The sequence below is a fragment of the Carassius carassius genome, chromosome 5 (assembly GCF_963082965.1).
Source record: "Carassius carassius chromosome 5, fCarCar2.1, whole genome shotgun sequence".
NCBI classification, from domain to species: domain Eukaryota; kingdom Metazoa; phylum Chordata; class Actinopteri; order Cypriniformes; family Cyprinidae; genus Carassius; species Carassius carassius.
The window spans coordinates 31,415,275-31,476,222 of NC_081759.1; the positions used below are offsets into that span (position 1 = coordinate 31,415,275).

General features: G+C 36.7%; 3 protein-coding genes and 1 long non-coding RNA gene across 14 annotated transcripts; 2 read left to right on the forward strand and 2 right to left on the reverse strand.

Moving 5' to 3' along the window:
• Nucleotides 1-8,160: 8,160 nt before the first annotated feature.
• On the reverse strand, nt 8,161-14,200 carry LOC132140414 (uncharacterized). The gene is made up of 3 exons (XR_009433800.1): nt 12,783-14,200; nt 12,550-12,678; nt 8,161-8,909 (listed from the first exon to the last, which is right to left on the reverse strand). It is a non-coding gene; the product is annotated as an uncharacterized LOC132140414 (long non-coding RNA).
• Nucleotides 14,201-30,561: 16,361 nt separating this feature from the next.
• Nucleotides 30,562-34,517, forward strand: ntmt1 (N-terminal Xaa-Pro-Lys N-methyltransferase 1). 3 transcript variants are annotated; one of them, XM_059550612.1, is made up of 4 exons: nt 30,562-30,715; nt 32,388-32,562; nt 33,122-33,374; nt 33,529-34,517. In XM_059550612.1, the coding sequence occupies exons 2-4, from the start codon at nt 32,401-32,403 to the stop codon at nt 33,783-33,785; spliced, it is 672 nt and encodes a 223-aa protein (XP_059406595.1). In that variant the 5' UTR covers nt 30,562-30,715; nt 32,388-32,400; the 3' UTR covers nt 33,786-34,517. The 3 variants fall into 3 exon arrangements, with proteins under 3 accessions (XP_059406595.1, XP_059406594.1, XP_059406596.1); XM_059550611.1 differs by lacking the exon at nt 30,562-30,715 and adding an exon at nt 31,296-31,454; XM_059550613.1 differs by lacking the exon at nt 30,562-30,715 and adding an exon at nt 31,511-31,628.
• A 465-nt stretch (nt 34,518-34,982) lies between these two features.
• Nucleotides 34,983-41,294, reverse strand: ndor1 (NADPH dependent diflavin oxidoreductase 1). 7 transcript variants are annotated; one of them, XM_059550621.1, is made up of 15 exons: nt 41,148-41,294; nt 40,719-40,860; nt 40,129-40,206; nt 39,941-40,038; nt 39,646-39,744; nt 38,487-38,588; nt 38,200-38,388; nt 37,982-38,109; nt 37,638-37,852; nt 37,357-37,464; nt 36,418-36,532; nt 36,173-36,319; nt 35,788-35,906; nt 35,572-35,666; nt 34,983-35,402 (listed from the first exon to the last, which is right to left on the reverse strand). In XM_059550621.1, exons 2-15 carry the CDS (start codon nt 40,851-40,853, stop codon nt 35,258-35,260), a joined length of 1,773 nt encoding a protein of 590 aa, XP_059406604.1. In that variant the 5' UTR covers nt 40,854-40,860; nt 41,148-41,294; the 3' UTR covers nt 34,983-35,257. The 7 variants fall into 7 exon arrangements, with proteins under 7 accessions (XP_059406604.1, XP_059406603.1, XP_059406602.1 ...); XM_059550620.1 differs by having other exon boundaries at nt 37,638-37,855; XM_059550619.1 differs by having other exon boundaries at nt 37,982-38,130.
• Nucleotides 41,295-43,067: 1,773 nt separating this feature from the next.
• On the forward strand, nt 43,068-59,003 carry gpr107 (G protein-coupled receptor 107). 3 transcript variants are annotated; one of them, XM_059550622.1, is made up of 18 exons: nt 43,068-43,211; nt 43,396-43,524; nt 43,765-43,815; nt 44,495-44,583; nt 44,691-44,833; nt 45,456-45,484; nt 45,574-45,630; nt 45,784-45,906; nt 46,007-46,140; nt 46,302-46,377; nt 46,598-46,671; nt 47,707-47,824; nt 47,944-48,074; nt 48,238-48,281; nt 53,284-53,333; nt 53,710-53,793; nt 55,220-55,341; nt 58,027-59,003. In XM_059550622.1, exons 1-18 carry the CDS (start codon nt 43,113-43,115, stop codon nt 58,115-58,117), a joined length of 1,644 nt encoding a protein of 547 aa, XP_059406605.1. In that variant the 5' UTR covers nt 43,068-43,112; the 3' UTR covers nt 58,118-59,003. The 3 variants fall into 3 exon arrangements, with proteins under 3 accessions (XP_059406605.1, XP_059406606.1, XP_059406607.1); XM_059550623.1 differs by having other exon boundaries at nt 45,459-45,484; XM_059550624.1 differs by having other exon boundaries at nt 44,691-44,798; nt 45,454-45,484.
• Nucleotides 59,004-60,948: the final 1,945 nt, after the last annotated feature.

The following is a 60,948-nucleotide window of genomic DNA, read 5'->3' on the forward strand; positions in this document are numbered from 1 at the left end:
GTATGTTGTACGTATTGCAACAGATGAAATTAAATGTCCGGTACGTAGTACTAAAAGGCTAATGATCCTTTGAAAATAAACACTATAAGCACTAAATCTAACAGAGAGTGTTAACAAAAGCAAATGGGAGATAAAAACATGTTATCATGCTATTATAGCTTGCTTGTACTATTGCTGGAGTTTTTTTATTGAAAAAAAAAAAAGTCAAAATGTAATGGTTTACAAATCATGCATTATGGTAAAAGCCTTCTTAATACTGTTTAAGGAACCTTGCAAGAATAATGATCTGTCCCAGTAAAAAAATTGTGTAGAAAGGATTAAAAGGTGTTTTACTGCCACTAGTGTTGATTTCCGATAATCTTAGCACTGTTTGTACATGCTGTGAATATACATGTGGGCAAGCATGTGCGTGTGATTGTGTCTGCGTGTTTCAGGGGATGGTGTATCAGATTGCCTTTGAAGCAACAAAAAACATGAGTTGAGTCTGGGCACACACTCTGTTATGACTGCACAGCTGTTTCCAAAGCTCAGCAGCAGACAGAGAGGCCTGTGGGTTAGTCCGGGGGCTGTGGGTGGGGGCTGATGGGTACGGCTGCAGCCGATGGGCCCTCATGTTTGGCCTTCTCAGTTATTAAGAGCTTCGGTGGAGCTGGAACCAGACAGTCCAAGGCCGAAGGGCTAGATGGACAATAAATGTGGAGTGTTTGTATTTGTCCTTAAGAAAGTATAATAGATGTGTTCGGCTGCAGGTAAACTGTTTAATAGGTAAAGATAGTCTAACATGGTAATCATCAACAAAAGAGAGTCTGTGTGTGTGTGTGTGTGTGTGTGTGTGTGTGTGTGTGTGTGTGTGTGTGTGTGTGTGTGTGTGTGCATGTGAAAGATAATTTAAATTCAAATCATTTCATAATTTAAAAAAGAATAAAGATATTTTAGTACCACTCAAAAATGAACATCACTGCTAATATTGTATGTAATGTTAACATATGAAAGAATAGTTTGAACACAGCTGTTGTAATCACAGGGACGACCTTTATAAAAGCCGTGATGATAGCTTAATAAGTGCACCAGTAATTCAGTGTATTGTTTCTTTCTACTCTATTTTTTTGTTATTTTGTGTTTGACTTAAAACAGTTGTTAAAATTTGATTGAATGATCCACTTCTGAGACTGATGAAAACTATTGTCCATGGTAATGTACATTTCTTTAAAAGAAATGTTTGTGTTTTTTAGGCATTTGAACATTTGGATATCTGAATGTATTGGCAGCATCTAAATTGTGAAAGAACTCAAAAACTGATACGGAAATTTTAAAATTATGCAGTGCGAGTTGCATTCGCTACTACGTTTTTAGTTTGAGCTGTTGCCTTATTTGCATAATTTCCTGCTAAAACAACTCCGACATTGCATGCAAATACAATACACAATTCATTCTTAGTGAACTCCCCCTACGGTGTTTCCAAAATGCCTAACTGATTTGGCAAAATACAGGACACTGTAGTGGCCTTTCTGAATGAAAACAGTGAAACGCTCAAGCCCTACTGTGTTTGTGCCATGAGGGAAAGAAAACAAGCAAAACAGACAGACAGACAGACAGAAAGAGGCGATTTGGTGTCCCTGATTGACTGAGTGCTGTAGTGGCCAGTCTGAAACTGGGGTCCTTTAGGGAGACGGGCTGGGGGAGGCTCAGCTGGGATACGCTCCATGTAAAAGCCAATTTACAAATGAAGTGACTGTTATGGGGGACAACATTTCGGGCTGACTGAATTTTGGCTGCACTGTTTGGACCACTGGTTTTGGTTTGTGACTGGAGCAAGAGGATACTGAACGAGCCAGCAGTGAAAGAGTAATCTAAGTTTGATGGGATGATGGGTAATTGACATTGAGGGCAGGGGTGGAGCCAGATGAGGCTTGGTCTCCTGTCCCTTCTGCCTCAGCTGCTGGTTGGTGGGACGCTTGGAGAGGTCATGATGCAGTTGATTTGTGGCAATTCATTAATTACATTTTAAAAACAACAAAAGCTGTGTATGACATAATTGTAAAGAGTTTAATAATAATTGTTGCTTATAGGAACAGTTCATCCGAAAATGTGAAATATTTTAATAATTCTTTCAGTCACCAAAACGGTTTTGTTGATGTGATTTTAATTCACTAAAAAGAACCAGTTTATAATAGTCTTTAAGACTTTTTGATTCAGTAAAATTAACATAAAAGACTTCCACTCTGTGTATGTTTTGTGCTGCATATTATTTTGAGGAACAGAGTGTTACAGTACATTATTCTGTCTGCATCAGCAGAAGAATTAATTGGATTTTATTTATATATAATTAAAAATGAACATAAAAGTTTGATTATCACTCAGTCCCACCGGTGAATATCATCTCCTTTTGTGGCATCTTACTGAGAACTCTTGCAAAAGAGTTAAGAAACAAACTCTGAAAACCATATATGTGTGTCACAGGGGCCGTTTACATGGCCAAGTTTTCAGCCGTAAATGGGAAACTTTGCTAACACTTCTCCAGCAAAGTGTTGATTTATTTCACCAATATTACCACCACCAGTGGCGATGCATCATATACAACATATGTGACCCTGGAACACAAAACCAGTCTTAAGTCACTGGGGTATATTTGTAGCAATAACCAAAAAAAAACATTGTATGGGTCAAAATTCTTTTATGCCAAAAATCTTATATTAAGTAAATATTGCCTTATATTTATATAAGATAAGATATTTTGTAAATTTCCTACCATAAATATATCAAAACTTAATTTTTGATTAGTAATGTGCACTGCTAAAAACTTCATTTGGACAACTTTAAAGGCTGTTTTCTCAGTATTTAGATTTTTTTGCACCCTCAGATTCCAGATTTTCAGTATGTGTGATGTGCTTTGTTTGATGCCTACCAAAGTGGTCAATCAGCACTCAGAGGTGTGTGTGTGTGTGTGTGTGTGTGTGTGTGTGGCTGTAGGCTGTAGATTGTGGGCCTATTTTGCGAGCAGTTCAGAAGGTGATAGGGGCAAAAGGTTCAGTTCAGTCGGCAAAAATGTTCCATTATGTTCCAATTACCGTTGCAGCCAGTATGTGTGGAGGCCTCAGACTCAGTCCAGGTGATGGAGAGAAAATAGGGGTGTGCTGGGGGAGACGGTGTGGGACAAGGAGAGAGTATTCATCCTCTCTAGAGTCTCGTGGGAGCTCTGTCTCAGAGCAGGACACATAGGGGTCGTCCTGTACCGCAGAAGCGGCTGCAGAGCTCAGCATCGGTCTGTGTAAGGACAGATAAAGAAAGAGAGAAGTCAAAATTACTTATTGTTCCAGAAAGAATAAACAACACAAATTTCCAACTGCAAGTTTGCGTTTTGTGTACAGTGGATGTTACAAAGGACTGTTACAAGTCGCTAGAAGCGTTTGGGATGCTCTGTCTTTTAAAGTAAACAAGGGTGTGTGTGTTGCACACACCCATGGAGAACAAAAGTGAGAGTTAATGAAAATGGGAGCGAGGGATTGTGGAAGAGTCTGATGAGGAGACGCAGATGATGGCTGTCATTTCTGCCTGTTTGCGTCACATGACTAGACTGCTCATTAAGAACTGAAATAGATGGATGTGGTCTCATGGGCTATATTTAGCCCAGTTTAAATGTTGACAAGCAGTGGCAGGTTGTGCATTTGACTTCGGACCTTTTTCTCTCTCTCTATGCAATTTGCCAAAACTTGAATTAGACAATTTTAAATGTGGATGGAAAAATGGTCCAGGTTTAAAACATTCACCTAAGTTGTCCATGTTGTAACTCATTTTAAAAGGTCAATAAAACTAGCTAAGAAAAAAATTCACAGAGTGGGATTTTATAGCACTGACCAGTTAAGGCAGTGGAAAGATCAAAGTGTGTGAGCAATGGAGGGGAATAGAGTGAGAGAGAAAGATTAAAACAAAAGAGAAAAAAAGGAAAAAGAATGTAGTGAAAAAGGAAAAATATTGGGTCCTGAAAAGTCCACCCACAGCTGCCCCCCTTTTTTAAAAACTAAAAAAAAAAACCCTTCATTCTGCTTTTCGGCCTGTGTGTGTGTGTGTGTGTGTGTATGGGGCTCTGTTGGCTTTGTCCCTCAAAGAGCTTTTTTTCTTCCTTTGCTTTTTTTTCCCCTCTCTCTTTTTTCCTGGAGAGAGAGGCTGGCGCCAGCAGTCTGGAACAGGGCTGACAGGATTTGAATTATAGAAGCTGAACGGGAGGGGGGTGGATGGAAGAGAGAGAACGAGCAAGCAAGAAATAGGAAGAGAGGGAGAGCAGGCAAGCAGGGGGAAGAGAGATTCAGTTGGTGTGTGTGTGTGTATGTGTGTGGGTGATTGAGTGTAGCAGAAAAAGGGTTGTTATTTCAAAAGCAACAGCCACACAGGCGAAGCGGGCAGAGGTGTTGGGTGTATGCTAAGCTAGCTATCTCGCTTTGTGGCCGGCATCAAAAATTGATAAATAAGTAAACGAAGCAGACGATTGTAGTTTGTGATTGTAGTCACTGTTGATGCTGACACAGTAGTATTATGCTGAATGTGTCTGAGATTTTGGCTAAGCCGGTTTAATTTCAGTTTTATTTTAGACAAGAGATTCTTTTTCCTTTATGCCGACGACACTTCACACAGCTTTCATCTAGTTGCTTTTAAAGGGACAGTTCACCTACAAATTAAAGTGTTCATTTCTTTTTAATGCAGTCACATTTCATGGGAATGTGAATCATTCAAATAGATTTTGAATGAATCATTCAAATGTTAAAATGAATAATTGAATCATTTAAAAGTTTAAACTGGATCAAATGCTTCATTCTAAAGATTAAACCCAGGATGATTTGTTCACAAATCAGCATTGCCACTTCTCTCATGAATGCATCAAGCAGAGCTAGAGCAAGATTTTAAATAATGACTTGTCATTATTTTTCTGTCTGTTACTCACACAAAGCTATTGTACGGTTCCAAAGACTTCAAATATAGGGCACAGACTCATACCAGCGACTTTCAAGGTGCTTTTACATCTTTTCTGAAGCTTGAAAGCTTTAGTCCCCATTTGGCATAACTGCACTTTATGAGGGTATGTAAATGATGACAGAATATTCTAATTTTGGGTGAATTATTCTTTTAATACTATCTACATTGTTTTAATTTGAGAAAAAAACAGTGTTGTTATTGTTAACTATAACTACTAAAAAATGTTTTCTGTAATCAACAATGAATCAACAATGAACAAAATGAATTACTAAAACTACAAGAAAAGTACATTAAAGCTGTGTAAAAAACAAAAAAAATAAAATCAACTAAAATTGAAATGAAAACTGAAAATATAAAAAAGATGTTAACACTTTAGCCTAAAAAACACTTCACTATTAGCAAGTTGCTTATGGCTGTTTATTAGTAATTATAAAGCACTTATTAATGCCTACTCTGCACAACAATATTCTAGATCCCTTAACCCTACCCTAACTAACTAACCTAAACATAACTATCAATAAGAAGTTATTAGGAGTTAATTGAAGGAAAACTTGTGGATAATAGTGAATGTGTGAACCCTAATCTGAAGTGTTACCAAAAAGCTAAATTCAAAATACCATATTAGTGCAAAAATAGTAACTGTGGAGCAAAATGGCCCACCACAAACATATAGGCTTTATTAAATGTATAAATCCACCATATATCCACATTCCTCCTCGTTCACCCTGTCAATACATCCCTCTCAGACCGTTCGTTCTCTCCACCCTAAAATTGTTTCAGGCTGCAGAAGGCATTCCAGACCCAAGCATCTGCTTCCCCGTCGTTCATTTCATCACCCACAGTGTGCCGAGGCCTGATGGAGCAAACATGAACACAGTGAACTCTCACTGCATAGCAGTGTCACATCGCTGTAAACCTCCTGCCTCTCACTTAACTGTACTCACTGCACTAGAAATGAACATGCAATCTAGTTCAGAGAGGCTTTTGTGTGGGAAACATAAACAGAATCTAAACAGAGCGCTATGTGCTCATGTGGATGTGTATGCGAGAGATGGAGCGTTGTGAGGGAGGGAGAGAACAGCCTGTTCTGGAGAAGCAAAGGCTGTGTTTCAGACCAGAAGTGGTTCCAAATGTTAGGCTCATGCTGAATTCAACCAGATGAAAACAGAAAGATAGCAAGGGGAATAAGAAGGAAAAGACACACAGAGGGAAATGGACGTAATAAAAGTAGGATGATAGTACTAAAACACACTCTCTGTTTGTTAGTCTGAGTTTTACTTCTTTGGTCTTTCTTTTTATTCCCTTTTATGTGCAATAAATACTGTACATGTATTTGCAGCCCGTATTGTGCTTCTCTTTTTATTGCCTCTCATGCGTGGTGTGTGGCTGTGTGACAGATATATTGAAATAGAGGGGAATGGACTGAGAAAATCAGAAGTAAAGGGCCTCCAGGATGAAAATTGGTGAAGGATAATGAAGGGGAGAGAAGAGTGAATAGATGAAAAGAATTAAAGAAAGCGTGATGAGAGGAAGTTTTATAGAACGGCTGGTGTGTCACATCTTGGCTGTTTCGGTATAATGAGACAATAAGTGGTCACCTGAGACACTGCTGTCCAGACCAAGGGTTGAGGTCAAAGTGACACCATTCTTGGTGTGAAACAGGGTCAGTTCTGGATTCTCACAGATTCACTTGTTCAGTCAATAAGCTAAAATTTTTAAGATCAATGTGAAGCTACATTCAAGGTTTTTTCACTTGAGGTTAAGTCTTCTTATTTTCTTTTTTGCTTAATAGCTGCTGTGGAGTTTTGTCATGTAGCTAATTGGGTCGATCTGGTGATTTTAAGTTGGTCATTATACATTAAGAATAGCAAGCTGCGATTAGTAGTTCAAGTTTACATGAAGAACAGATTTATTGGACAAAGAAAGAGACCTAAAAACTGCTTCTTCGCACATCTCCTCCTGACTAAAATTATTTGCCAGAACTAAATCTACTTTAAATTTGCCAGGCACACCAACAGTTTACTCAAAGCCAACTATTTGCAACTAATGCAGAGAAACTCAGATCACTCTATTCCAACTCCTCTCCGGGTTTCCCATTTCCCACACACTTTTGAGCCACTCCAGATATTTAAATTAATGACCAGTCATTTTTTAAAAGTAAACACACATTTAGATAATATCAGTATATCCTAAATAGTTTTCCTGTACATATTGTTCATTTTGAGAAGTTTATATATTTTACATTTAATGCGGACAAGGAACAAAATGATTTATTTTGCATTGCTAAAACATTAAAATATAAATATATAATTTTATTTTTATTGATGCAGTTTGTGTTCTTTCCTATCCATTTAAGTTATAAAAGAATTTGTTTTCTATGAGGACATTAAAATAATATAAATGTCAAATCCTTAGTTAATGTAGTGAACGGTTAGATTAGACCTCTTAAGATTTTTGATCACTTAAAATCTTAAGAGGTGCTTCAGATAATTTATTTCAGAGGATCAACTGACAAAACAGTTTGGGAATCCCTGCTCTATACTGTACTGTATATTATTTATATTTGTATTTTCTGTAGTTTTGTACTTAGAATTTGTTGTCTTTTGTTGTATTGCAGAATGACTGAAGTCTGTGTCTGCTGCCACTTCGAGCAAAAAAATGTTACAGTCATCTCCCTTGTGACATATCACACTGTGCTTCTGTTTGATCTTATTTTATACTTGACTATAATGAGAACAGTGACAAATCTGACTCACATGACAATATTCAAATCTATGATTATTCTATTAAAGATAAACTGCATCCAGACAAGGACAAAATATAATTTTTTAGAGATAACATTTTGAGAAAGTGGTGCTCAACTAATAAAAAAATAGGATCATTTTTACAACACTGAATAAATCTGAGTAAACAACTACAAAGAAAGAATTTACATTTCCAATACAGATGTCCTGTTGATATCATTGAGGACACGACTTGTAGGATAAAAGCAGGATTTCCCCTCTTTAGGATCTGCTTTGCTGTCTGTGGGGTGAAAAGATCCTCATATTGACGGATCAAAATCAAAAGGGCTACCCATAACCCCCTGCTGCCACTAACAATCCCCCACAAGCACACACAGTTGGAGTGTGAGGATAAAAACACAGTCCAACACATACACATATACACTCCGGAGATTCAGATACTCTAATCTGCAACCGCAATACTTTTGTAATGCCTTAATCCAAAAATGTAGGCTGTGTGTTTATTTAGGATGTTGTTAAAAAAACAATTATGTCACATATTTCAAGGGCACACCATACCTAGTCGATGCAGGATATAAACCAGCAGCCATTATGAATTACACATTAGTAATCAATTAGGATATTTGATGCATTTTGTTGAGGTCTATACTACCATGTACTAAGATTGTTTTTAAAGAAATTAATCATTTTATTCAGCAAGGATGCACCGAATTGATTAAAAGCAACAGTAAAGACTTTTACATTAAAAGGGATTTCTATTTCCAACAACACAGCTGTTTTCAGCACGAACTGTTTCTACAGCAGCAAATCAGCATATTAGAATGTTTACTAAACATCATGTTATACTGAAAACTGGAGTAATGGATGCTGAAAATTAAGCCTTGGTATCAGATATGAATTATATTTTAAATTGTAATAGTTCACCATACAAATACATTTACACAATACATTTTCTCTACCACATCAGAGAAAAAGATGCGGGGCAGGAGATAGACCTCTTCCTTTTTGAACACCACTGGGTCCATCATCGATCCTCATTAATGACTGACTACGCCGGCCTCCGGCCTCGAGTCTTTAATTGCCGCTGGTCCATCAGAATGGGTATTGGAGGAGAAAAGGCAGGTCAAACAATGTACCTTGACTGCACCCAGCAAACGGTCTCACCAAGGGCATAGTCACCATCCCGTAATAATTGTACTGTATGGGTGAGAGGAGAATGAGATGACAGTGTGTCCAGTTAGTGACATGACAGACATTGATAGGACAATTAGAAATTATCTAGAAGGTTGGAAAGTTCAAATGAAACTGAGTGCATGTTTGGGTTTCACCAAAAGGGCACCATAACTATCCATATCCATTTAATTAATTAATATGTTTTTTATATATATATATAATTTAAGTTTTCTCTATTATTTTTAAAGATTTTTTAACAAGTAAATAGCTTCGAAATCAAGCAGGGGTGTAAAAAGTACTGGGAAATCTATCTAAAAACATGCTTGAGTGAAATTAAAACCATTTCCACATTTAATTTCCTTTTCAAAGTAATAAGAAATATACTTGCATACCAACAGTTTATAAGAAATCCTTTGTGGTGTTGCTCAACAAGAATACTGCATAGGTCTTACTTAAAATTGCTGTTAGTCTTACTAGCCAAAGTTTTGATGGAGTGTTTGGATTAAATCTACAGCATATTTTATTTTGGCCAAGGACTGTTCATTCAGATGTGAAGGTGTGTCTAACTGTCACAACAATCACACTTCATCTGTTCTTATGGGATGTTTTGTGATGACCAACGTGCATCAAAAGTGGTAGTTTGGCAAACATGCAATTATGTGCCTCAGAATAATAAATAAATAAAAAAAATTGTGAATGTAAAATTGTGGAAAATGTCAGTTTATGTTTAATATAGCCCTATGGCTTTTTACATAAAGTATACACCAATGTTCAAATGTTTATAGTCAGAAAGATCTTAATGTTTTATGAAAAAGTCTCTTATGCTCACCGAGACTGCATTTATTTGATCAAAAAAAGATTGTAAAACAGAAATAAATAAATAATGTGAAATATAACTAAACAACTCTTTTCTTTCCATATTTAAAAAATGTGACTTTGTCTATTCGGTGTGTGTGTGTGTGTGTGTGTGTGTGTCCTTCCTGTCTTCATCTCATAGTGTGTGTGTACTCTCTGTGCTGTGTGGAGGGCAGAGGCTCTGGGAAAAGGAGGAAGTCATAGAGAGAGCAGAAGGAGAGAGCATTCTTTCCCGCTGAAGTCACCCTGTCTGTGGCGATGGGAGAGCAATGCTGTCCACACACACACACACGTCTCTGTGTGTCAGTGTCAGTACAAGTGGGTGGGAGTAGACCACTGCAGGGGTTTGGGTTGGGATAGAATGAGAAAGAGAGTGGAAAGAGAAGGATGGATAGAGAGGGACTCATATAGGAGAGAAACTAGAGATAATGGCAGAGAGAGAGGGTAAAACAAGTGCAGGTGAGAAGACTGAGAGAGTTTTACTACCAGAAAGAAAGTGGAATGAGGCATAAATGAGGGGATAATAATGAGGGGATAATAAATGGGAAATAAAAATAGGGTGTAGACATGTTATGATAAGGAAGTTATTCCTCAACAATAACATGAAAATTCTGCCATTATTTGCTCACCCTTGTTGTTCCGAATGTTATTCTATGGAACACAAAAGAAGATATTTTGAAGAATATTTCTGATCAGTGTTTGTCCATAAAATAAAACGTCAGCAGGGTCCAAAACAACACTGGACCCCAACTGACATTCATTGTATGGACAAACACTGATCAGAAATATTCTTTAAAATAGATATTTTTTATATTCCACAGAAAAGAGAAAGTCTTACAGGATTGGAATGACATGAATGGGAGTAAATTGTGATGAATTTTTCATTTTGTTTGAACTACTTCTTTATACGCATCAGATGCAGACAAAAAAATGAATATACTGTAATAAAATATAAGCATCAAACCCATTGTCATGACTACATTATTGTTATTAGATACAACTGTCCCCCAGTATTTCTTCCACAAAAGTACTTGTAGAATGGTTAAATGAACCATTAAGGAACCAAAATTCACTCTTAAAAATTTCTCTTTCGATCTTGGAAGAGATACACAAGAACCTTAAGAAATGTGTAAATCCAGTGTCCTCCACATTTTCCTTTGTATCTGTAATTAAGAGGTGATCTTTCTGAAGTTCCATGATGCATTAAAATCTTAGCTAGCCCATAATGAGTTGCTCAAGATTAAATATTTATGTTATTTTTTACAATCTCACAGCCTCATATTAAGATTTAAAAGCCCTCCTCCATCTCCATACAGCAGGGAATTTCCAGCACATGAAATTTCTCTTTGCAGCTTCCAACACAATGCTGAAGATGAAGGCCCAGGCACAAGCAGCTGGTTCAGCGAAGCTTTCATATCTTTCACCTCTTCATCCTCAGTTCTCTTGGACTCCATAAGAGTGTCCTGATCTTCCAGATTTGGAGATGAGATTCAGAATTGAAATGAACAGTAAGAGCTGTTCTTCTAACCATATGAGCAAATGAAATGTTTGGGTGATAAGGCCTTCCAGTAACCTCCTCCCTCCCCTCTTCTTACTGTCCGCTGCCAGGACAGTCCCAGGGCCCTCAAACGTCTGTAATTGCTTTGGTCTAGACACTGTCTGGTATGGGAAACAGACACGCACACTGAGCATGTGGGGGGGTTGGGGGGTGCAATGGGATTAAAACGAGTTACAAAACAGCCTGGATCCCTCCAGTGGAATAAAGGATGTCAGAGCCTGATTGCAGTGGGTGGATGATTTACAGTATGAGAGCTGCATTAGATGGAAGTGTTTCATTCAGCTTCAGTCCTCCTGTGGTCTATGGAGGTGATCAAATAAGTTCTCCTAGCTAACTGACCTCAAACCAGCTTTGTTTTCACTCTGATAAATATGGTGTCTGAGAGTAATGGTCCTTGATCAGTCTACACATATCAATTTTGGCCAAAAGAATAATAATAAAAAAGCTTATTTTGATAATGAAAAAGTTATTCTTATTTAATTTTTTACCTGTAAAGTCATACTCTCAAACATCACTCAACATTGTTTTAAATGTTTAACTTTGTGTTTTCTGTACCAGAAAAGCTTTATATAACGTACTGTAAATATTATGTTTTCAACATGAACATTTCCTTGAGCACCAAGTCATCATTAGAATTATTTCTATGACACTGAAGATTGGAATAATGGCTGCTGAAAATTTGCCATCACAGGAATAAATTACATTTTAAAATATAGTCAAATAGAAAATGGTTCTTTTAAATTGTAATAATTGTAAATTTCACAGTATTATTGTTTTTTGAGACTATTAGTCAGACAGTACACAAACAGAGTGATGCCAAACCTGTTTATCCAGTTCATCACTGGTTTCAGTTCATTTTCGGTAAATACTTCAAATAAATCATATTAATCATATAATAAATCAATTCTTCCACAGGTATCATTGTTCTCTTCTATATAAGTATCTCTGTTCTATTACAGAGAAACCACTCCAAAACACTCCAAATGATTAAGTCTGTGAACTGTCACAAACCAATTCAGACCATTTTGCCAATTAGTTCGACCAATTTGTGAAAAGCAAAGAGTCAGAAGAGATTCATTCCCAGATTCGTTCACAATACAAATTACTAGTTTTGATTCTTAACATCAAAGAACATACCAGTGTGTTTGTGTGAGGAACAGAGAGTGTACAGTAAAATAAATATAGTATGAGAGTGTGCAGGTGTCTTGTGGACGATGCATGCCGTGCCGTGCTGTGCTAAACTGTACTAACCTCTCAGTGGGTGGCTGCAGCGCTAGAGCTCAAACCGACTTGAAAAGGATTTGGGGGACAATAATTTAGCTTTTCCTCTGCTTCTCGTTCTAAACCTTTCCTCCTCTCTCTTCATAGGCATTTCAAAATCTGGGCAAAACAGCGGAATGAAGTATTGTTCAAGAAGAATATCTATTCAATATTAAGTTCAAAATGTTTATATACTGACACTTTGTGCCACTATGAGTACATACAGTTTATTTTTGGTTGTGCAAGTCCTTTGAAGGGCTGCCAGTGCTGCCAGAAATTGAGCAATTCTTACGCTTGAAATACTGAGTGAGTAGGAGTGTGAAGGGTGTGGTGCAGTCCATTCTTAGCCGTGTGCAGTATGCCTGGCTTTATAAATGTCATCATTACTATCATTAGTACTAATCTATTTAGTCACAGAATCCTTATTACGTAAAAGAAGGACGTAGGAATATCAGAGAATATCCACAAGTAAGACTTACTCTGGCCAAGAAAGACATATTCATAAGCTTTGAATGTAGAGTTCAAGGGTTAAATTCTTTGGAAAGATTTCTTGTAAAGTTTCTTTGGAAGTATTTCCCATTTTCTCTACAGTAATTGATGGGGATAATTGTGAGAAGTGGAATTTGTTTTCCTTTGCTCTATGTTTTATTCTCAGATTCAGGTTTCTACCTGTGCCGCCTACTTGGACAGGAAGAGCAGTCTGACGAACAAGTATAGCGACCAGTTACAGTTTGGTTTGTATTTATCTGTCTTTTAGGGGCACATCATATTCATTATAAAACAGTTATTCCTAAATTATAGACCAGCACAGAAAAATCTAAATATGGTGTGGCAAACTCTGCAAATCATTGAACAAATAAAAAAGAACAAAAGGTCAGATGAGCTGAATGAAAATGCAGATTCTCTCTCTGACAGTAGGTGGCGCTTATTGTCACAGAAAAGAGAGCAAGTCAAACTATTCGAATATTCTCAAACAGTTACAGGAAAGCTTTTCCCAGACCCTTTCTCTGCTTTTCAGTGTTCCTTATTAAAACACCCCATTTTAAGCACCACCTTGTTGTAGCTTTATGTAACACAGCAGCTAGTAGGTGACCTTATTAGTAGGTGAGTTTTTTTTAAGTGTGTTGGAAGAGAGATTAGAACATCTTTCTATAAAAAAACAAAAAAAACAAATCCATTGCGTTGACAGCAAACAAATTTGTGTCGGTCTAAATCGATGCATTAACAGCTGTTTATTCAAATTAAAATGTTTATCACACCAAACATTTGTATTGTGGTGAACAGGCCTTTACTCTGCCATTCTAAACCCAACTGAGGCTTTTACCAACCAAATGGGTATACAGCAGTCACTGTCTTATTCCTATCTCCATCAGTCTCGCTCTGTTTTTCTTCCCACTCTATGAATAGACAATGACAAGGATGCTTGTTCCATTGCATATCTACTACACACCTGAACCAGTACAACTGCAGTACAACCCCATTCCCATAACTAACCAACCAGCTTCTGCCACTCACACAAACACAATCTATGCACATGAAATCCTATACACCGTCTTCAAATAGGCCAAGGCGCAAACAACCTCCCGTGGCCCTCAGCTAGCCTCCCAGAAAGCCTTTTCATTTCACAGATGCATGGACGGGTGAAAAGGGAGGGAAAAATGAAGCTTGGGAGGAGGAGGGGGCCGTTGCGGGGGAGGGACTAAAAGGGGAGCGTTGGGGGGGGTTGCGGGGTGTTAGGCGGCATTGTAATGATGGAGAGCAACTCGATACTCTTGCATGCTGAATATTCCCCTGGAGGGCTTTTTCCATTACCCGAGCACAGCAGAATGGTGGAGTCGTTTAGTTTAGCCCAAGCTGCCTAACGCTCTCTCAAGCTCCCCCTCCCTTTCTCTCACCCTATCTGTTCCCCTGCTGCCCCTCCCCTCTCTCGTGTTCTCTCCCCGCTCTGTGTTTTTCCATAGGCACATTGTGCAAATGTAACCTTTCAGTAAGCCCCTCCCCTCCAGGAAGTTGGCTGGCCCCTTTGCTGCCAGGAAATATGAAAAACTGGCATGATGCCCATTTAATCTCCAAACAGAGAGAGAGAGAAACGGCAAAGCAGTTGAGATGGAGAAGGAAATGTTACAGTTTGACTCACCAGAAGGGAGGGAAAGAGAGGACAGCTTTACTTTAGAGAGTCACATTAACTATAGTGCTCTGAAAAAGTGTCCAGTTTTCTTTATTTTTACTTAGTTTTACACTAAATGTCATCAGATCTTCAAACCCATGAATGTATGAAAATGAGATGTAAAGGAGACTTGAGGTGTAATAATTTAAATAAAATTAAATAATTTGTTACCTTTACTTGAATAATCAAATTTAAGGATCTTAAATGAGAGCACAGGTATCATCTGAATCAGTATGTTCTCTTGTTTAATTTGATAGCATTTACTCTTGCACCCAATTGTGAGAAATGGAGGGACGAGGAGTAGACAAAGAGTGTTGCAGCATTTCTATCAACTTCCTAACTGTTAGGGTGACTAAAATACACACACACTGTTTTTTTGGCAAGAGATTTATGTATTTTAATTTTTGAGTTAAACGGCTCAGAATTAATTGGGTTGGAGTTGGGTTAGATATCAATAGCACCACACAGCAAAACTGTAACAACAAATTTCTGACACAACTTTCTTAATTTGTTGTAGATTGATACTTCTCATAAGATTCACATCTATTCCAAACATTTTCCATTTGGTTATTATGGCTCTGATAATGGACCTTCTGAACCCTAGAACCATAGAAATGGCATTGTAAACTTTTCGAGACTGTCAAGCTATTTTCTTTTGCAGTCTGCAGAAATGTCCTTCCTTTGTGGGAAGATGCACCTGACTTTACAAACATGTTGACTTTGATTGTAATGTCTGGTTTATATTGAGCAGGGCCAGGCTAAATAAAGACTCGTAACACAACATTCCTTTATCACTGGAAAGTGTATTTTTTTTCCCCCTAGTTGTTATTGTATTGTACAGCACTTAGTTGTTTTTAAGTGTGCTTTATAAACAAACTTTGATTTTTATGTGAAAATAGCCAGTGATAATTACTGTCTTCTACAGGCAATTGCAGACAATTACAGTCATTTGACCATCATATTCAAAGACTTTTTCACACCCAAAGATTGTATATTTGAAACTTAGAACAACAAAGACATGAAAGACAAACCAAACATTTGTGACTCTATCTGTGTATTACAACAGTCTACAACTCCCAGCATCATACACTCTTAAAAATAAGTTTTTTTGTTTGTTTGTTTGTTTTATTTTTTTAATTGGCATTGATGGCTCCATGAAGAACCCTTAATAGCCATGGAACCATTCCATTGTGCAAACAATTCTAGATATAGATAATTAAAATGTTTCCCAAGATTATTAAAAAGTTTCCTTTAACCCTCTGGTATTGTTCATTTGGGAGTCATGCTTATGTTGTTCGCGGTCAAAAGTGACCAGACACCTGAAATGTATCTTTTTTTTTTCAGTAAAATAAATGTAATATATTTTTGTCCAGTAATATGTTTTATTTTGAGAGAATTTCATTCTACTAATTAATATTTATGCAATAATTATGCTAATTTTTTCCCAATGAAAATAATAATTAAAAAAAGACTTATATTTTATATTTTCAATTAAATCTGTATTTCTTGTTAAAATAGAGAAATTGCCTTTAAAATCCAATTTTTGAAGTCAGATTAGTGTCATCTGGTCGGAGTAAAAAAAGGAGGATTTCTACAATTCCATGGTTTAGCCACTAGATTCCTAAATAGCTATACATAAAAGTCTAATAAATTCTCTAGTTGTTTTTTTGTGTGAATTTGGATATATAATTAGACACTCTCAAAGACAACTTTTTGTAAACTTGTTTTTTTGTTATATTAGTTTTGCATTAATTTTACTACAGTCAGACCTGAACACAAAGACATTTTATTGCACATAACACATGGGTGGAGTGTCTAATTTCCACTTGATATTTTAGTGTCACCCCTTTGTAGCTGTGCAATTTTTTTTTCTGCATAATGAATAATTTGATTATAATACACACAAACAATTTATTTGTATTGCATTTTTACGTTTTTTCAATGGCGGCCATTTTCAACCATTTATCTTTTTCAAAAGTCCATAATTTTTTCTCATGGTCACATAGTGACTGCCATAAAAGTCATTGAGTTTCGTACCATTCCAATGAAATAGTGATTTTTTAAATTTTAAAAAAAAAAAATTTCCCTGTCTAAAATGACCGAACAATGCCAGAAGGTTAAGTACTTTTAAGTTCTTTTAAGAACTGTTTGCTGAAGGGTTTTTTGTGGAACCCAAAAAAATGGTTCTTCTATGGCATTGCTGCAAAGACCCAATTTTTTTAAGAATGTAGATGATAATGAGGACGCCAAATTTAGAAGTAACAGATTTCAGATGAAATTGCCAGCAGTCAGTACACAACACGCGTGAACATACACAAACCTGCCTTGCCACACCCTGAAGAGTCATTCAGCCTATTTAGCACATCACACACCCAATACAGAAGGTGATATTTTTACTTGGTGTGGTGGAGCCTAGTTAACATACAACAAGCAGGTTATAAAGATTGCTTCATACTGCTTTTTGTGAAAGGCAGACTCAATCTTATGTAACGTCCCACGTCATTCTTTTCCTGGTAAACAAGAGCTGTGCTGCTCCGGAGCTGAAGAGGGTTTAGAGCGCATATTAAAGCTAACTCTGACAGAGGCAGTTTTGCCTACAGTACACAACCACACAGCTCTTCTTTGTGCCTCCATGTTTTGCAAAAGCACCTTGGGTCTTTTAAAAGTGTCAAGTATGGTAGAAGAACACTGTGGTGGGTTGAGCTGGCAAAACTTGCATTTGTGAGATTTGTCTGTGTAATGGGGAGAAGAAAAAAACATACACATGACCCTTGTGAGATTTAGTAGTTGACTAGCTTCAAACTTTGACTGCTAAGCTTTTTGAAAAGCATCAAAAGGCCCTTCGCTTTATTAAATGTTCATTTAAAGCAAATTAATGAAGGTTGAACAGAATCACTTGTCCTTGTTCCCAAAACGTTTTTACTTGGTAAATGGGACCAGCTCTGATTTTCCATCAACAAAGCGAGGCAGTGAATACTTGGTGATAAAAGCATGAGTAGGCTCCAGATTCCTGATGAGGCAGATGAGGTTGACTCACCTCCGCTCCCTGCCCTATCTCTTCTGTGATATCCAGTCACTGAACGCAGCCCCATGTACTTTTTATGGGTCAAATAGTCCACTTCATGTCTTCCTGCGCTTGCAGCACCGAGTACCTTCAAGGGCTGGGTCAGGAATACCGGGAAGTGTCCTAACTAACAGTGCCACCTGATGGCTAACGGCTGCTACTACATTAATCCGATGACAGTTGCTAGGAACTAGAGCACCACCACAGGCTTACTGCCATAACTGCACATCTGAGATTTAGCCTGAACCTTATTGTTTCTCCCCACAGAACTACTAGAACTTAGTTTCACATATCTAACTAAGAGTCTACCTCAGTAGTTATAACCTAGTTCTGTTCTATCTTTATGCACATTTTGATTAAACAAATAAGCAAAAGAGAGATTATTTATTTATTATTATTATATATTTTTTTAACACAATAATATCCTGCCTCCTTATTTGGTGCATTTGCTCCATTTCCTGGAAGTGCTTCCTTACTTGTGACGCACTTCCTGATGGTTTCTGTGCAATAGGGGGAAACGGTGGGTGGAGGAGAGAACTCATGGAAGGAGATGACTGTTTTCCTGATTCACATTTTCAGATTCCTTCACTATTATGTGGAAGGAAAAAGAAGTTAATCTCAGAACAATAGGTGACATGAAGAAGAGATGCTGAACCTCATGGAGACTCCAGCTCGTATATATAACATTGCATGCTGTTTTTAGTGTATATTTCTGGATTCTGACCTTCCTTTTTATTATGGAGCTTAAAATCGTAAGAACATATTTAAGATAGCTCATCTTGTTTTGAGTACACCCAAAAATGAAAATTCTGATGTTGTTTCAAACCTGTATAAAAGAAGATACTTTGAAGAATCCTGGTAAGCAAACTGTTTTGGTTTCCATTGACTTCAATTTTATGGTCAAAAAATACAATGGGAGTCAATGGGGCCTGATGCTGTTTGGTAACAAACATTCATAAAAATATTTTATTTTGCATTTCAAAGAAGAAATAAAGTCATACTGGTTTGGATTAACATGAGGGTGAATAAATGATTACAGGATTTTAAGGTTTGGTTGAACTATCCCACAGCACAGAACAAAATCACATATCAAGATCAGCAAATTGATTTTGCCATTGATATATTTGCACTATGAATAAGTTATTCATAGTGCAAATATGGGTTCATAGGGTTTTCTACAATACAAAAAAATGCAGTTATTCAGAATAACTGCATTTTTTTGTATTGTAGAAAACCCTCTCTTTCATTGAATGCTGGAGGTCATTTCACAGTGAAGAGCTCCCGTTTTCACGTAGATCACCAGTTATGTCATCTGTTGTGAAGGACGAATACCATTTCTCTCATAAAACAGAGAGGTAATTTCTCCAGTCGGTGCTCGTAAGCCATTTATTTTATAGAGCTGCATGTATTATGGTTAATCTTTACTCTTGGTTAGCCATGAGACCAGCTCCACTCTCTGGAACGTGGGTTATTGGACTACCATACTGGAATTTAGGGGTCTAATGGACTTTACACCGAACACACACACACACACACACACACACACAAAGAGGCTAAACCAGAACCAGGTGACATGTGGTAGGTTCCAGGAAGGACTCTTTTTTTCCGTTTGGGAGAGCAAGTGGGGGATCCCAATAATGTAAACATTCCTTTCACCTCACCATCTCGCTCTCGCCATGACCCTAAAACACCCTCCCCGCCACATCCCACAGCCACGCACACCGTGAAGACCCTTATCGCTCCACACTCCCCCTGAAGCCGGGCTGCACTGCTACCCCCGTGCTGCAGAGCCCTGACAGGCGCATGAAAAGGCGGGGGCTGGGAGGCATTTGGGGCTGGGGGTGCTGAGGGGGTTGGAAAGGAGGAGGAGGTGGAGGGGTTCCATTTAAATTCCTGCTTTGTTCCCGTGTTCTCCACCAACCCCCTTTACTGTTCCCATTTCTTCGTTTTCTCCTCCTGGAGCTTCGTTTCCCAACCTAGAGAGATCAGAAGAGAGTAAGATCGTATGGAGCGCTGAGAGCGGGAGGGCTGAGGGTTAATTGAGCTGAGGTTACTGTTTGACTCCAAAATATAACTTCGATATTCTATGAATGGTGAAGTTGTCAGTTTAGTACAAAAACTAAATGAAAACAGCATTTTTATGAATTTAACAAAAATAAAAACATTGATTTATGACTATAAATTTTTTATTGTTTATCTTATGTTCACCAAGGCTTCATTTATTTCACCAAAAAGCTGTAATAATTTAAATAATACCATTTAAAATAACTTTTTTAATGTCTGTATATTTTAAAATGTAATTTATTCCTGTAATGGTAAAGCTGAATTTTCAGTAGCCATTACTTCAGTCTTCAGTGTCACATGATCCTTCACAAATCATTATAATATGCCAATTTCCTGCTCAAGAAAAGAAGATTCCTTTTATTATAAATGTTGAAAATAGTTGTGCTTCTTAATATGTTTGGGAAACCATCATACAACTTTTTTAGATTTCTTTAATGAATGTATTCAAAAGAACAGCATTTATGTGTTACATTTGTAACATTACTTTTGATCAATTTAATGCATGCATTAAAAAAAAAAACTTTTCAATAGTAGTGTGTATAAAAACCCCCCTTCATTAAATGTGAAACTTTAACTATTAAACACTAAACAGGATTAAATAAATAAAATGGAAAGACAAACTGAAAATAAAATGGAAGTAATAAATCCATTTTAAATGATAGTAATCCTGAAAGCTGTTTAAGGGTCACAATTAAACAGGATCACATATATCCCCTTTTAAAAGTCAATATTAGAAAAATATTGAAAAGCTAGAATCTATTTCTTTGAGGCAAGAAGAAAAGTAAACTATTTCTTAGATGTAAAATTATCTTTTTATTTGTGCAACCTCAATCTGAACCCTGACATACATGAACAGACAACTGTTTTCCCACAGAATTGTGGGTTTGGTGACCAAACAGCAGAAGCAGAATAAATGAGCCAACAACGTTGTTGCCAAGCACAGAATCCCCCCGTTTCCTGACTGAATCACCTCAGTGTGCATGTTAGACCATTTTTTGTTGTAAAGTTGTAATTTGAGCAAGAGTCATTGACACTTCAATTAATGACCCAATCTGAAGTCAAGTCCTTTTCAAGATGCCTTACTAGTGTTGTTGATATGAGAAAGCAAAGCAATGCAGTCTGGGAACTTGAGCCAGATACTCTAGCCTGACCTGTTTGTCAAGCTACCTTTAGAATGTTAGTTCAATGTTCTGTCCACATGCTGATGCTCATGTGAATGAAAGAATGAAATTGAGTCATGTGGTGGCCTCTGTCCTAAAAGTACACAGTGCTACAAAATGAGTCTAAATCACTTAAAAACAACTTTTATATATATATATATATATGGATATGTTATAATTTTAAGGAATTTAAAATTCAAGTTGGCGTCATTGTAATATTTGCATACTGTATTGATATTTGTTCCACAGAAATATTAAGTAGCGTTAACATTTTCAAAATGAGAAACAATAACAACAAATGTTTATTGAGGGGCAATTCGGCATATTACAATTATTTGAATTTTTTTTTTTAATAAATATATAAATCTAATTTGGAGGGGAAAAATACCTTAAACAAGTCTTGAACAATAATGTATTCCATTCAGAATTGTATTGGTCTTTCTTTCTTGTGTCCGTTAAATGATTTATGGCCACATTTACACCATATAGATGGTATTTGTGTGCATGTTGATACTCAGATGATACTTAGCCGAAAGAACACAAGACACGTCATTGCAAGTGTAATGACACGGCAACTTTTTTACATAGAGCCAAAGCTTTAAACTAGGGATGCACCGGTTGACCGGCCATAAATCGGAAATTTTCGTTTTTGGTAATAAATCGGTTTTTGGTCTTTTTTTCGGCAGATTTTTCCGGAAGTACGCCCGCGTGCACAGACTACATCGTAATCGTTCGCTATGTCATTTGTGTGGAAGTATTTCGAAATCTGTGTGCAGGACATGGGCAGCCGTTCAGCACTGGAAATGCAGAGCTTCATGTCTGAGGCACCAATTGGAGGCACAGATAACAGGAAGCGATCAGCCGCTGGTGTACTGCCGCACAAATAAAAGCCTTTCCTGCGCGCACTGAAGCTGCGCGAGCATATAATGTACCGGTCCGCGCCCTGAACACGAGTAGACCGTGAAGAGATGTTCAGATCAACTTCTCGCGAGCTGGATGAGAAACGAAACGGACTAAACTGTGACAAAACTGAAATGTTTTTTTTTGTAAAGCAGAACTTGCATACACGATTGGAAAAGCCAGAAGTAAACGTCAGTTTATTTTTATTTTACCTTAAAATTTACATAGACTTAATTTTATTTAAATTCACCTGCTGTAGCACACTGCAAAAAAGTGTTTCATTCATCCAATTAAAACATTTTAGGGTAATGATTCACATTTATAATCTTTTACTTGAGAAAATAGTTATTTATTTTTCATTGGCTCAATTAAAAAATATATACATTGTGAATCATTACCCTAATTATTTTTTTAACTGGATGAATGAAACAGTTTGCATCTTTGTTTTATTCGCACCAACATTATTTGATTTTAACATTTTGGAATAATGTATTTATATAGCATACTTTTATTTAGTCTCACTGGTAAATACCTTTTTTAAATTTATTTAAAACCAAATTTAAAAATTAAAACAAATACTGAATGCTGATTAAGAAACATCTTATTGAATGTGTGTTGATTGTGTTGTTTGGACTGTAGAACTATGCAGTTATTGCCTTTAATTTCACATGGTTACAGTTAATCATTTCATTTAATGCCAGTTCTATGTAGTTTCAACACAATTCAAATACAAAAGCTAAATGCTGATGAAACATCTATGTTTGTATTGAATGTAGGCTACTTACTGTGCAGTTACTGCCATTAATTTCAGATGGTTACGGTTGTTTCCAATAGCCAAAAGCCAGTTTGGCCTATTAAATAACAAATAAAAATCTTGTTTATGCACACTTTCCTTCTTTCTTGTTTGTTGCTTAAAGATTAAAAAAAATCGGAAATCGGTATCGGAATCGGCCGGTTTGCTTGTAAAAAATCGGTATCAGAATCGGCCATGAAAAATCATGATCGTCCATCCCTACTTTAAACCCAAACTCACCTATTTATGCTGCATTACAATTTCTGGCATTTCCTTCAGGAATTGCAATTAAATAATTCTATTTATTATATACTTATATATATTAGTATCCGTCACAATTGCATCATGCACTGGCTGCAAATACAGTGTTGAAGTGTGTGTCAGTATTTGAATGCAAATATTGTTTTGTGTGTAATTTTCTGGGATTATTGTGTTACCAATATGACTCGTTCTTAATTTATTTTTCCCCTCACTGCACCAATTACATCTGCATTTATCCCTCAGCTCTCGCTCTCTCTCTCTCTCTCTCTCTCTCTCTCTCTCTCTCTCTCTCTCACACTCTGGTTTTCCTTTAAATTATAACTAGTTTGTGCAGCTGACTGCAGAATTGATGCAGCTGAGAGAAAGGAGGCGAAGATGAGAAATAAAAAGAGAGCAATGGAAAAGAAAGAATCACCCGTGTGTGAGAAAAGAACAACAAGGGAGAATGAGAGTGAGAGAGAGTAGAGGGAAGGCAGTGGATGGGAAAGAAAACAGATTTTAAAAGAGTGATAGCAAGGCAAAGGAAGAGAAGAAGTTAACCAATCAGAGAGCCACTGTCAAGAGAGAGAACTGATCAAAACCACGGAAGCCTGGTTCTTGGAAACAAAGGACTGCCAACGTAAAAACTCGAAAGAATGTATGGAACGAAAAGGGTTGTATGGCAAAAGTGAGAGCCAGGGAATGAACGAGGAAGAGGGGAACAAATGAAAAAGAGTAGGAATCAGCAGAAGAGGCTTTTGCGGTCCCAAAGCTGAGGGGGAGGAGGAGGGTAAGAGAGAGGCAGGTTGGGGATGGGAAGGCAAGATCAATAACTAATTTCAGTGCTGAGCCTCAGTCGGACTGTTTTCCAATAAGCCCTGGACATAACGAGTTAGCTTGAATAGCTGTGCTGCAGCTATTGCTGCTTCTTTCTCTCTCTCTTCATCCATCCCCCCTCGCTCTACCCGCCTCATGTCTCTCAGGGCCCTGGTGCTTGTGATGGCTGGATCGATCCTCTGCACGCACACACTCAGGCATACAGGCCTGAGTTCTGCAACAGGATGCCAAGACATGTCACTGCTGCAGCCTTGCATGCTTGGTTGAGTGTGTGTGTGTGTGTGTGTGTGTGTGTTATAATCATTTCCATCATGAATCATGGCATATCTAAGTAGGGTGACCAGATGACCATAATAATATAAAAAATAAAAAATGAGCAAGTATTTTTATCTTTTTTCAACAATGAATCAGTTCTTTATTGTGTGCATTTATAACAGTAGCAAAAATCAGTTCCTTCAAACTTTTTTTCTTCAAATGAATAAAAAAAAAAAAAAAGATTGTTTATGTGCATGTTGACATTTACTTTTAAAAATTTTTATTAAATATTTGAGGAATATTTAAGGTTTTATCAGGAAGCCTGGTCACTCTCTATCAGAAAAAGTTTATGTATATATTATATGTCGTAAACATTACAAATATTAACTATTTAAAGGCAAAAACTTTGCCAGGTCTGAAAATTCAGTGTTGGCATGCTGTTGAATCCACAGCTTCACTGCAAAATAAATAAAGTTTTAGCTGAGATGTCATCCTGCAGTCTGAACCGGGTCATCAATTTTTATTGTGACAGTAGTCCTTTTCAAATACTTAAGTTTTCTTGTAAAATATTACTAATAAATGCTTGTTTGGCAATGAAAATAACCAAATACCGACATGACATGTATTTTCCCTGTTAATAGTTCCACAATCATGCCATGTGTGTTTTCCATCAGTTGTTTAGAATCACAACTACTGATGCCAGTTTCACAAATGAATCTCTCTTTTGTTCAGATGGGTTTGCAAAAAGGTCTGAAATTGTTTGTGCAGTTTGCAGTTTGATTCATTTGGGCAGTTCACTCACCCACTGAATCGTTTGAAGCTATTTCTCACAGAGTAATGGGATACTTTATAAGACAGGATACAGAAGAACGCTGGATATGGTGGATATTTACTTATAATGCATTTCTGAAGAAACAAAACTTGCAATCATCTATCGTTTGAATCTGCAATTAATCAGTGGTCTTTACTTTTACTGCAGGTAAAAACAACATATATCCATAACAGTTTAAAAAGTACAAAATTATGGGGATGTTATGAAGTAAAGAAGACGATGAATAGACCACACATCCTTGTATTGCTTAACTGCTTCTGCCAGTTTGATCAGAAGAGTTAACCCTTTTAATCAGTATAGTCTCGCTGAATCATTGAATTGCTCAAAAGCTGTTGGTTTACTCAAAGCTGTTTTTTATTTATCATGTCCAACTCCAAATCAGTTTTTACAAGTTAAAGTGTTTGTTGTTTTGGGAGGAACTGTAAAAAGTGGCCTCCTTGCATAATTGTTCCTGGTTATGTCTGTGCATAGCCTATATATGAGTCTGTATGTAGGTTGCACTTTATCTTACAGTACGTGTACTAACATGTACTTAGAGTGTACTTACAGTGTATTTATCTAAGAAAGTTCTGGTAATACAAGGTAACTACATGGGGTAGGGTTAGGTTTAGGGGTAGGTTCAGGGTTAGTACCTAGTTATTACATAGTTATTGTAATTACTATAATAAGTACATAGAATGTACATGAGGAACAGGACTGTAAAATAAAGTGCTACCATCTTTTGTCCCATCTTCATGAGTTCCTCTAGCAATAGAACAATGAAACTTGAGAATATTTTCTCCTCAACATTAAAATGTATATTTTATTAAATCATTTCTAAAACAAAATATGACAATATAAACAATAAAATGTAATTCCACATTTAACAGTGTTAGAGGCTCTTGTGATCTGCAATGTTTAATTCACCTTTGCTGGCAACAGAAAATGAACATTTACAGTGACAGCAAAACACTTCACTCGCATCGTTGAAAGCGCATTTTCATTTGGGCATTTCTCCAGCTTAGCTAGCGAGCTAAATTGAGAAGCTGCTTGCGCTGTAGGACTGCAGCGAACAGCGGCGAGCATGTAAAGTTATTGTTATGGCAGCCAGATACATTGCAAAGTGATTTGCGAAAAGACATTCTAGAATTGAAAGTATCAGCAAATCAACTTTCAATTGCAAAAAAACAGCTATTGAGAAGAACAAACTATACCAGAGACGGTAGCTAGAAGGACACTGAAGAGACATCATTTTAGGCGAATGCGTCTAGCATGTGAAATCAGGACACATTACCATTTTTAAAGAATTGTGGGGACAAAGCTTTTCCCTAGATGTCGCCAAGCCTACATGGTTATACAGAAGTTGATTATGATTTTAATCAAATAATTAGCACTATAAACACATGTCTTTCCTAGCCAAGAGAGAAAAAAATGAAGTAAGTAACTGAAATAAAAATAAAGGTTGTCCACTCACTGGGTCACAACACATTTGCAAGGCTTCTGAGGATTTCTGAAGGATCATGTGACACTGAAGACTAAAGTAATGGCTGCTAAAAAATAAAGATTTGTCATCTCAGGAATAAATTAAATTTTAAAATGAATTAAAAATAGAAAAATGTATTTTAAACAACATTTCACAATAATGCTGTTTTTACTGTTTGGCTGTACTGCACTAGATGGTGCTGCTCTACAGTGTGTTTACAATGGTCATTGAAACTATAATTCAATGTAATTCAAATGCATGGTTTTGGAAAAAACACTGTTCTGCTGTATTGTCTCAAGAGTTTACTCGAGACATTTACTTAACATGTACTTGTTCCAAGTGAGAAGCACAATTCAGAAATTATGTCATAGAAACAGTTTAAACATTTAAGACCTAGTCTGGCTTGTTTCATCTGAGATCTGGATTAATAACAACAGTCTGGTAACAAAGGGGAACAGGATTCCATTCTATTTATTTTCCTACTTTTATATATATATATATATATATATTTCTTGCTTTCCCCTCTCTTTCTTCTCTCTTTTTATACTCATTTAGTCTCTCTCCCTCTATCTCTTACATTCTTATCACTCTTTCTCTCTCCCGCTCTCTGTACTGCTTGCATTGGTGATAGGGAGCTTGCATATGTGAAATATTAATAAGAAAATGGCTTATGCATTTTTAACTTTGTGCCAGCCAGACGTAGTCTCAGAGAAGTGCAAATTCTCCTCCAGTCCAGGTGTGGAGCTCCTGTGCAACTACCTAGTTTGTAACTAATAACCTGACCAAACTGCTTTCATCTTTGATAATATGTTTTGTCTTAAATTCAAACCATTTAATAATCCCAAACTCAGTCCTTCACATTTTTTATATATGAATTAAATGCTAACTCTGCGATCATGATTATAAACAAAAAATGTCTCCAGAGCAAGTTTATGACAAGATTTAGCTCACTTGTAGGGTTTTTTCCAGAAATCTCAGCTAAATGAAGCCACCCACACAGGACACTTCTATCCTCTCAGTAACCTTTTAGTATTCTCTCTTTCTCTCTCTGTTTCTAGGTCAGGGATTTGGCAGAGAGGCAGTAGTGAGCGTGTGCTCTGCACCGCTGTCCACTTCAATCTACCCATCTCTGCTGATCTCACAAAAAATAGATACAGAGAGAGAGAGCTGTTGGCGGTGATGGGGGTGTCAGAGGCTCACATGGGGAAAACAGAAAAAGAAGAGGGAAATCAGAGGCAAAAAGGCAGAAAGAGGAAAAGGCAGTTAGCATGGCAAGCATAGCATGGGATACAGGCGTGTAGCTGGGCTGTGTGACATTCAATCCTGTTTTGTTCCATAAACACACATACTTACACTGTTCTCAAAATGCGAGGCATCACTGCTGCACTGTGAAACCAGAAACCACATCAGATCTCAGACCTTCAAAGACAGAACTAATCCTGTTCTCACCCAAACCTGATTGTAGTTCAGTCATTAAGCATTCAGCTCGACGCCCTGCAGAGCTCTGGCTTCGATTAAGAGCCTAGTGATGACTGGTTGAAGTTTGCTGCTGATATATTGCTGATATATAAACAACTTTTTATTTACTATAACAACTGTAAACAAGATTATAATACAATATAATATAATATGAACATGAAAAATGTAGTCATCCATTTTAAGCAGTCGTTATTAAAAATGTTCATAGTAATTCATAAATTGAATATATTTGCCAAATGCCATGATTGACCAATCAGAATCTAGTATTCAAGACAGCTGTGTAAATAATAGCACTTTAAAGCTACCTGATGGCTACTGCTTCTAAAACAAACATAATACTCAATTTGTACAGAGGCGTTCAGTACAAAAATATTCAAAGAAGCAAACATACATGACTTTACACTCCTAATTTTATTTATTTATTTATTTATTGCTAAAAAAAAGTGTTATTGTTGTCTTCTTCTTCAGGAGATACCTCAATCCGGCCTCTCTTTTCATCTGTGGATTCTACCTTTTTTTTCTATCACAATACAGGTGCTGTCATCCAAACTACCATGATGTAATCCAGCTGTAATCCTAAACATCAAAGAACCACACAGCTGTCATGTGTCACAAGCACACACACACACACACACACACACACACGCGCGCGCGCGCGCGCACACACACACACTCTCTCTCTCTCTTCAAAGACTTTTGCAATGTGTGTTTGACTAAAATTTGCTCTCGACTTATTTTTTTTAGAAAAATGTTGTTCATTGTTAAAACACTGTTAATGATATTGTAACATTTCTTAGTTAGCTTGGATGTTTTTGCCTTTTGGCTCTGTGACAGACATTCTGGCCATATGGTTCAGCTTGAATCAGGCATAAGACCTCCTTGTGACCTTTCAGAGTGTATAAACACAAACATTTGCATACACACATGCACAAACACAATCATATGACTTTTTAGCCAATGGCATTCAGGAACACAGCAGTTTAACTTGTATTTTATGTTATTAAGTACACAAACAAATTAACTCATAGCAGCTTGTATCATTATGTTAACAAGCTTGTGCTATTATATGCATTATTTACACAAATACACATTGTTATTATATACAAACGTTCAGTATTGTTGTTTACAGCATTGTATTTATAATTATAACAGTAGCCATCTGCTGAATAAAATTGTTTTTAACAATGTTGCCATGCATTCTAAAGTATATAGATTGCTAATTATAGATTTATATAGATTTTAATTGTCTGACTAGGTTTAGCATGAAGAGTCCTCAGAGTTATCTAAGGTAAGAGCTGTAGAGAGACATTTCAGTCATATTTCCACTATCTTTAACACAGTTCTGTGAGCGTCTACAGATTATCTACTTTTAATGAAGTGTCAACCTATTGTAACAATGAACATAATTTTACATATACATTTTCATAGTATTGTATTCAATAAAACGTACTTCAGGCTAGTAAGTTTTATCCGAAATACCGTTGTTAGTCAGTTTCATTGACTGTGTTTTGAGCTCTGACCACTGTGTGGCATTGCGTTTATTAGTTTACTTGAGAGGGCTACAGAGCCTGTCGGGCCTATGTTTAAATATACAAATAAATAAATATATTGATTAATTGAGTGAGTGGTTGATTAAATAACTGAATTAATAAAAGTATGAATGACTGACTGAATGAAGGAAGGAATGATTTTAACCTTAGGCTGTCGTACTTAGCTTGATTATAGTACAACAGGGCCATCACGTGGCAACTTTATTTAATGCACTAATTAATTAGTGTTTTTTTTTTTAAATACTTACACAGGGTCGTTTTATTACAGTTATCATATACACATGAATTCTACACATTCAAAAAAAATATTTTTGTAATAATAACATAACACTTTATATCAATTTTCATTATTTGACACCAACAACATGACAAAAATCTACATTGTCCTACAAATGACCTAAACACACTTAGGAAACTTCTGCAGGAGACATTTCACTTCTTTCTTTGCTTACCTTTTGCTCAAGTGTTTATAGTGTTTATAAATGTCCTTATATTGTCTAATTCTTTTTAAGGGATGCCGTATTTCCTTTCTTACATGAACTGAATGCCTTTATAGATGCATGTGTGTAAGTTTGTTCTGTGTGTAAGTACAAAACATTTATAGACTAATACATGTCTCTGAGTCAGGGAGAATGAAGGTCTGTGTGTCGAATGATAAAATGATTTTCCACCCTATATATATTTGTTGATTGAAATTAAGCTAAAATAAAATGAAAAATACAAATATTAAATGAAGAACTTGAAATTGATAAATAAAAATAAATAAGTAAGAATATTACAATTACAATTAAACCTGAAATGAAAATATTTTAAAACTAGTGCTGTCAAAATAACAGGTTTTGTTTACATAATATGTGTGTGTATATTATCAAACATATGCAGCAGTGCAAAAAAGAGGTTCATCTGAAAGGAGAAGTATGAAGAGGGCACAACGAGAAGGAGAGAGAGAGGACAACAGGCAGAGACAGGTGAGGAGAAGAGCCGGCCAGCTCTGCTGACTCAGGACATTACAAAAGTGTTGATTTCTGCTCCATTTCTCCAGCCTCTTTGTAATTCTAATGAGAGTGTTAAATGTGTTCGGAGCCAGAGAGGGAGTAGACAGAAGAAGAGAGCAGATCAGATTAAATATCGACTGACTTCAGGCTGTCCGATGTAGACAGCCAGTGTACTGACTCATCATCTGTATACCCTGCCAGCTCGGGTGAAGAGGAGAGAAAGAAAGAGGATGAGCAGACAGAGCCGGGAGAGAGGAGAGGAGGAGAGGAGTGACCCAGGGGAGAGTGAGGAGAGCAGCGAAACATTGGGCTTGTGAGGGAGGAGAGACCAGTAAACGAGACAGAAAGCATGCTGTCAGGTAATGAAGGAAGTGAAAATAAGAGATGGGATGAGAAGAAAGCAAAAGCAGCAGTGTCTGGATGGAATACAAAACAAATACAGGATTGAAACTAGGACCACTCAGATTAACATTTATTAAAGAGACCGGAGATCTCTGGGAAATGAAAGATAAATGATGTTTATAAAAGTATACCAGTATTACTATGCCAACATTTAGATCTTATACACAATGTGAAGATGAAATGATTGGTTTTGAAAATTTGGTTTTAAAATAGTTTTAAAATTTGACCCAATATAAAAAGTAACACCTACTGACTAACTAGTTACTCAACATATCGCTCTGAGAGCAAAGAAGGGACACAAACTATTCTTTCTTAAAATATATTTAAAACATTCTTTCTTTCTATTACAATTTTGGGTAAAACATCACTGTGTAAAAAGGACATTACAATTTCGGTCAATTTTACGTGCATTTGGAGGAAGAAGAAAACAACAACAACAACAACAGAAACATTTACTTGACGGTTTCTTAGCCGCGTGTAAGTTTAAGTGCGGCCGCAAGATGGAGACATTTAAAAAACAAAACACTGAAGGGAAACGCTGTAGTCAAATAAGGAAATGACGTGAGGTGTGCAGTGTTTCTAGTTTGGGAAGCCAGGGAGCTGGAAAAGCTTTCATGGGGCAGTTCTGCTACAGTTGTTCAGTTGTGACATGACCGATAGTAAGAAACGACAGTCAGCGAGGGCACGAAAGCAAAGGTACGTCAGTCTTCACTGTCTGAATTACTGTTAGGATATAAAGAGGTCAGAGAGAGACAGTGGAAGCGTGTGATTTCCATCTGCTCGTGTGTCAACACGTGGAACTTTTTGTCACCTCCAAATATAGCCGGGAGACAAGACACCATTAACCTCAGCACGGTAGCAGGAACACGCGTAAGAACTTTTTGGTCCAAGAAAATCCATCAAGTAATGCGAATGAAAGTTAACAGATGCAACTTTACCACAGTACTTTTTCCAAAAACTTTTACTTTGTACATAAACCTATTTTTTTTAATCTATCCAACAGACTAAAATATTAGTGAGTGTGGATATTGATATACATTGATATACCTATATTTATCCATGCTTGTATTTTATTAGAAGACTACATGTAGAGTCATTTGTCTGTCAGTCTGCTGTCAAGTGATTCTTCCTGACAGCTGAGTTTGAACAGCAGAGCTGCATTTGGTTCCAGGTGTCTGAATATGACACATGCTTCAGCTCTTTAGGTCTAATTCCAGGCTAAATATTTGGCTCTTGAACATTTCATTGAAATTATATATGACATTTATGTTAATATGATATAAAACGGTCTGTATTGTACAAATAGCACTGTACGGAAACTTTACTAATAGCAATTGATTATAACTATTTCATAATAATGCAACGGATTCATTGTATGAGATATTAATGCATTTAACACTGCACAGAAGCTTCATCTGAAGCAACAGAAAGATGCATTTATACAGACTTTTAATGCAGCAGAGAGTTTTAAATTTGAAGCAATGTATATAGAAACATGAAATAGAATTGAGAGTCTACCTGTAATATATATAGTCTTACATAAATGAAAATATGAAAAACTTAAAATTAAAAATTACTTTCTCATTCAGGTCTGTGGTAAAACTAACTAATTTTGATCTCTGTGGTCAGGAGTTGCACAAAGATGGAAGACTGTTTGATAGAAGACCAGACAACCTTTTACTCAAAGGCAGAACACTATTGGAAGGAAGTCCCGCCCACTGTGGATGGAATGCTGGGGGGTTATGGCAGCATTTCTAACATCGACATTAATGGCTCCAAAAAGTTTCTTCAAAAATTCCTTGGGGTGAGTAGTTCTAAAGTAATACTTCAATTCTGCAAGCACAAATTAAATTGATCAAAAGTCAAGAAAATAAAGACATTTATAAAGTTACAAAAGGTTTATATTTCAAATAAGTGCTGTTCTTTTGAACTGGTTTTTTATAAATATATATATTTTTTAAAGTATCACTGTTCTCACAAAAATGTTTTACAATATATAAAGAAAAAATAATAATAAAATGTATTAAAACAGAAAGCAGTTTTTAAATTGTAAAAACATTTAACAGTATTATAGTTTTGACTGCATCTTTATATATATCTCTCTGTGTGTGTGTGTGCGTGTGTGTGTGTGTGTGTATTATCAAACATATGAGACATTACCAAATGTTTGAACGTTAGTGTAAATATCTTTCGCAAGTCTACTATTCTGAATTCTAGTTCACTGTCAAGTCTTATGAACTGATTATTTGAAAGCAATATTATGAAACCGACTAACCTTTCCTGTAGATACTCAACTGTCACGTAACCACAAATGAAAGTTAATGAGAAACACACAATCACTTGGTTTTCTGTTTAACTCTAAGGAAGGCCAGGGTAAGACTGGGACAGGCTGTGCTCTGGACTGTGGCGCAGGAATCGGCCGTATCACCAAGCGCCTGCTGCTGCCCCTCTTCCGTACAGTGGACCTAGTGGACGTGACACAGGAGTTTCTGGATAAAGCTCGTTCCTACCTGGGTGAGGAGGCCAAGCGAGTGAAGAACTACTTCTGCTGTGGCCTACAAGACTTTCAGCCCCAGCCAGAACGCTACGATGTCATATGGATCCAGTGGGTGATTGGTAAGACATACAATTCATATTTCACCACATTATCTATTTAGATATTTCTATCAATTATCTAACTGATATTTCTATTTTCTTTCACTACATAATCTATGGCCAAATGTATCTTCTATTATATTTTGCAAACACAAATCACTCCATGTGTTTCTAGGTCACTTGACCGATGACCACCTGGTGGAATTCCTGAGGCGTTGCCAGAGCGGTCTGCGTCCAGATGGCCTGATTGTGGTGAAGGATAATGTTGCGTTTGAAGGTATAATACCTGATGATGTAGACAGCAGTGTGTGTCGGGACCTGAATGTACTACATCGCCTAGTATCCCGGGCCGGACTCAACATCATCTGTGAGGAGCAGCAGCAGAACTTCCCTGAGGAAATCTATCAGGTCCACACTCTAGCACTCAGATAGCTGTGAGCACTGAACGAGGAGGTTTTATGTGTTTGTTCAGAAGCCAATCACGTGAGAACAAGTTCAGATCAATTTTAGCTACACAAGAAGCTACGTGTTACTGCCAATGTGATCACTGTTTTAAACAAAAAAGGCACAAGACTTAAAGGTGACATTGGGATTTTAAGCAGGGGAGTTTTACTTGACCTCTAGAGTTTGTAATACAAACAGCTAGGGCTCATCGGTATTATGAATCTGAATGCAAAAGTGGCAAATGGTAGCTTTCCAGATATCCAAACAGTTTCACACTCCAGTTGATCCTCAGTCAGTTTGAAGTGTACAAGGTAGAAACAATCAAGAAAAAATGTTAACCATGCTGCACTGCTTTGTTTTTATGAATGGGTGTGCTGAAGACTTGAAAGGACAGTTGATCCAAAAATGAAGACGGTCATTTACCCTCATGTTGTTCCAAACCTGTATTACTTATTTTCCTCTAGTGGACATAAAAGATGATATTTTTAGAAATGTCTGGGTTTTTTTTTTTTTGGTCAGTGGTCACCAAATCTGCTCACCAACATTCTTCAAAATGTTGTTTGTCGTGTTCTACAAAGTCATGCAGGTTTGAAATGACATGATTGTGAGATTTGATGACAGAATTGTCATTTTGGGGTGAACTTTCCTATTTAAGACTGTTTGATCAGAGTTCAATTATGTGTCTGTGGCACTGAATGGTGTGTGTAAAACAGTTTATTAAAAAATGCTTATCTGAACCAAATGCTGTATTTTGCCTTGAATAAACTAATATTTTGAAACAGTGTTTGTATGGCAGTATTATTGTGTAGAACAATGGTTCTTAAATTTTTTTAGCTTGAAGGCCACTTGTTGTCCAACACAATATTCATGTCCCCCGTACATGCTATATTTGTAAGATAATCAAAGTATATCTGCTGTAATTATGACAAAGCTGCTTGTTTTAAAACTTTTTATTGATATATTTAATGACTTTAGTACTATTGTTTCAGAAAAAGTTGTCCATCTTGATATTTTTATATATTAATAATGTTTTCGAAATGTAAATGCTTTTAAGCCATCCCGTAACAGTCTGTGGAGGTCCTCTTGATTGAAAACCACTAATGCAGAATATACAGAATATAGAAGTGTGAGATGGATATATAGTTTGGTCACTATTTATTTTATGAAAAAAAAAAAGAACAACAGAGTCTTTATCCTTTGGTTTTATACAACATAACTGGAAAACAGGAAGCAGTAACTACCTACTTAAAAGCTAATATCAAATCAAATTCCTGGTTTACTGTGTGTTCATATTAACTTCAGTTACACTTACAGATCGCAGCTGTATTGTCAAAGGCAGTGGGGTACAACTCGGAAGAAGAAAGTGGTCAGACCCCAACTCTTAACATCATTTAATCTCAGTCCAGACTCACTTTCACACATGAGACTGTTGGATATTAAGGCTATGTTTAATAGAGAGATCAGGACCAGGTTTCACTTTGAAAGCGTTTTGCTTTCTCCATGGCATCCAGCATCTCCTGTGCCTGGTTTTCTGACATGCCACCCTCTTTCTGGAATACTTCTTTCAGTGCGTCACACACGCTCGCAGGCATCTGCTTGGCATTCCTGGGTGAAGAGGGTAGGGCAGCTCATTTCTATAATGCTCCTCATATATACAGTACTGTCATATTGCTCTATAACCAACCATACACGTAAGGGTTTGACATTCACTAACAACTGAAACGTTTTAGTAGATTGTTGTCGAATGCCTAACTTGATGTTAAAAAAGACTTACCCTGCTATATAAAAGAATGCATTCTTCTTTGCTATCAGATCCCATAAAAGTTTGCTTTGTTCCTTCACACGATGCTGAACATAGATTTTTTCCTCCTGTAAATGAATCATGTTAAAACATTTTCAGGGAAGTGTTCTTGGGACCTCCCCAGCACTGCACATTTTAGATCTTTGGCTTATTGGACAAACCTAAGCAGTATTCTTAAAGTTGTCTGACCTGATCTCTGGAGAAGGCTGTGACAAGGATCATCTGGCCCGCCTGCACCTTCTCCTCCCATTCTGATCCACAGTAGAAGTCTTTTGATTCAGACCGACAGCCAAAGAATAGCACATTAGCTGAAAAAGGAGACGCGACTTCAGTTAGAATGTATTATCACTTAACTGTTTTGTGTCATGACACGCATTCAGTCACTACTTCTGTATTATCATACTGTATTATAAAGCTATAATGAAAACAAATAGGCCCCATGTCTTGATTATTGCCATTCTGCACAAATAAAGCAGAATATATCAGACCTTAAGAGGAAAAGGCTCAAAATACAAGTTTGATCACTTTCAATTTTGTTCATTTCTGAAAAACTGCAAAATCCAGGAAAAATCACCCATCTTCCCCTGAGCAGCCCTCTCCTGTATGGCAGATCTGAAGGGAGCCACACCAGTCCCTGGTCCCACCATTATAACAGGGGTGTCCGGGTCCTGAGGGAAACTCAAACTTCCCTTCTTCACCCACAGTGGTACGTAAACATCTCCTAAACAACATTTAGGACACCAATAAAATGGAATGTACAGATTTCATATAATTTAATCATCTGAGTACATTACTTTCTTTCAGTTTGATCAGACCAACCTTTAGAGGGGTCCAGAGATGCCAGCCAGGAAGAGCAGAGGCCTTTACGTGGCTTAAAAAGCATGCTTTTATATTTCACCACAGCAACCAAAATCTGGATGCGGTTAGGGTGTTGCTGCGGCGGAAAAGGTCAAATCAGAAAGAGATATTTATATAAATATTATATTTACACCACTGTTCAAATATTTAGGGTTGATAATGTTTTTGAAAAAAAGTCTCTTATATTTTCTGTTTTTATATATTGTAAAATATATTTCTGTGAAAACAAAGCTGAATTTTCAGCAGCCACTGCAGTCTTCAGTGTCAGATAATCCTTTCAGAAATCATTCTAATATGCTAATTTGGTGCTTAAAAACACAAAACTGCTCCTCAATATTTTTGTGAAAACAACAATTCTTCTTTTTCAGAATTCTTCGATGAATAATTGGAAGTTCAAAAGAACTGATTTAAATTTTGTCACATTACAAATGTCTTTACTGTCACTTTTGATCAATTTGATGCACTCTTACTAAATAAAAATTAATAATAATAATTTATAAAAACAAAAGATCTTACTAACCCCAAGCATATGAACAGCAGTCTGTATAAATGTTTAACAAATATATATGCAAATAAATATTAGTACTGGCAAACGATTAATCGCATACAAGATAAAAGTTTTTTGTGTCTTGTGTATATTTATAAATCCACATACATACAGTATATCTACTGAAAATATCTATATTTATATTCATATAATTTATATTACAAAATGAATATATTTAATATATAAACAACATATTTTTCTGAAATACATGCATGTGTGTATTTATATATACATAATAAATATGCAGAGCACACATATATTATGTAAACAAAATCTTTTATTTCGGATGTGATATATATATAGATACATATATATAGATAGATAGATATAGATATATACATTAAAAAATTTACCAAGAGAGAAGAGGCAATAGAGAAGGAGCGAGGCTGAATTTCTGGAAAAAGATCCAACAAGTAGTCAATGCTCAACTGGGCTGTAGTGTGAGGGAAGTCTGCCAGTACCTGAGTTCACATTAGAAAGGGATTACACCACTTTTTTACACATAATAATAACCTTAAATAATTTGTTGGAACACAGCTCTTTCAAACTCCAGATGACAACAGATGTCAGTGTATGAGTCTATAGGCATTTCAAAAGAAAAGAAAGTTGTATTTAACATCAAGTGATCTCTGACCTCCAGGGCTGTTCGACGGGGTCGGTTGCAGTAGGAGTGAAGAGCATCCTGACCCTGAGCGGAACTGAACTCCAAAAGTTTATCACGCTCCAGCTCATTAGTGGCAAAAGTTGCCAACACCTCAAAGAAGGAACGGCGTGGAACAGCAGAAATGTCCAGGAACTGTTCCACCAGAAAGCGAACGGAGCAGGGCTGAGGAAGACGGGCAGGGACTGCTGCTGCAGGAACGAGAGGAACACAGAGTTTAAAAGGGAAGACTTACTTTCTGTTCAGAGGAATTCTGACATGTGGGTCTGGAACAACATGACAGAATGTTCATTTCTTTTTAGGGTGTCAAGTCTCACCCGTGCTGCTGTCAGTGGGAGTTAGTGTGAAGTATCTCTCTGGCTCAAGTTTCAATAGTTGACAGAACTGCTCTACATCCTCTGCAGCATTACAGGGTCTCATCATTACAACATCTCCTGCACTGTACCTGTCAGAGATAGACAAAAACCTTTTAATACTATTTTGTGATGGCATTTAATCTGTATGATTTGATTTGAAATATCTCATATATGCTCACTGTATGTTGGAGCCGGTGATATCGAACTCGATATGCCTGACATCCTGGAAGTGTGAAGGATGAGTCACTCTCTGATTGAACACAACTGGAGCTGGGAAAGGCTGCAGTGGGGTGGGAGGGGTCTGGAGATGCTCGGTCTGCTTGTCTGGGACTTCATCTAGGAAGTGGAAAACGTATCGGGGTGGAAGTCTGAAAAAGATAAGATTATCCATAAATATATGAATTGTTATCTATTTGAGTTCATTCATTTAATAAAACATTATTTGTAGATTAGTTGACAGACTTACTTTTCTTCCTCACGGAGTGGAGCGAGGCCAGCTGGAGGAGGGTAGAGAGACAGGGTTTTCTGCCAGAATGAAATCAACCAGGGGTCAATCACACCATCTGGCCTGAGGAGTAATTAAAAGACATAGATACATCAGCTGTACATGTAACACATATATTCATTATATATATGTTCTGTGACACTTTTTTCAGGATTATTTGATGAATAAACAGTGTATTTGCAAAATAAGAACAGTGTTTATTCAAAATAGAAATACTGTGTTACAGATGTACACTACTTTTCAAAAGTTTGGGGTTTGAACAGCACATGTTGATATCTGTGTTTAAACTAAAGTAATTTAAGCTTTGTCAGTTTAGAGCCAGAGGATGCGAGCTCGCGCACGCAGTGAGAAGATTTGTGCGTGCGCTCATCCGAAGCGCGCAAACCCGCACCTCAGAACGTGCGCAAATATAAGCGCTCTCTGAAGTATTGTGTTAAAATGGACAAATTCACACAAAAATTATTTCAAAATGCCCGTTTTGTTAGGCCTAAGTATCCTACAGCAGACATAGCTGGCTGAACGGAGGCCAACTGTATCAGTGCATTCTCTTAAAGTGACAGTTTTTATATTGATCGAAAAGCAACAACAAAGAAATCCCTCACTGCTCTTGATTCAAAAGCTTTTGTAACTTTAATAAAGAACAATCTTTAATTTATACAGTCAAATATGAGATGCTGTTTTACATTTGATTTCTTTATTCAATTTCTGTACCTAAAAACTAATGCTAGAGCTCCCAAAAAAAAATCACTGTTAATTTTATTTGTATCTTTTCCTCTATTGTATTTATTTGTGCTGTTGCTCATAGTTAGATCGATTTTTTTTTTTTAGTTTCTCCATAAACATAGCACATACCGAACCATACCGAACTCTATGACCGTGAAACAAACCAAACCATGAAAAACCTGAACCGTTCCATATACCGTTATATATATATATATATAAAGCATTTTCCCCATAATTAATACTTGTTTATTGGTGTTAACCGTGGGAGCCTATTAAATGTGGTTGCTAACCTCTTAAAATGCCTAATTATGTCAAGACTTACTTCCACATATTTTGAATTATAAGAGAAGGATAAACATAGACATTTAGTCAATATGTAAAGGGAATCTCTGCTCACCCCAGATCATGTTGATCATCAGCCAGTCCAACAGGCAGCAGCATATTAGCACCAAGCAGAGGCAAACGCTTATGGAGCTTCTTAGCAACAAAGTTAAACCTGAAGAGAGGCCCAAAACGGTCTCAGCGTTGTTTGTTGTGTAACATACAAACACCAGTGACATCAGTTCTAAAAGATTATTTACCCTTTCAGATTAATTGAAATAGAAAAAAAATGTGCAGATACAAAAAAAAAAAAAAAACATCCAAGGAAAAAGAAAGGCTTTGTAAGCAGCACATCTGCTCAGTCATCATACTTTGGATACGAGGAGTCTCCAAGGCCCAGCACAGCACAGTCAAGACGACAAAGAGAGTCAGCAGGCAAAGACTTCCTGAACAGGAATCTCCAGAATTTCTACATAAAGCAAATATAATATTTAAATATATGGAATGCATTATGTAATATAAAAGTTTGATGGCTAAATTATGTTGTTTATAATCTTACCTTCATATTGTCTGGAGGATCCCCTTGTCCTGTGGTGGCACAGACAAACACTACCAGAGACTCTGAGATCAGGTTTGCCTAACGAGTAGACATATTCAACCCAAAAATGAAAATTCTGTCATTAAGTACTCACCCTCATGTTATTCCAAACCCGTAAGACCTTTGTTCATTGTTGGAACACAAATTAAGATATTTTTGATGAAATCCGAGAGCTCTCTGACCCTCAAAAAGTATTCTTGTAACTTTGTAAAATTACAGTTGAACCACTGGTGTCACATTGACTGTTATACCAATCTCCTTACTGCGTTTCTGAACCTGGGAACATTTTAGTTGCTTTCAATGGAAGGTCAGAGAGCTCTCAAATTTCATAAAAAAATATCTGCATTTGTATTAAGGAAGGTCTTACGGGTTTGGAATGACATGAGGGTAAGTAATTAATGGCAGAATTTCCATTTTTGGGTAAACTATACCTTTAAAAGAGCTTATGGGTTTTAGCATTACTGTTAACCAATAAACCCCACACCCCAACACAGTGCAGATCTTCGCATGTCTGTGTATGACTGCAGACTGAATAGGTATCGTGTACTGACCACATTATAACTGTCCAGAGCTTCCACTCGGACTCTCATCCGCCTCCTCTGCGCCTGGCGGCCGATCCGCTCCGCGGTGTCCTGCGCTGAGCCCGTCTGACTCCCGTACAGAACCAGCAGAGCGTGCGCGCTCATGTTCTCACTGGAATCAGACAACTGATCAGAGGAGCAAATACATGCAGCAATGTTTAGTGTGGGTTCTTGAGCAATCAACGTCAGATAAAAACAGTACACTATAAAATACAATACTGAACAGAGCTTTTTATGAGACTGTATCAATAGTTAGTTGTAGAACAGACGAATGTAAAGGCATGTCAGTGGCAGCTTTGAGTCGCCCACCGTCTACGTGACGATTCACATGCAAAACCCTGCATCTAGTGTGATCTACGACACAGAAAATATTCCATCGTGTAAGACTGAGTGGCTTACCTACAGATATAAGCACTTTAAGTGATACCCTGACTTTCGTCAGGGTAATGTAGAATTTATGTAAAAAAATATAATGTAGAACAGACTTCAGCGGGACATCAGCATGTTGTCATGGAGCGCTTTACGGCAGAGTTCAGGTTCCATTCGATCCAACGTCATTTTACGACAGTTGTGTAATTCACTCACGACGCTGCAACCGGCTGCAACCATAGACATGTATAGAAAGGCTAGATAGCTTACCGGCGCTGAGAGCCAATGGGACCCGACGACGTCACACGGCGGCCATCTTAGGACAGGACCGCTCGTCCAGTTATAACATTAAAGTCTATTGTGCATGTAGTGCTGAAATAACTATATTTTGCTCAATTTTCAACCGATTTTCAAACGGCTTGGTGTGTCATAAACTTCAGGGATGCGGCTATTTAACTGCATACTTGTGAAAATTATAGCCACGGAGTTTATTAAGAAAATAGTATATTAAGTAGACTAGACAGGTAAAGTACTAGGTATACCCATACACACACAGTAATGATGTCAATATTTATAAGGTACATGAAACATGAAACCAACAAAGTAATCCAAATGTAAAGATGTTTTTAAGAAACCAAACCACTTGGAAATCATGTGTAACTCAAAGCTATGTTGAAACGAAAGACTAACCCTGCCTCTCCCACCAATTTACAATTGCTTGGTGACTCACTTACGACCTCTTCACTGCTAGCCAGCAAATAAATACAACCACATCCACAATATGACATTTAGACAAAAGATTAGGTTGTCAAGAAACGTTGTTGGTCTCAGGAAACCTGTTAATAATTGAAAATGTCGACTGTGGTATCACTTTAGAGTAGAGGGCAGCCATGAAACACACAGCTACGCTGCAATGTTAAGCGTTTCTCAAAACGTGAAGCTACAATTTAAACATCGGCATCAGCACAAATCATAGCCACGTTAATAAGGTTTGTAATAAACCAAACCGTTTGTAAATCCGTCAAGAATTCAGCAAGTTACGAGCATTTTAGTTGGCGTATGTCACTCACCTTCCGTCCACAGCAGCAGGGAGCAGCAGCGCAGTCTCCTGACCTAAGATGGCCGCCAAGTGACGACACAGCTGACTCCGCCTTGAGCCATCTAGCCTTTCTATACATGTCTATGGTCTATGCCTCTAACGGACGAATGATAGAGCTCAGCTGTGAAATGTCTTGCCAAGATCCGACTGGGATCAATTTTCTTAATTTAGCTAAGTTGGTTTTTAACTACAAAGAAATATATATATTTTTAAACATCCCCATTTGTGAAAAAATGTGTGGTAATTATGAGTGTTTGAAATATTAGGTTAAATAGTATGCAGTTTCTACAATATAAAGAATTTATATAAAGAATCTCTTCAACGTCCGTGTTTATATTTATAGTTTATATACAGATTACTCTAAAATACTATACTTCACTTTATAAGGCACACCTGTGGTGTAAATATAATAAAGATAAAATTAAAAAGTTCCAGGTAACTTTTCATAACGTGTTAAGATTTTTGCTTTAAGGGACAAGTGCAAGCAAGATGTTTTTCTAATAATGTACCCTAAGTAATTATATTTGTAGATTATTAAAAATATAGTCATAATTGTCTTAGTCTTACATTAAGTGATACAAGCTATTTCTATTGTTTTGTAAGAAGCACCGATATGAAAATCTGTGTTTTTGTTGTTTGTAAATGTATGCTTGTTTGTTTTTACTTATATGATATGGACCTGTGGGTCTGAAATAAATAATTAGTTGAATTGAAATATTATATAAAATCCAAATTTAGGCACTTTTCCCGAAGTCTTTCACTACAAATTTTAGGGTTGCAGCCATAGACATGTCTATGGCATAGACTGTATGGTTAGAGGGCGTCGTTTATTAAATATGTGAACCGGAAATAATAGTACGATTGACCTGTTCTTATTTTTTAAAGCGGTTTTTAAAATGGCGACCGGGAAGAGGTGTATGTTTACAGTTATTACTGCGATTATAACGGCTCTTATCATAGAAAGTCAATGTCGACTCCATCATCTCGTACTTAAGGTATGTGTGTACTGTGCTGTGCCTGAAATGTTTTTTATGAAATATTCGTATAGTCACTGTATTGTCGTCACTGTTGTTTAAAGCAACGGGAGCTGCCTTATCAGTCATACCGTTTTGTTGTTATAATGCAATTGTCATTAAACCGATGATAATTCGAACGCATCCGTGACTTGTTCCTTCTCAGGATGACATCCGTCAGCGGGTCCATCTGAACACATTCGGCTTTTATAAAGATGGCTATATGACTATGAGCATGAACAGCCTCAGTCTCAGCTTCACTGATGGGAAGCCGGACAACATTGACAGCTCCACGGTCAGAGTCAGAGTCAGTCTCTCTCTCTCTCTCTCTCTCTCTCTCTCTCTCTCTCTCTCTCTCTCTCTCTCCCTCTCTCTCATTTTATACGAGACCATTTCTCATTATAATTAAATTAAAATAAATGTATATCACCTGCAGTATGTTGATCATGTATATCTGACTGGGGTTCTGTATGAAATATATTTCTAATGTATTTTCTTTTATTTAAATTCATTTGTCTTTATTTATTTATTGCAGATTGGTTTTAGCCTAGATCGTGCAAGCAATAATGGCTTCTCCACATATCTGGTCAGTCTCTGCCTTTCAGTCCATCTGAATCTAATTCTGTGCTTTTGCTGTACAGTTTTGGTATCAGTGTTGTGTGTTACATGTGTCTGTAGATTATTAATGTTAGTATTGGTATCAATTAACCACTGTAACTTGGCAATCTCTGTCAGTTAAGGATTTAATAGCAGTACATTATGATTCATGCAATGTAATATGTAAACCTCGGCCACAGAACCAGTCATGAGTCGCACGGGTATATTTATGGCAATAGCTAACAATACATTGTATGGGTTAAAATTTTTCACTTTTCTGTGCCAAAAATTATTATGATATTAAGTAAAGATCATGTTCCATGAAGAAATTTTGTAAGTTTCCTACCATAAATATATATGTATTGCTGAGAACTTCATTTGGACAACTTTAAAGGAGACTTTTCTCAGTATTTTTATTCTATTCATTTATTTTTTTTTATTTTCAGAGAGTTGTATCTCAGCCAATATTGTCATATCCTAACAAACCATACATCAATGGAAAGCTCATTTATTCATGTATAAATCCCAATTTAATTTTTTTTTCCATATGACTGGTTTTGTGTTCATGGGTCACACATTAGATTAAAGCTAACATTGCGTTGGCATTCACTGTATGGTCTTTCAGTCAAACTGAGTCCGATAACCGATGACCTCTTTTAAACACGCAGGACGAGGATCTTGACTACTGTCCTCTGAAAAAGGATCCAAGTAGTAATTATGCAGGGGTGCTTCTCTTGCTGGACTTCAAAAATAACTTGTGAGTTTTACTATCAAAATTTTTTTTCTCTGTGTCTCTCAATTAAAATTAATTTGGAAGTATTATCCAGTTTTTGATTGGTCTGTCATGACTTGCAATATCCTTAGAGTGAGGAAGAAGACTTCAGCAGAGTCTGGTGTGTTTCCCAAAATCATACATGTGGTCCCCAAAAACATTGTGGTGGAGCAACAAGCTGAAAAGGGCCAAGATCCCCAAGACAAGGGACCAGATGATGGATCTGAGTCTAAAAGTAAATCTTTCTTATCTTGAACTGAATATCATATCATGGCACACACCATGTGTACAATTTCAAATTTGGGGTCAGTAAGATTTTGATTCATTGTAAGATACTTGTATTCAGCAAGGATGCATACATTTATAATTAAAGTAAAAATATTTATAATGTTACAAAGGATTTCGGTTTCAAATAAATTATGTCCTTTTAAATTTTCTCGTCATCACAGAATCCTGGAAAAAATATCACAATTTCTAGAAAATAATAAAGCAGCATAACTGTTTTAAGAAATGTTTCTTGAACCCCAAATCAGAATTTTAGAAAGATTTCTGAGGGATCATGTGACACTGGAGTAATGATGCTGAAAATTAATTTTGCCATCATAGGAATCAATGACAGTTTTCAAATATATTCAGAATCAGATAGATAAGTTGTTTTATAATTTTACCACATTTTTGATCAAATAAATGCAGCCTTGGTGAGCATGAGAAACTCTTCTTACAATAGTTTATAAATATTTTCATCCCATTTAGGTTGTAAGTGAAAGCCTTTTAACTCATACATTTTCAGTTTTGTTGTTGTTGCTTTTTTTGTCTACAATTCAATTAGATATTGTTTCTCTCCTGTTAATTTGTAGCAGGTTCTAAGTCCAAGCGAGATGTTGAGGTGAGATCTGTTTTTAATTTAGTCTGAAAATATGCTCTGAATAGGTCTCATTTCTGCATTAACTGACTTTAATGTTATTATCTCTCCAAAACAAGACAGAAGATACCTATCCTCTTCAGAACGAAGGCAAAATCTACTCGTTTCAGGTGGGACATGAAGTGGTTTTGCTAAGAGCTCATGGGGCTTTGAAGTACATCAAGCTAGTTCTGAACTGAAATAATACCTTGCCGTTTCTAGGTGTACTTCTTTGAACTTCTTTCCAATTGTGCACTCCACTGACTGACCTGTTCTTGTTTTAGTTTTACTTCAATGTCACAACGGATGAGCAGCAAGGCCTTTATAACTTTTATTTCTACAATTGCTACTCTATGCTAATAAACCAGGACAGTTCTTTGTCAGGCATGCTGCCTTTCAGCATTGATGTGAGTGTTTTTCTGAGTTCTAAAATACAGTATCCTTAAATGTAATGAAGTACAAGTCATACAGTACAAGTTTGTACTCAAGCAGTAAATATGATTTCAGATCAACATCGAGGAAAAGAATCCAGACAGCTTTCTCTCTGCAGGAGAGATACCTTTACCTAAGCTTTACATCTGCATGTCCATGTTCTTCTTTCTCATCGGCACGCTGTGGGTTCATGTTTTGCGTACACATAGGTAAGTGCTACAATAACAGACCTTATGTACAGTACATCTTCTATGTGATGGTTTACATGTTACAAGAAATGACCAGTAGAGAGCAGCAAAGTCTCATATGGTCTCCTGTTAAATTAGTAAAGCAGATTTTGTGATTACTATGTGTACATTTCTTTTTTTAGTTCTGATGTTTACAAGATTCATTGGCTGATGGCTGCTCTTCCATTCACAAAGTCCCTTTCCCTTATTTTCCATTCAGTGAGTATTTACCTCTTTGTTTTTACGTAAAGAACATTATTTTTATCCAAATCATACATTAAATTAGCAAACCTTATTAGTTTCACATAAACCTTTCAAATGAGGGGAATTTCAGATTTGAAAATTCAATTCGATTTTTGCTATGAATCACACAAAACTAGATGCCCAAGGCAAAAAGCAGGATTACATTGTTTTTAACGATTATATTCCTATTTTACAGATTGACTACTACTACATTTCCAATCAGGGCTTTCCCTTTGAAAGCTGGGCTGTGGCCTATTACATTACTCACTTGTAAGTTCATAAATATAAAGTGTGTGTGTGTGTGTTTGTGAGAGAGAGAAATGTAACAGGAAGACAGGAATAAGGTGAAATACTGTCATATAAGGTTAAAAAAAGACTGACGTATGTACAACACAACATTTAGAATCTGAGCAGATTTTAAAACACTAGGCATCATATACTTGCTTACTTTGAAAATGGTTACATGGTAAAAAACACCAACTGACTAAAGTTCAAACATTACTACACTCGTCAGTTTGTTTGAAACCCTTTAAATTAATTGTCTGAAGCTGATAAATTCAGAGTCTGTGTCAGTGCATTACACAATTCTATGTGAAGTCGATCGATTCTAACTTCCCAAAATCTACACATTGGCTTTGACTTTCAGCAACTAGTGGTGTTTCTAATGGAGACTGCTAGTTGACTACAAAGTCATGTAGTGCAGTGATTCTCAATCCCAGTCCTGGTGACCCCCCCACTCATCATATGTTGCTTGTCTCTCTTATTTAACACAACTAATTCAGATATCCAGCTCATTAGAAGAGAGCTCCATGAATGAACTGTGTTCTGATCGACATGGTCCCTACACAGTGTTCATTGCTCCGTACTCTCTGAGCACAGGAAGTCCATTAAAGTTTACTTCACTTCAGAACATTCATTCACGGATTTGAGCTACACCACGGCCTGCAAGCATCTTCACACACAGACGAAACTTACTAGAGAAGTGTGACATAATTATACTTTAAATAAATATTTAAATGCAAATTTAAATTTGAATGGAACATATACATTCCCTTTAAACGAAATATCCTGTGATTGCCTGTGAATAGAACAGACTTAAGTGATAAGAGATGCATACAAAATGTGCAGAGACCCACTGTATTCCAGAATTTTTTTTTGAAGAAGAAAAAGTTTGGTTTGTTGATTAGGTGGGTAGTGACCTTTTTTCTGTATTAAATCCACTGTACTGTTGTCATGATTTCTATAACAGTAATTCAGCAATATGAGTGGTTTGTTTAATTTTGCTGAATGTTTTCATTTGTGCAGACTGAAGGGGGCACTGTTGTTCATCACTATAGCATTAATAGGAACTGGCTGGGCCTTTGTCAAGCATATCCTCTCAGATAAAGACAAAAAGATCTTCATGATCGTCATTCCCCTGCAGGTATTGGTCTTTTATTTATTTTTTTAAAGAGAGTAGGTTGTCAATTACCTTTATAAGCTTAACTACTCTTCTTCTATGATAAATACATTTATGAATGTTACGTGGTCTTGTGATATCAGGTTCTTGCCAATGTGGCATACATCATTATCGAGTCCACCGAGGAGGGCTCCAGTGAGTATGGTCTGTGGAGGGAGATCTTGTTTCTGGTAGATCTGCTGTGCTGCGGGGCTATTCTCTTTCCAGTTGTCTGGTTAGTGCTCTGCATCTTCATGGCCCAGATTTAATTTTCTATACTATAACTGATATAATTTCTTGACTAATCGACTGATGTCTATTATATGAATAAATGGTAGGCTGTTCTGGCTTTTTATTTTTAGTAGTTTAAGTCTATAAACAATTTTTTTGTTTGATAGGTCAATAAGACATTTACAAGAGGCATCAGCAACAAATGGGAAAGGTATGTCAAACATTATCAGAGCACTTTCTGGTCAGCAGTTCATTCTGATATAAAACTTGATCATCACATGAACCATTATTTTTATTACCAGCTTTAAAAGACGTTAGTCATGTGTCACAATGTTTAAACCATTTGAAGTGAAATATTGTGGAAAGTATGTACAGTCGTGGCCAAAAGTTTTGAGAATTACATAAATATTGGAAATTGGAAAAGTTGCTGCTTAAGTTTTTATAATAGCAATTTGCATATACTCCAGAATGTTATGAAGAGTGATCAGATGAATTGCATAGTCCTTCTTTGCCATGAAAATTAACTTAATCCCAAAAAACCTTTCCACTGCATTTTATTGCTGACCTGCTGAGATCATTTCAGTAATCGTCTTGTTAACTCAGGTGAGAATGTTGACGAGCACAAGGCTGGAGATCATTATGTCAGGCTGATTGGGTTAGAATGGCAGACTTGACATGTTAAAAGGAGGGTGATGCTTGAAATCATTGTTCTTCCATTGTTAACCATGGTGACCTGCAAAGAAACGCGTGCAGCCATCATTGTGTTGCATAAAAATGGCTTCACAGGCAAGGATATTGTGGCTACTAAGATTGCACCTAAATCAACAATTTATTGGATCATCAAGAACTTCAAGGAAAGAGGTTCAATTCTTGTAAAGAAGGCTTCAGGGCATCCAAGAAAGTCCAGCAAGCACCAGGATCGTCTCCTAAAGAGGATTCAGCTGCGGGATCGGAGTGCCACCAGTGCAGAGCTTGCTCAGGAATGGCAGCAGGCAGGTGTGAGCGCATCTGCACGCACAGTGAAGCCAAGACTTTTGGAAGATGGCCTGGTGTCAAGAAGGGCAGCACAGAAGCCACTTCTCTCCAAAAAAACATCAGGGACAGATTGATCTTCTGCAGAAAGTATAGTGAATGGACTGCTGAGGACTGGGGCAAAGTCATATTCTCCGATGAAGCCCCTTTCCGATTGTTTGGGGCATCTGGAAAAAGGCTTGTCCGGAGAAGAAAAGGTGAGCGCTACCATCAGTCCTGTGTCATGCCAACAGTAAAGCATCCTGACACCATTCATGTGTGGGGTTGCTTCTCATCCAAGGGAGTGGGCTCACTCACAATTCTGCCCAAAAACACAGCCATGAATAAAGAATGGTACCAAAACACCCTCCAACAGCAACTTCTTCCAACAATCCAACAACAGTTTGGTGAAGAACAATGCATTTTCCAGCACGATGGAGCACCGTGCCATAAGGCAAAAGTGATAACTAAGTGGCTCGGGGACCAGAATGTTGAAATTTTGGGTCAATGGCCTTGAAACTCCCCAGATCTTAATCCCATTGAGAACTTGTGGTCAATCCTCAAGAGGCGGGTGGACAAACAAAAACCCACTAATTCTGACAAACTCCAAGAAGTGATTATGAAAGAATGGGTTGCTATCAGTCAGGATTTGGCCCAGAAGTTGATTGAGAGCATGCCCAGTCGAATTGCAGAGGTCCTGAAAAAGAAGGGCCAACACTGCAAATACTGACTCTTTGCATAAATGTCATGTAATTGTCGATAAAAGCCTTTGAAACGTATGAAGTGCTCGTAAAGTGAGTGACGTGACGTGACATTCAGCCAAGTATGGTGACCCATACTCAGAATTTGTGCTCTGCATTTAACCCATCCGAAGTGCACACACACAGAGCAGTGAACACACACACACACTGTGAACACACACCCGGAGCAGTGGGCAGCCATTTATGCTGCGGCGCCCGGGGAGCAGTTGGGGTTCGGTGCCTTGCTCAAGGGCACCTAAGTCGTGGTATTGCAGGTGGAGAGAGAACTGTACATGCACTCCCCCCGCCTACAATTCCTGCCGGCCCGGGACTCGAACTCACAACCTTTCGATTGCCAGTCCGACTCTAACCATTAGGCCACGACTTCCCTATTATATTATATATATAATATTATATTAAATATTATAATTATATTTCAGTACATCACAGAAACAACTGAAACAAAGATCTAAAAGCAGTTTAGCAGCAAACTTTTTGAAAACTAATATTTATGTAATTCTCAAAACTTTTGGTGACTGTATTTTTAATCTTTCCAAATGCTTTTCTTGGTCGTGTGAGCTGTCCTCTTTCACATTTGGCTGTTTTCTACATGCTATTCAAGAGACTTGGTCTTTATGGCTTGAAACTGAATTATGCTGTCTTCCAGAATACAACAGTTCTAGATATGGTGTGACATATGTTAACCAAATAGTAAATCCTGCAATGTAAATGCAAAATAGCTCTTACTTACAGCCTTAGTCGTTGTTATTTTTTTAAGTTGTTGTTGTTGTTTTAAAGAAATTAATACTTTTATGCAAGGCAAGGCACGTTTATTTACATAGCAAAATTCATATACAATGGTAATTCAAAATGCTTCACGTAAAAGAAAGTAAAATCACAAAAATAAAACGAGGAATTTACAAACTTTGAAAAGGACTTAGAATTTTTTTAATGGGGTTTCATAAACAGTATAATTCATAAAATAAAGTGCAATCAGTTTGGACATCACACAGTGCTCATTCAGTAAATGCACAGCTAAACAGATGACTTTTGAGTCTAGATTTCAAAGTGGCTGATGTTTTAGCACATCTGATCTCTTCTGGAAGCTGATTCAGTAAGGAGGATGCATTCACTCCATCATAAGTGACAGTAAAGACATTTATAATGTTATAAAAGATTTCCGTTTTGTATAAATGCTGTTCTTTTGAACCTTCTATTCATTTAAAAACCCTGAAAAATGTGTTCTAGTTTACACAAAAGCATCAAGCAGCATAACCGTTTCTACTGCGAAAACTAAGAAAAGTTTTAATGAGCACCAAATGGCTGCTGAAAATTCAGCTTTACCATCACAGGAATTAATTAAAATAAAATGATTTTTAATCATAACCATTTTTAAACTAAATTTAATTAAAGTTTATGCATTTAGCAGTCACTTTTATCCAATGCGACTTACAGTGCATTCAGGCTAACATTTTTTACCTACCATTTTTCACATTATTATAGTCTTTACTGTATTAAATGCAGCTTTGAAAGAGACGTATGAAAAAAAAAAGTATGACCCCAAATTTTTGAGTATGGAGATTTTTTCAAGTCAGTATATTTCAATGAATTGCCCATTATGAGCAGTAATTGTTTGTATTGATTTTGTGTTAGTATGCCATAAGTCAGATGAACTGATCCTAATCTGAAAACACTGATGGATCTAGTCGTCATTAAACACTGACCACAGTTAGTTGTCACGCAGGGGTTTGGTCAAGGTTTAGTTTTTCATTCCTTTGAGCAAACAGTGCATGCATGAAGTCTTCGCATCTGCAAACATTTGTTACTAAAATGAAACAACACACAGTATTTCTCTGTTGTGGTTTGATAGTTTTAGAGTGGAAAAATGGATCCTGCTAGAGATGCTCACATTGGCATGTGCTCTGCAGCTGAGCACTGTTGCCTGTTGTGACAGCAGATGCCAGGCAGCTTGCAAATGTCATAGCTCAGAGAAATCAGCCTGGGTTATGACTTTATCCTACCCACAAATCCAGGGAATGGGTAGACCGATCCAACCCTGCAGCAAGGGATCTCCGCAAATTCCATCATCTGTAAAAAAAATTCTGCATTGCAAGTTTAAATTTTCTCTAAATTTTTTTTTTTTTCTTAAATGTAAATGCCTGCATATCCTCATTCCAGCTTATGAGCTGAATTTTTTATTTCAGTGTGCTTTATTTGCATAATAATTTTAAAATAATGTTGCAAAGCATCAGGAAAAGGTGTTGTATAGTTGTAATAGTTATGGAATTATTGTTTAGCGAATTATTCTGTATCATCTGCCTACATTTCTGTGTTTATACTACTGTTCAAAAGTTTGGGGTTATTCATTAAGTTATTTTTAACTGTAATAATTTCATAATATTACTGTTTTACTATATGTTTCATAATATTACTATATTTTACTATAACTGTCCTTGAATACCTTTATACACTAGATACAATATAAATTTAAGCTGATATACTTTTAATCTAATTGTATCTGTTTTAGCCAGTTACATAAATAGTATTTAAAAATGCAAGCATTTAACTAGTGAAGCTTTGGAACAATCAGAAGTACTGGTCTCCCTGTTAACTATGTTTGTTGTAGGATTTGCTTAGAAGGCTCTTTATCCTTTGCATTGACTTTCATTCAAAAACGCAGAAGTGTTCAGATCAATGCTTTGAATCTTGCATATAAAACCCTTAACCTCCTGCTAAGAAAAAAACTCTTAATGAGAGAAGTACAGGTTTTGATGACAACTTCCTGCTGTGCATTATGCTTCTTAAATAGTTTCGGTTGCTGAATGAGGATTTTTCAGGTTGGTAGCCTGGAATGAATGTGTGCTGTCTTTATTTCATATCTTTGATGTGATCCCTGAGGATGTCTATTTTCAAGCTAACATGCTTACAGTAACTTTTTCCCACTGATATTAGATTGTATGAACGAGTAGGAGTGTGTGTGTGAGAGAGAGAGAGGGAGGGAGATCAGCACTTAAAATGAAGCAGGTTATTCCCTTAGCCCCACTGTTTGTGTCCCAATTTTTGCAACTAGAGAGAAAAAAGAACTCTTATAAGTTACAAAAGGGGAAATATTTAGGCACAATATATGATACATATATTGAAGCACCACTATGTGTTGCCTATTACAACTTCATATAATCCTATACGGAAGAGAAAATATTCTCTCCAGGCAATCACCACCCTTTTTTCCCTCTTGAGTAATCATTGTTTCATTGCTGCCTATCACATTTTTTTTTCTGCTTTCATCTTCTGCCTGTCGCTCGCAGGGCACAAAGATATACTCTTTGATTGCCTTCTGATTTTAACAATTTTCACAGCAGGAGCGAGAAGCTTAGTAATTGAAGCATGAAAGGTAAAAGGACAGCTCATCCCCTCTCTCACTCTGTTTTAATTGTAATGTTTGGCTTCTCTTTCCCTTTGTAGCTGCCATCAATCTGGCTCAGCTGAAACTTTTTAGGCACTATTATGTGATGGTATGTATACACTCACTGTCATTCTCACTTATATTCAGACACAGTGATTTTAAATGGACACATGCCTGGTGCCTGTCATGGCATGAGAATTATTAGTTTAATTAGTTTTGCTTAATTTGCTTGATTTAAGAACATCTGACAATGAGGAGTTCACTTTATCAATGTCTCATTTACTTATTTCATTATTGACCTAACTAGTCCAAAACCTTAGATACATTTCTTCTTTATTTTGTTACAACTCTTTGTTTGATTGTTAGTCTTTGTTAAATGTGATCAGTCATTTGAGACATTGAAACACAATGATCTTATCCTTTAGATAAGTATGTCACTCCTCTGTTGGTCTCTTTTCTTCTAACGGTCTCTTTCTGTGTCACAGATTGTATGCTATATTTATTTCACCCGCATCATTGCCAGTCTCATCAAGGTCATAGTTCCTTTCCAATGGAAGTGGCTCTACCAGGTGAGTGGTGGATACTCAAGCTTACAAAACAGATTTTACATCTGGCAGACAAGAAGTTCATGGCAACATATATGTAACATTTTTCTCTCAAAAATGGAAATTCGGTAATCATTTACTCGTATCATTCCAAATCTGTATGAGTTTATTTTATATATGTTTAACAAATATTTTGAAATCTAAATCTTTTTAAGGATACTGGTTATTTATTTTATACTATATATTTATATTTAGTCATTTAGCAGACACTTTTATCCAAGTGAGGACAACGTAAGCAATCAAAATCAACAAAAGAGCAGTGATATGCAAGTGCTATAACAAATCTCAGTTAGCTTATTGCAGATATGTGTGTGTGTCTGTGTGTGTGTATGTATATATATCTTAGAATTGATTTCCCTACTGTGGAAATCAATGGGGACCAACAACTGCTTGGCTTCTGTGTTTAAGATAAGAAAGAAACTTATAAAGGTTTGGAATGACATGAGGGTGATTAAATGACGACAAAATGTTTTCTGCAAAGACCTGTTATTCACACTATGTGCATGAGTCTGTGGGCGGGGCTAAACAGGCAGTGATGTAGAAGCAGGTGTTGATGATCTGCTGTGGAGGCAGTCTTTAGCCACAGTATTACTTAATAGAGTAGTACATTTCCCCAAGCTGTTAATTTGGCACACTGTCTTCAGTATAAGCTGTTTATACTGTCTAACAAGAAAGTTTTGAGTTCTGAAACTTATGGGATTTTTTGCTGCAAAACGACCTCTTATATGTCAAAAGAAACGGTTCATGACCCCTTTAAAACATGTTAAAGGAGTATGTAGTCATTATTAGCTTCACTAAGTAAACATGCAGCTTTGCCATTTTAAATGCAATTTCAATTCTCTATTTGGTTTGATTATTTGGCTGGCCAATGCTCAAACACCGTGAGATGTGAGGCCAAATATGTTTTTTTTTTTTTTTTTTTAATAAATAACACTTGACCTGAGCCCACCTTAGGTATCCTGGGCTACAATGTCGATTTGTGGCAGTAGTGCACTTTTTAATGTTTTGAGCCTACTTCAGTGGCTTTGTGAAGTTTTCCCTCTAATTCTTAAAATCAACGAGATCCCACTACGGTGTTACATTATTTAATTAATTGTATAAAAATCAGATGCATCCCAGTTTGTGTACTTCTGCCCAATTCTGTTCCATTCTTCAAATGCACTTAATTTAACCAAAAAATATATAATATGGATTGTTGAACACTTAATACATTTAACAGCTTTCCTTATAAAGCGGACTCCAGTGTTGGGTGACAAAAATAACCTTAGAAAATTAATACTAGATGACTGAGTACATGGTGCATAGGATAAGTGCATAGTGTGCACTTAATAATTCTTAGTAAAATGAAAAAGGAGTATATCGATGATTTTGTTTTGTTCTTTATTTGTAGCTGCTGGATGAACTGGCCACTCTGACCTTCTTCTTCTTGACTGGACACAAGTTCCAGCCAGCCTCCTACAACCCCTACCTACTGCTGTCGGTGGAGGACGAAGATATGAAGATGGACAATGTGTAAGACAATGTGAAAATGCAAAGCAACTGGTTCACATCTACCTTATTTTTAACATTAGAGTGGGCACTGCCATTTTACCTGAATACAAGCTTTTCAGCTGCTTCCACATGTTTTAGCTGCATATAAATGCATCATTCATTCATTCCACTTTCAGCTTACTTCCACATTGAAAAATATGGTGGATGTAAAGAAAGACAGGACATTTCAAGAACATTTCTGCTTTCCAACATTAGCACCTTGATGTGTTTTTATAGTACATAATTCTTTAATTTCAAAAGATCAAGGACAATTTGATTCCTCAAGATGATGGGACTCACTTACGGCACAGAGAGCCAGTGATGACAGGTGATTATAATAATGCACAAGAAATCATGAGACTCTCTCTTTTCAATAATAAGGGCATCTTTCTTCTATATGTGTTTTTGCACACAGCTTTTCTACATACCTGACCCTCTTGTATTCCATTACCAGCTGTGACCTGGTCACACGGACAGGCTTACAATGGTCCAGCCACCTGTCATGGCTCTAGAAGAAGCCCAGTGGGGTTCCTCCTGATTGGAGGACCTAGTAGCCTTCCTCATTACATGCCCTAGCTGAGAGCACCTGTCATGCCCTGTTTATTTACACACACACACACCCAAACATTTGCTGCTTATTTTGAAGCATTTTGAGTGGCCTCATCAGGTCAGATGATTCAGTGTGTTTAATGTCTTCGACTCTCCAGGCTTTGTCATTTTCCCCATCCTTGTGATTTTTTTTTTTTTGTGGCCTATTTTCCCCAAAACTTTTTGGGGTGATTTGTGGTGTGACCTGATTCAGCTGTCCTCATTGAGTCTTGCAAAGAACAGAAAAGATGGATGATGCTAACCACAAAAATAGAGAGGACTGCTCTCATGAGCATTCGAAGCTTAGGTTCAAAGTTCCCTGAGTGCTTTTATTTTTTATCATTTGTTTATATAACTTCCCATACATGTCCTTCTCCATTTTCTTTTTTTTTCTTTCTTCTTGTTTTAAAGAAGTCTTTAATGCTCACCATGGCTGCATTTATGTGATCAAAGCAGCAGTATTGTAAAATATTATTACAATTTCAAATAACAAAAAAATTACATATTGTTTTGCAAGTCAACTTATTATATGAAATAAGTCATATGAAGAATCATGTAGCATGTTTTTACTGTCACTTTTAATCAGTTTAATGTATATGTGTGTGTGTGTGTTTGTGTGTGTGTGTGTGTGTGTGTGTATACAGGTACACACACACACACATGTAAATGAAAAGAAAAATCAAATATAATTTACTGCTGTTTTTTAGATTATTATCTATACTCCATGGGTTTGTTGTTCATCACTTATTTGTAATGTGATTCATCTGGGAACTAGTAAGTTTTGGTCATGGAATTGAAAATTATATGGTCACAGTTGCACTCTATTTTAAAATATTATATAAAATCCACTTTAGCTATAAATGTGGTATAAATTGGGCATTTTCTTCTCAAATCAGAGGTACTGTTGTTTGTTACAGTTATGCCATAAAATGAAAGCGTTCTCAAAGCATTTTAGCTGCTCAGGGCACCTGTTAGCAGAACCTGAGTTCAGCAAAGTACTTTTTTTTTGCCATTTTCCACAGCCTTTATTTTGTGCTTTGTGTATCAGCGGTCTGAGGCTGCTGCTGAGTGGAGAACTGGACTGGTGCTGTGCTCTCTGACCGTGTGGTGAATGCCTTTACAATTACTTTGGAGCTGATCCCTGCTGTGATTCTGTTCTGTAGCAGTGGTTGTGTATAGCGTTCTGAATCTCTGAAAAATCTCACAACTAATTTTATTCTAGTACACTGTGCTCATCCATTGTTTTTCCTCCTCTTTGACATTTGACCTGAATTAAAATGGACCTCAAGTGGGTAAATGTCATGCTTTTTCAACAACAGTTGGTCCTCATACTGTAGATGTGTGGTGCATCTGAGCCGTGAACAGTTTGCTGGTACTAGTGTGGCCATATGCAGTGCAATTATTAGGAACAGAAGGGCAGAGTATGAACGCGTGTGAGTTTATGCGTGCGTATCGCTCTCTCTTGATCTCAGTTTTTGCTCAGAACATTCTGTCCATGTTTGCCGCTCAGAATGCTTAGGCAGTGAACTCAGTCACATTTTTATGGAAATGCTTGTATATTAATGATCTTTGTTTAGGTGATTCAAACATTTGTGGCCCAGTGGGGAAAGATTTACAAGTACAGTATACGCTAGGTTTAATTTGAGTTTAATTAAGTTTAATTACACATTTGTTTTGAAAATTGTTGCACAGTGTTTCAGATCTTCTTTGAAAACAGAAAGATTAAGAGATGATTTTTTGTTTTTAGAGAAACTGATTCTGTCTTTCATGAATTAAACATCAGTTGAATGCATGCTAGATCGCTGAAGGGCTTTCCTCAGAAAATTGGGACAGTCTGAAATTATTTGAGGACCTGTTTTTAGTTAGCTATTTCAGAACCACATTACTGACCAAGATTCAACTTCTTTCATGTCCACACTGAAGAAGCACATAACAAAATATGTTGTAGAAACCGTTTTAGCTCCAATATTTTATGGTTGAGTATTTAAACGTTCAGCTTCAAATGACAAATTATCCCTGCTTTTGCTACACATCAGAGTTTGTTTTTGTTGTTAATGTTGCTCTTCATTTTCATTTCAGTGTAACTACCTCAACAGCCATGGGAGAGGGCGTTAAGAAAGTGAAGAAACTGTCAAACGGCCCATCAGAGGAGAGGGAGAGTATGGCATAATGGAAGAAAAAAAATTCTCTGTCGGTTCTGTGTGCCTCGGACTACTGACGTGGGATATTCATGCGCAGAATTCCCAGTGGACCTTCTCTCATAATCACATGTGAAGATACCGCATTCCATATCCACATATATGTCTATCTCTGTAAATGTGGCACAGACAGTATGAAGAATTCACAATAAGGCACTCCATGATTTCTTTTGCCACTGTAGTTTTAATTGACACGCTTGATGCTGTGCTTTATTTTTATTTTAACTTGTGTGTGTGTGTGTGTGTGTGTGTGAGAGAGAGAGAGTGCAAATCTTTTTTTTGATTTGGTTTTCTTTTTTCTTTTTTTGACCTTCCTGCACATTGCTTGATCTTGGACACTCTGTTGCACTTTAACAGATACACTCTCGTCAAGTGAAAGCTTATGTGAGATCACTGCGATGTGCAGAAAATAGCTTGTCAGTGTAGTTTCTTTCTGCTATAATTTAAATTAAATTATTGTCTGCTCTGAGTTCTTAAAATGAATCCTTTTTATGTAAATATGCAGGCCCTTAAAACATACATAACCCAGATTCATGTTACAAAAAATAAGATGCACAGTATATTCAAGCTTAGTAAGATTTGATGACCGCTGCTTTGTATTTTCAATTTTTTTTCAGTATTTGTGATTTAATAAGTATGGATGATGATGGATCTTCACGAAATAGCTCCAGTGTGTCCAGAAACATGTATTTCAAATGTATTAAACGTAGATTAAAATGATTTCAGGGATCTTGTAATTTATGATGGCTGGTGATGCAATGGAAGCTTTTATTTTGATGTTTAATATTTTGCTAATTTTCAGTTATCTTTGAGCAAGCTTTATGAAATTGTGTTTCAGTATTAAATTGTGCATTGGTTTCCTTTGTATTTGTCTTTTAGATTTTGTTATAAGTGTGTAAATATATATTTGTATCAGTGTTTTTAAGCATTCTGTATACATGAAGATTTAGTTTTTCAACATAAGTAATACACAGGGTGGACTGGTATTATGTTAGGACAAATTTTCCACTCTTTACATTTACAAAAAGTGACCATAAACACTAATGTTCAGGCAGTATCTTATCATGCTTGGACACAGTAATCATTTGACAGCACTGAAGCAAACGGCTTGCTTATAATTAATTCACAAGACTGGAGTGCTGTGCTCACTTTTGCTCAAGTGCCATTAAGAGCATCTGATGTTGACAAAATGTCAGATAGGGACTAATGATGAGCTTTGGCTGCTGAGGTTAGGAATAATTCCAAAATGCTAATTCTATTCCCCTTGTGCCAGCATAGAAAATTACATTTCGTTTCTTATCCAGTGTCCCTTAATAATAATAATGGGGACAGATGCAAGCTTCAGTAGTTAAATTTAGAAGAGATGAAGTGAAGCACAAGATGTTAACATGCATTAGATGTTCTGTTTTGCAAATGTTATCCCTTGTTTTGAATCTAATAATAGCCATTATGTGCTAGTTGATTACTTCATATTCATCAGTTTATTGTCCGTCTTACCTTAGGTCACTTGGATTGTTTATAACAAAACAGTGTGGTGATTTATATTTTTTTAGTTATTATTTGCTGAAATTAACTTACAGATATTCATTATGTTTATACTAAAAGAAAATGTGATATATGTACTGTACAGTACTAAGTAGTACTGTATTTTAATTTTGTTCTTATCAGGCTCGATTAAAAGTTTGTATTATTAAAATCACTTGTACTTATTATTTAAAGCTAAATTAGCCTACTCGATTTGAAGCTATGGTTATCTCTTTAAAGGCTAACTGCACAGTATAATGTACCACTAGGAGGTCAGGGGTTATAGCCAGCTTTATGGTGATAGTTGCACATGGTGTAAAAGAGAGTGACTAAAAGCAGTATTAGATAGCACTTGACCCAGGCTGACTGTGTTTTAGTCATCAATGGCCAGGGTGAATGGGGTAAAGATTAGCTGTCTGGCTAAAACTGTCTGAGCAACGGCAGGAGAAACGGTTTGAGGGTTGTGTAAAATCTAGTGTCTGAGAAGCTATTAATGTATTAGTATCGTCGTCATCATCATTATTCCATTAGCAAAATGAATATGAACACCCCAGATTTAGCGTTTAGAGTTTGTTTTGGTTGAATATATCATATGGCTAAATTGATCAGTGGTGGAAGTATTCACACACAATGTTAAAGATTATTAATCTTTGTCCCATTCTTATTTAAGTAAACTGTATTTTCTGTTTGTTTACCACCAGTTGTAAATATCATATTCTACAGATCGAAATTTGACTGAGCGTTCATCAGCGACTCTTTCTGCAGGTGACATTATTACGCCACTAGGTGGCCTCAAGGAAATGTTCCTAAAATTAGTATTTGAATCATTTAAAAAACAGATTCCTTATTTATTATTATATTTAATTATTTATTATTTATACGCTTATTTATTAATGTCACACACACACACCTAGTGCCTTATGACTTAAAAGATGAGAGTGGTAAATGTTACAGACATGGAACTGTTCAGTCTATTATTGATTTTTATTTCCACTTCACTTTTATCCAAAGAGACAGAACTATTTGCACTGTATTTATCAGTGGGACAATATTCATACAATACTACAACCAAGAAATAATTTGCAGGTCTCAGCAGCACGAATTATGTGCCCAGCTACATCTGATTCAAATATTATGCTAATTAACAGTGAACGGTGGTTTCAGACATTACAGTGCTTCACTCGCACTGACTCTTATTCTGTCTGAAAGAGTGAAAAGACAAAGCTGAAGGTGGAGCGATTCGACCAATCAGATGAAAGCAGCGTTTCAGCTCCGCCCA

Bases quoted from the DNA above. Each gene is read 5' to 3' on its own strand.
- ntmt1 (XM_059550611.1), top strand. From the start codon at position 31,408: ATGACCGATAGTAAGAAACGACAGTCAGCGAGGGCACGAAAGCAAAG. The intron at 32,563-33,121 runs GTGAGTAGTTCT...TTTAACTCTAAG, and splicing joins TTCTTCAAAAATTCCTTGGG to GAAGGCCAGGGTAAGACTGG. The intron at 33,375-33,528 runs GTAAGACATACA...ATGTGTTTCTAG, and splicing joins ATGGATCCAGTGGGTGATTG to GTCACTTGACCGATGACCAC.
- ndor1 (XM_059550614.1), bottom strand. From the start codon at position 40,853: ATGAGCGCGCACGCTCTGCTGGTTCTGTACGGGAGTCAGACGGGCTCA. The intron at 40,207-40,718 runs GTCAGTACACGA...TCTACTCGTTAG, and splicing joins CTCTGGACAGTTATAATGTG to GCAAACCTGATCTCAGAGTC. The intron at 35,907-36,172 runs GTGATTTTTCCT...CTCCTTTTTCAG, and splicing joins GGCTGCTCAGGGGAAGATGG to CTAATGTGCTATTCTTTGGC.
- gpr107 (XM_059550622.1), top strand. From the start codon at position 43,113: ATGGCGACCGGGAAGAGGTGTATGTTTACAGTTATTACTGCGATTATA. The intron at 46,378-46,597 runs GTGAGTATTTAC...CCTATTTTACAG, and splicing joins TTTCCCTTATTTTCCATTCA to ATTGACTACTACTACATTTC. The intron at 47,825-47,943 runs GTATTGGTCTTT...TTGTGATATCAG, and splicing joins TGATCGTCATTCCCCTGCAG to GTTCTTGCCAATGTGGCATA.